This window comes from Macrotis lagotis, chromosome 1 (assembly GCF_037893015.1).
Source record: "Macrotis lagotis isolate mMagLag1 chromosome 1, bilby.v1.9.chrom.fasta, whole genome shotgun sequence".
Lineage (NCBI taxonomy): Eukaryota > Metazoa > Chordata > Mammalia > Peramelemorphia > Peramelidae > Macrotis > Macrotis lagotis.
The window spans coordinates 932,885,327-932,940,501 of record NC_133658.1 but is presented as its reverse complement, the minus strand read 5'-3'; the positions used below and the strand labels follow the sequence as shown (position 1 = coordinate 932,940,501).

General features: G+C 38.8%; 1 protein-coding gene and 1 pseudogene across 2 annotated transcripts; both read left to right on the top strand.

The window, feature by feature from the left end:
• The first annotated feature begins 7,027 nt into the window (after nt 1-7,027).
• LOC141510142 (sulfotransferase 2A1-like) lies at nt 7,028-33,232 on the top strand. Of its 2 annotated transcripts, none has more exons than XM_074220152.1 (6): nt 7,028-7,369; nt 17,044-17,252; nt 28,694-28,820; nt 29,496-29,590; nt 31,843-32,023; nt 32,739-33,232. In XM_074220152.1, exons 1-6 carry the CDS (start codon nt 7,228-7,230, stop codon nt 32,762-32,764), a joined length of 780 nt encoding a protein of 259 aa, XP_074076253.1. In that variant the 5' UTR covers nt 7,028-7,227; the 3' UTR covers nt 32,765-33,232. The 2 variants fall into 2 exon arrangements, with proteins under 2 accessions (XP_074076253.1, XP_074076252.1); XM_074220151.1 differs by having other exon boundaries at nt 7,030-7,369; nt 32,522-33,229.
• On the top strand, nt 12,783-17,037 carry LOC141510141 (ubiquilin-1 pseudogene; annotated as a pseudogene).
• Nucleotides 33,233-55,175: the final 21,943 nt, after the last annotated feature.

The window sequence follows — 55,175 nt, the reverse complement described above, 5'->3', positions numbered from 1 at the left end:
TCCAAGTGAATTCTACCAAACATTTAAGGAGCAATTAATTACAATTCTACAGGAACTATTTTTTAAAAAAAGAGGAGTTCTGCCAAATTCCTTTTATGATACCAATGTGGTGTTGATCCCTAAACCAGGAAGAACCATAACAGATAAAGAAAGTTATAGACCTATATCCCTAATGAACATTAATGCAAAAATCTTAAATAAAATTTTAGCAAAGAGATTACAGCAAGACATTTGTAGGATTATATACCATGATCAGGTAGGATTTATACCAGGTAGGCAGGGAGGGTTCAATATTAGGAAAACATCTAATATAATTGAATATATCAATAACAAAACCAACAAAAATCATGTGATGATCTCAATAGATACTGAAAAAGATCTGTGAAAAAATGCAACATCCATTCCTACTAAAAACACAGGAGAGTACAGAGATGTTTTCCTGAAAATAATAAACAACATCTATCTAAAACCGTCAACAAATATTATATGCAATGGGGATAAGCTAGGAGCATTTCCAATGAGATCAGGGTGTAACAAGGATGCCCATTATCACCATTACTATTTAACATAATACTAGAAATGCTAGCTTTAGCAATAAGAGAAGAAAAAGAAATGGAAGGAATTAGAACAGACAATGGAAGCAAAACTTTCATTCTTGGTATACTTGGAGAACCCAAGAAAATCATCTAAAAGACTACTTGAAACAATTAACAAATATAACAAGGCAGCAGGATGTAAAATAAACCCACATAAATCATCAGCATTTCTATATATGAACAACAAAGCCCAAGAACAAGAGATAGAAAGAGAAATTTCAGTTAAATTAACTGCAGACAACATGAAATACTTGGGAATCTGCCTCACAGGACACACCCAGAAACTGCACCAACACAATTACAAAGCACTTTTCTCACAAATAAAGTCATATCTAAACAATTACTCATGGTTAGGTTAAGAAATAGATTAAATGGATCATAGATTAGGATGGGTTCAATAGAAAACGCAGCAAATGACTACAGCAATCCACTGTTTGACAAACCCTAAGACATTAATTTCTGGGAGAAGAACTCAGGATTTGACAAGAATTGTTGAGAAATCTGGAAAATAGTATGGCATAAACTAGGCATAGACCCACATCTCACACCCCATTCAAAAATAAGGACAAAATAGGTACAGGATTTAGACATAAAGGGTGAGACTGTAGACTAATTAATAGAGCAAGAAAAACTCTTTCTGTCAGATCTATGTAAAGGGGAGACATTTATGATCAAATAGGAAGTAGAATATATTATAAATTGCAAAATTGATGATTTTGACTATATTAAATTTAAAAGTATTTTCATTAGTAAAACCAATGCTACCAAGATTAGAAAGAAAGCAGAAAGTTGGAAAATAATTTTGACAGTTAGGGGTTTTGAGAAAGGTCTCACTTCTATATAGAGAATTGAATCAAATTTATAAGTGAAGGGAGGGGGGAAGAAAATTGTATAACATAATTATGTGCATGCATGTGGATGAATACTGAAAAACTTTCATAACATGTAATTGGAAAAATAAAATCAAATATCAATTGTGAAAAAAATAAAAAATAAATTTGACTGTTCTCTAAAAAATTAAAAAGAAGGAAGAAAAGAAAAGAAGGAGGAGGAGCAGGAGAATGAGGAGGAGGAAGAGAAGGAGTAGGAAGAGGAGGAGAAGGGGAGGAGGAGGGGGGAGAAGAAAAAAGAGAAAGAAACAAAGAAACAAAGAAAGAAGAACAGATAGAGAAGATATGAGAGTGACAATGGAACTGTGTGGAGTATTGTTGGACTCCTCTAAATATTCACATTTAACTAAAGCATCAGCCCCAAGTCAAGATGACTACCTGAAGATTTAATTTAAAAGAGATTAGAGTGTCCTTCTGAAGGAAACAAACAGTAACTGTTTGTGCTAACTTGGAAAGTTGAACCAACACACAATTGGGAACAATGAAGTAGAAAAGGAGGGAGAAGCTTTCAGAGATATGTTGTACAGCACTGCATTTACTCATCTAGGTCAGAACGCTCACAACCCTCAAGCCTGGTTGGATGTCCATACACACACACAAACACACACACACAAACATACAGAAACACAGAGACACACACTTACATCCTAAACAATTGTTATTGTTTCATGTTTGCCCTTCATTTTTGAAGAAGACCATGATATCAGAGAGATGATACCATGACAAGCACATGAATTGGTTCTGAGAAAGGAAGATTGTGCAAACTCATATTCTCCTCCAGAATCATCTGGGTCCAGTGGCCAGAAATGAATCAGGACAACTGGAGATGGCCTTGGATGTGGGACCATTAGGATTAAGTGATTTCCCCAAAGTTACACAACTACTAAGTGGCAAGTGTCTGAGGTCAAGTTTGATCTCAGGTCCCTCTGCCTTCAAGGTCAGCGCTCTATCCACTGTGCCACCTAGTGGCCTTTATTATTATTAAGCAGAGGAAGGGATCTGCTCTTTCAATGAGAAAGATGTTATAACTTTGAGGTATTCCTTATTAGAGACTTTATTTAGATGACAGAGTGGACCTTGTTTAAAGACAAGCTTAAGAATTTTAATGGGCACATTCTGCTTTGCCCCCCAAAGAAAAGATCACTACATGATTGGGGATAAAAGAGATCCCATTGTCAAAGAAGAATGAGAACAAACATTCTGCTGGGGTAAGAGCATATAGCCTTTTCAGTTCTGCTACAGAAATAGCTGCAGGAATGTGGGCACGAATGATGAGGAGAGTCAGTTCTATGCAAGACCACACACACACACACACACACACACACACACACACACAAACAGATTGTATTCATGATTCGCATATAATAGAAAAAGCTTCATATAGTGCATTGTCTTATTACTGATTAAGGAATCTATGGAAACTAACAGGATCAATTGCTTCTCCTCTGGGATGTGTCCAAGGGACTTACTTCCCTGAATCCAGGTTGGTTGACTAGGGCCCAGGCTCCAAGATTCCCCCTTTGACCCTAGATGCTGACATTAAGCAGCATCTTGACCTCTGAGGGCTAACTGTAATCTGTTTCCTTCTAGTTGTGAATGAACGAACTGTCCTGCACTCATTCACTTTATGTGAAAGTCTCCAATGTGTGATTATTTTCTTCATGTGTAGTCATGGATTTTTACATCAGTATGAAGAATTAGGCCTGACTGTTTGGGCTCCAGGGCAGAATGGGGGTGGTTACAATGGCTGATTTGGGCTAAATGTCCAGGAACATTTCTTAATGACTAAAACCAAATTCAACTTTTTGATTGTGAACTTCTTTCTTTTGCTGTAAAGCTGAAAACCCACTGTGGCTTGCCTTGAATTGTAAACTGAGGAGTTCATTATGAGAGGCAGAAGCTATTGGGATAGTCTTTCCTTTGCTCTGATTAAGGAATTCAGACATGTCTGCTTGAATGGTTCTTGAGTCAATAATCCACTAATTCAGGACAAATGCTAAGAAGTGTACTCCAGTCTCTTGAAATAAGGTCTGAAACAGGCTGCATTCAGCCATGGAAGACCCAAAGCAGATGGTCATTCTACCACTTGCTTCCCTTGGACCTGCAAGGTCCATATGTCTGAAGATGCCTGGCCAAAGGGAGCAAGCAGCAGAGTTATAGAGCTCCCAGTTCCTTAGAGCAATCCCTCTTAAGGGTAGTGGCTTCCCTCTCATTGGGTCCTTGTTATTTACCAGAAGTCTTACAATCATTAAGTTGCCATTTGTCCAGAGTTGCCTATTATGGACTTGGTAATGCAAAATACCCAAAGTGCAAGGGCTTCTGTTTCTGAAATGCCTCACCTTTTAACTCTGCCACATTCAAAAAATGAACCTAATAGTAGGAATCATGGGTAGCAGCAAAGAAAATTGGATCCCACTATCCCTAAGGACAAATGTTAGGGGGGGCGTAGTATGATTGGAGAAAGTGAAGAATCAGTTCACAGGGATATGCTTATACATCTGCTCGTTCCATTTTCATTAGGAATAATTCAATTGCAGAACCTAATGGATGGTGATTGTCTATAATAATCAATCACCTTAGTTCTAGTCATTAAGAAATGTTCTTGGACATTTAGCCCAAATCAGCCTTTGTAACCACCACCCCTTCGGCCCTGGAGCCCAAACAACCAGGCCCAATTCTTCTCCATGACAGCTCTCCAGGAGTCTTGAAGGTCAATGTGTCCCATGGAAACTGGTCCAAGGAAAGGATCTCCTTCAGCTAATATTTGTTGTTCTTTTCCCATATGTCCTTTTCTTTGTGTTCATGTTAAGCTGTTTTTCTTGGCAAAAGAACTCAGGGACCTCAATGGACCTCAACTGTTCTTAGGTCAACGAATTCCCCTGGAAGGATAGTTCTCCCATATCACCATCTTCACCCAGTAACTCCACCAGTTTCTTAAAATCTTGTGACCTTGAAGGTCCTGTAGGTCTGGGGAGTTTCAGCCTGAATCCATTCAACTAAAGTGAATTACAAAGTCATAAGAAGCAAGAGCTCATGTCCTACTCAGAAAAAATGCTTCAGATTATGGAGAATCCTTTTGTTTAGAGTTTGTTTTCAAATCTCAACAAGATGAGACAGTCAGAGTAATGTATGCGTTGTTACAGATTCAGCAGGGTTCACAGACAACAACAAAAGAGGCACCAAACTCATCCCAGGGTTTACTGCTGGCCTGGAGGGATTGGGAAACCCTGGATGTTCTACATGAAATAAGGAGGTAGATTGGTACCTACTGAAAACCCAAGTCCTTCACCATCTGGTGGGAAATCATGCTATTACAATGCATGGTAGAATAATCCTATCTCCCGAAATGGTCCTGCAATTTTCATTTTATTTTTTTCTTTAACAAAAATTCATACACCCAAGGTAACTAAGACTGTGACTGAGGCTATTTCAATTCAGGAATCCTCTAGGCTTACATGCACACTGATTCAGGGTTATTTGTGGACTGCGGGGTTGTAGTCTTTCTTCAGTTCAGTTTCTCCTCATATTCCTCTTTCCCTTCCTCATCATCAGCCTGGTCACATATTACTCCTCTTCCTCACTTTTTCTGTTAATTATATTTTTCCATTTCTTTTACTGTTTTTCCTTCCTCATGGTTTTGTTTCCCCTTTATTCCCATTATTCTTTCATACAGGACTAATATGGAAATGTTTAACAGTTATACATGTACAACCCAACTCAGATTACTTGTTGTCAAGGGGAGAAGAGAGAGAAGCAAAGGGGGGGATGTGGAGCTCAAAACCTTACCCAAAAATGAATGTTGAATACTATTTTTGCAGGAAGTTGAAAAAATATAAATAAAATTATTTTGAAATGTTTTAATTAAAATTAGTATTTTTCAATTATATGTAAAGATACCTTTTCAACATTCATTTTTACACATTTTTAAGTTCTGAATTTTTCTTTCTCCCTCTCAGCCCACTTGGAGGTGAGTTCAACTGGAATGATGTCTTTTCATAGGCCATCACTCTCGTTCAGACGGTAAGTTTTTAGTCCATGATCTCTCTCATTCTGCATTAGTATTAAACTGTCTTGTATTATAATTTGGGGAAATCCTCTGTAGCAAAATACTGCTTGTGCACGGGACATCTCTCAGAGTGTCAGAATTTTGTGATATCAATATCTAGAGGACTGGGCTTCTAGGAAAGAAGACTGGAAGTCAATTCTTCCCTAAGATGGTCCTGAGCAGTCATGTAGCCCTGGGCCAATCATTTCATTTCTGTCTGCTTCAATTTCCATCTCTGTAAAGAGGGGGTAAGAACACCCACTCCCAGGCTATTGTGAGGATAAAATGAGAAGACAGAAAGCACTTTGAAAAGTGATTTGTGTGTAACTGTAGACACACACACACACACACACACACACACACACACACACAAACACACACATATATATACAAAAGCATAAAGGCATGCACAAAGACTTATATCTTAGTAATTATTTAAATTGTTAGGAAAAGGCAGAGGATGTAAATTGCTCTTTCAATAAGAATGCTGTGATAGTATAACCCTGAGGTATTCCTTCTTAACAACTTTGTTCAGAAGACAGAGTGACCCTTAGTTAAAGACAGTCTAAAGTATTCTAATGGATGCATTGTAATTAGCTCAAAAAGAAAAGATCATTCAGCAAATATTTTTTTTCTGGTCTTGTGTGTTCATGGTCAATGGTTTTTGCCAGAAAGTATAAGATAAAGGTAAAAGTGACCTTGGAAAGTCGCAACATCAGAGAAGAGTGAGGAAGCAAACTTCTATCTTGCTAAGATCAGAAAGCCTTCTCAGCTATAGGACAGAAGCAGAAGCAGGAATGTGTGCATGGATGATGACAAGGGATCAGTTCTTTGCAAGACTAAATACAAAACAGTCACACACATTCACAAGCGCACACATACACACAAAAAAAACTGGATTTAAGATTTTCATGTGACAGAAAAAATGATTTGTATGGTACAGTTTCTGACTTCTGAATAAGGACTCTATAGAAATGAACAGAGTCAACTGCTCCTTTTCTGAGATCTGTCCAAGGATACTGAATCCATGTTGGTTCACTGGAACCAGGCTTCCAGAATTCCCTTCAGGCCCTAGGTGCCAACATTAAGCAGCACCTTAACCTCTTCTGGCTAACTGCTATCTGGACCCTTCTGGGTTTTGGATGAACTAGCTTGCATTTATTCACTTTATGTGAAAGTCTCCAGAATGTCATTATTTCCTTATGATGAATTTTTGCAAAACAAATGTGCAAAGAAAAGAGCAAAAATTAATCAAAGGAAACTTTGTGGTGGTAATTGTTATTGATTATAAATTTACTGCTTTTTCTGTTAAGCTGAAAATAACTACGACCTGCCCTAAGCTATGGATTGAGGAAGTCATGATGAGAGGTCGAAGCCCTGAGGACAGAAATTCCTAAGCATACAGGTACCAGGGAAACTAACACAAGGAAGTGATTTCATTCAGTTAATATTTGTTGTTCAGATCTTGTGTGTTCCTGCTCAGTTTCTGTTGCCAGAAGACCTCAGGGATTCAGATTCGTTGACCTTGGACTATCTTATCCTAAAAGAACCCAGTTCCCAAAGTTATTTATTCAGCCCACACTGAACTTTGTATACTCAACAAGTTACTGAAACTTGGGCAGAGCCAAGGAAGCAGGAGCAGGAATGAGAAGGATCCAGGAGAGAGTAGTCACATAACCAGGAGAAATCTGCCTCCATGGAGAATCCTTCAAAATTTGTGTTTTTGAAGGGGATCCCTTTCATACCCAGCCTTCACAATGTGGAAATTATTGAAAAAATGCAAGATGAGCTTGTGTTTGAGGACAAAGATGTCATTTTAGTGACTTACCCCAAGTCAGGTAAGGAGCAGAATGGGGAAACAGGGCTGGGGAGGGAGGCTTGAAGAGATGAGTTTTCTTCTTTTCCTGAGAATTCCAGGGTTCAGTTCTCAGAGATGGAAGGGACTTCAGATAGCAGTTAGCCCATGCTCCTAATTAGAGAACAGAGATTACTAACCTTTGGTGGAGGAGAGGGGAAGGGGCACAGTACCTTGGACATACTTGGCTGAAGCTCATAGATTCCTTCTCAAAATAAGAATTGGAAATAATTGAAAGAAGTGTTAAATTTAAGTAAGAGGTTATTGAAAACAAAGATGACCCCCTTCAAGTTCAAGAACCCTCTGAAATCTCCCCACACATTCCTCTGGAGGTCCTTGGACCTCAGATTAAGAAATCCAAAGTGTAAACAAAATACCTTTGGGGCACCTTGGTGGTACAGTGGAGTCAGAAAAACTTGTGTTTGTGACTTCAAATCTGGCTTCAGACATTTACTAATTGTGTGATCCTTGGCAAGTCACTTCCCCCTCTTCATCACAATTTCCTCATCTGTAAAATGAGCAGAAGAAAATAGCAAACCACTCCAGTATTATTACCAAGAAAAGCCCAGAGGAAGGAGGCAGAAAATAAGGAAACAGAAGCAATAAGAGCAGGGGTAGGTAAATTAGTGAGTGTGTGAGAGGAGTCAGATCATCCAGTAGTAACAGCAGCAGCAGCAACAGCAGCCCCTCAAGGGCCAATATCACTTACCCAACCCCGACCCCTTGGTGCCTCCACAGTCTCCAGGGCTGCGATTTTCCCCAGGAGCCCCAAGATCATCCAAGTCCCTGGAAACCCTGAAAGACAAGAAGGAGTCGGCCAGCCCAAGACCAAAGCTGTCCAGCAAGGAGACAATCTCACTGAGATATAGCCAGTAGTCAGGATATCTGGGGTGCAGTCAGGTCTTTCTTCAGGGGCTTCTGTTTTCTTCAAGGGCAAAATTTAAGGGGAAAAGTCTCCAGAAGGTTCAAGTCCCATCCTCATCCACTTATTTTCTTTTTTTTTAATTTTATTTTTTAATTCTCATTTTGTACAAATGTTTTTTTTTACATTAATAAAGTATTCTTGTTTAAGAGTAAACAAAATACCCCTCCCCCTATGAATATAGACTTGCTTGGGCGATAAAGTAAAGGGGAGAGAAAAAAATTAAAATTAAAAGAATAATAGTAATAATTGTAGGTATGGCCAGGTGGCACAATGGATGAAGCACCAGCCCTGGAGCCATGAGCACCCGAGCCCACATCCAGCCCCGTAGACCCAACAATCACCCAGCCATGTGACATGCAAACTACCCGATCCCCACTGCCCTGCAAAAACCTAAAAGAAGAAGAAAAAAGACCCAAAATAAAATAAAATAGTAATAATAGTAGGGGTGGCTGGGTGGCGGACAGAGCATTGGCCCGTGAGTCAGGAACACCCAGGTCCAAATCTGGCCTCAGACACCCAAAGATCATCCTGCTATGTGGCTCCAGGCAGGGCACCCAGCCCCACTTGCCCTGCACCCTCCCCCAAATAATAATAATAAAAAATATGCTTCAGTCTTTGTTCCAACACCAACAACTCTGTCATGGGTGGATCACATTCTTTATGATAAGTCCATCACAAAAGTTACTTCCATATTTTTCCAACATTGCCATTGCTGATCGCATCTCCCTCCTTTCTTATTTCTCCACTACCATGTACTATATTTTCTCTCTCCTTTCACTCTGACTCTGCTCTAGAGTCATTGAGTGGAGCAGCAGACAGATCCCTGGTGCTGCCAACAAGAAGCCCTGAGTCCCCATACCACCCCTTAGGCCCAGAATCCACCTGGCCCTATGGTCCTGGACAGTCCTTCCAATCCCAACCCCTTGCAAGAAGTAAAAAAGAAAATGTGTAATATCTGAGAACTCTCCCCCCATGACCCATCCTCTCCTCCTTTATTCACATTCCACCCCTTCCCCCTGCTCCCCCCTCCTTCTTACTCCAGATGTCTATACCCCATTGAGTATATATTCTGTTTCCTCTCCTAGCCACCTCTGATGAGAGCAAAGGTTCCCTCATTCCCCCTTGCCTCCCCCCTTCCATATCATTGCAATAGCTCATTGTAATAATAAAAAAAATCTTATTATATGAAATATCTTGGCCTATTCCCCCTCTCCTTTTTCTTTCTCCCATTACATTTCACTTTTTTTCTATTGACTCCATTGTTACACCATATTTTATCTTCAAATTCAGCTTTCTCCTTCAACTATAAAAGCTCCCTCTACCTGCTCTATTAACTGAGGAGGTTCATATGAGTATTATCAGTGTCATTTTTCTATGCAGGAATACATGCAGTTCATCATCATTAAGTCCCTCATATTTCCCCCCTATCCTCCAATCTCCATGCTTTACCTGAGTCCTGTATCTGAAGATCAAACCTTCTGTTCAGCTCTGGCCATTCCAAAAGGAACATTTGAAATTCCCCTGGTTCATTGAAAGTCCATCTTTTTCCCTGGAAGAGGACATACAGCCTTGCTGGGTAGTTCATTCTTGGCTGCATTCTAAGCTCTTTTGCCTTCCGGTATATTATATTCCAAGCCCTACGAGCTTCCAATGTAGTTGCTGCTAAGTCCTGTGAGATCCTGACTGCAGCTCCATGATATTTGAACTGTGTCCTTCTGGCTGCTTGTAATATTTTCTCTTTGACTTGGGAGTTCTGGAACTTGGCTATAATATTCCTAGGGGTTGGTTTTTTTGGGATCTCTTTCTCTGGGGGATTGGTGGATTCTCTCCATTTCTATTTTGCCCTCTGCTTCTAGAATATCAGGGCAATTTTCCTGTAGTAATTCTTTGAAAATGATGTCAAGGCTCTTTTCCTGATCATGACTTTCAGGTATTCCAATAATTTTCAAATTATCTTTCCTAAGTCTATTTTCCATATCAGTTGTTTTTTCAATGAGATATTTCACATTTTCTTCTAATTCTTCATTTTTTTGGTTTTGAAGTATTGATTCCTGATTTCTGGTAAATTCATCAATCTCCCTGAATTCTATTCTTTGTCTGAAGGATTTGTTCTCCTCAGAGAGTTTTCTTATCTCTTTTTCCATCTGGCCAATTTTGCTTTTTAAAGCATTCTTCTCCTCAATAACTTTTTGAACTGTTTTATCCGTTTGACCTAAGCTGGTTTTTAGCATGCTGTTTTCTTCAGCATTTTTTTTGGATTTCCTTGACTAAGCTGCTGACTTCATTTTCATGTTTTTCCTGCATCTCTCTCCTTTCTTTTCCCAGTTTTTCTTCCAACTCCTTCATTTGACTTTCAAAGTCTTTTTTGAGCTCTGTCATAGCCTGCACCCAATTTCTGTTTTGCTTGTAGTCTTTAGATGCAGGAGCTGGTACCTCCTCATCTTCAGACTGAGTATTTTGATCCTTTTTGAGCTCATAAGCAAAATATTTCTCAATGGTCTTCCTCTTATTTCTCTGCTTGCTCATTTTCCCGGCCTGAGCCTGGTTTTGGGGTGCTTCCTGAGCTTTTGGGACACTCGCAGAAGGGTCTCAGTGTGTGAGGCTCTGTCCTCCCTCCTGGTCTGTGAATGACCATAAGCGCCCCCCTCTGCCACAGGGCTGAGGTGGGGGGGGGGGCTGCAGTTCTATGGGGGGCCTAGACTGCGATCAGGATCTGAATGTGGTCAGAGCCAAAGAGTCCTGTTCCAGAGGCACAGGACAGAAGAGCTCTGCAGTCTCTCTTCACTCCCCTCCCTCAGCTCAGTGGGTTTATGCCCTGGAGGCTGCTGCTTACCAGCTCAGCCTGTTTCTGTTTCCTGGATCAAGGCTGGAGAAAGACCAAGCTGCTTGCTGTGTGCCCTGAGGGCTGGGTTCCACGTGCTCCCTCTGGCAGGGGTCCCCGCTGTTCCCCCACTTTGTGCCTGGTGCTCCTGGGGTGCAGCTCAGGAGACTAAGCCGCTGCTGGGAGCCACGACTCACAGCACCCTGGGGCTCCACTTATTTTCTTATGAGCTAGAAAAACTTTAAAAGAGGAGGCACATTGAGCCCCATGGATCAATGATGGATGTCCTATTCACCTTGCCAGGAAAACTCAAAACAGACTTCAGGATCAGCCAGCTCAGCAAAATCCCCTGGAAGGATAATTCTCTCACATAAGCATCTCCCCCAATAACTTCACCTCACTTTCTCCAAATCCTGTGGTAATGGGGATCTTTGCAGGTCTGAGAGGCTTGAGCCTATTCTACTGAGAAATGATGATCCAGATTTTGGAGAATGCACTTGTTCAGAGCTTACTTTCAAATCCCAACCGAGAAGATGGTTATAAGACATCCAGTTTAACTTCCAGCCAAGATGGCGAAGAGAAGACAGGCACTGTAATAGGTGCTCTCCCTTTCCCCTCAGAAATAATATCAGAGAAACCTCTTAATAGAAATTCGATCAATAAAACCCAGAAAGAGAAACTAGGAGAAGAACACCTACCAAGAAGGATTGTCTCAGAGGACTGGGTGAACCAGGAGACAAGAGCAGAGGATCAGCTCAGGGAAGACAGCTGGGGGAAAGCAGAGGGTCAGCCTCAGCCATAGAAACTTCAGTGAGTGGAGGGTTCAAGATCCAATTTTAGCTGCAGAGTCTTTGGCCAAGGGGAGAAGAGTTACTGGAGGGTGAGTTCCAGCACAGAGTCTCAGAGCAAGCCTGGAGAACAACCAGCTGGGCCAGGGACCTGAGCTCCATACTTTCAGCAGAGCCCTTTACCCAGAAGAAACAATAAACACCCCCAGCACCACCACCCCCTCAAGCCAACATAGTTCACTCAACATAAAGAGATTAACTCCCACCCCCACACATTATGAAAAAGGGTAAAAACAACATTTGTGCAAAAATATTTTTATAGCAGCCCTATTTGTGGTGGCAAAAAAATGGAAATGAAGTAAATGTCCTTCCATTGGGGAACTGCTGAACAAACTGTGGTATATGTATGTCATGGAACACTATTGTTCTATTACAAACCTGGAAGGATAGGTATTGAGAGAAGCCCGGAAAGATTTCCATGAACTAATGGTGAGCAAGATGAGCAGAACCAGAAAAACACTGTACACCCTAAAAGCAACATGGGGGTGATGATCAAACTGAATGGACTTGCTCATCCCTTCAGTACAACAACCAGGGAAGATTTTTGGACTATCTGCAATGGAGAATACCATCAGTATCCAGAGAAGGAATTATGGACTTTGAACAAAGATCAAAGAATATTACCTTCAAATTAGAAAAAAAAAATCCTTTTTCATATTATGTAATTTTACTATCTCATACTATATTTTTCTTCCTTAAGGATATAATTTCTCTATCATCACATTCAACTGACATCAATGTATAACATGGAACCAATGTAAAGACTAACAGGATACCTTCTAAGGGGGAGGGGGAGGGAAGCAACAATGGGGGTGGGGAGAATGTAAAACTCAAAGTAAATAAAATATTTCTTAAAAAAATCCCAACCCAATGAGACAATGAATTATGGCCAGTCCTCAAGTGCAGTACTTAATAAAAAGAAATCCAAAAACTATTTCCATGATTAATCATCCAAATATAATGAGACAATGGCTAGAAATTTCAAGAAATGCAGCAAAGTTGCAGGAGATGATGAGAAATCTAAACAGAGCTTGAATAATCATTCAAGTCCACCAGATGGATACAATGCTTTGAGGCATATTTACACTAACATTTGGGAACAGTTGCGTCACTGGTGAGCAATTCACTCTCTAGGAAAGGAAGTCAGCCTTCCCATGAAGAGAAGAGAGATCTTTACCCTCACCCATGGACACCATAGCCTGGTCCCCAGAGTCCACAGAGCCACAGTATCAACAGCAGCAGTCTTGGCATCAGTGTTAGCATTAACACCCCCAATTCTACTGGACAAAGAAACACAATGGCCTATTTAGGACCTAATAGGAACACACCAGGAAGGGAGAGCTTATTGCAACAAAGACTGAAAATCCCCAGCACATGCTGAATATGTTATCTAAACCTACATTCAGAACAGGATGCAGTCACAAAGTCTGAATCCTGATCTGGCCGCTCAGATGATGCTGAATAATTCCTAATTACAAGAAATCCTCAGTTTCAAGAGCAAATAGACAACAGCTCCCAACTTTCCTCCAACAAATGCAGAATCCTCACTCACTCTCAACAATGACTGACTTGAGAGTGAAGTAGGCCTTGTTACAGATTCAGCAGGGGCTATCAACAGCAGCAACAGAGACACCAGGCTCATCCCAGGGTTTACTCCTGACCTGGAAACTCTACAGGAACTAAGGTGATTAGCTTGGCACCTACTGAAAATCCAAGGCCTTCATCAGGAACTACTAAAAGTAGACACATACTGTTTATCCCACCAATGGTGCAGGCTCTTGTTGGGGCAAACCCTCGGAACACAAAATCCAGAACACCAATTTCAGCAGCAAATGGAACAGCCCAGAGCAATGGGGTTCTGGAACTCAGAAGCAAACTCAGGCTCTAACAGCAATTGGAGAAGATTGCAATGAAGCCATCAAAAGGGTACTGGACAGAGGGGAGCTTAGCGGTACATTGCTTAGAGTCAGGAGGCCCTGGAGTCTGGAAGAGCTGAGTTCAATCAAGTCTCAGACAATAATTGCCCAGCTATGTGACCTTGGGCAAGTCATTTAATCCCATTGTCTTAAATAAAAAATTTTTTTTTAAAAAGGTCACTGGGCTCCCAGCTATCATAGCACTGTTTCTGTAACTTCCCAAAAAATGGCAGTTATTTTATATAATGCCTCTGAAATAATTTCTTTCTTTGATTTTAATTTTTTGGAACCCTATTCTGTTAAAAAGCCATCTACTGCCATATATTTCAAGTAGAGGGCAGTTGGTTAGTTTGTATGTTTTTTCCAAATGTAGGAATCAATGCTTTTTCACTCAAAGGTGATACAAACCTCAAACGCTGCTATTTCTTCTTCATTTATTGGAATTTTTTGCAAACAGATATTTGTTTTTACAATTGGATGTATTTATTTACTTTTTATTAATTTTCTTTTTTCTTTACTTATTTACTTTTTAAATGTTAGTCTAGTAATTAATGCAGAATACAAAACAATGAAAAGATGCAAATGGTGTCATATTGTAATTTGTGATGCAATATTGAGTATTGCGACATAGGCATGCATTTTTAAAAATATTTTCATTAGTTATTTTCCCAATTACAAGCAAAGATCATTTCAATGATCCTTGTAAAGTTTTGAGTTTGACATTTTCCCTCCCCTTTCATTCCATCCTCCCACCCCTTGTTGGAAGGCAATTTAATACGTTATATATATATAATGTTCTATTATATATATATATATATAAATATGTTCTATTATATATATATATATAAATATGTTATCTATAATAATCATATTGTAAAAGAAGAATCAAATCAAAAGTAGGGAAATAATGAAAGGGGAAAACACATAATACATGAAATAAATTTTTGAAATGGAAAAAAGTAAGCTTTGGTCTGAATTCAGACTCCATAGTTTCTTCTCTGGATGTAGATGGTATTTTCCATCACAGAACTGGTAGAATTGTCTGTGATTATTGTACTGCTAAGAGCAAGTCCATCTTAGTCTATCATTACATGATGTTGCTCTTAGTATGTACAATGTCCTTCTGAGTCTGTTCAAAAAAACTCAGCACTGCTTCATGCAAGCATTTCCAGGTTTTTCTGAAGTCCCATTCCTCATGATTTTTGAAATTTTATTTTATTTTTATACTTACATGTTAAAGTAGTTTTCAACATTCATGCATTTGGAAGTTTCTGAGTTCCACATTTTTCTATCTCTTGCCCTTCCATCGCCTCCTCCCCAAAACTATGAATAATCTGGTAAAAGTTCTACATGTACACTTGTGTTCCTTATTAGTCATGTTATGAAAGAAGAATTAGAACTAAGAGGGGGGGAAACCTTGAGAAAGAAAGAAAAATATCTTAGTCACATTTGTAGTTAAGATTACTATTACCCATCATGCGATCTTCCCCTTTTATGGTTTTCTCCTTCCTTTCCCTTTATTCCTCCACACCAATGTTTTGCTTCTGATTGTTGACTCTCAATCATCCATTCTCTCTATCAGTACTCCTTGTTCTTCTCCTTTATCTCCCTTTCATTTTTTTAACTTTACCTATATCTTTATTTAGAGGATAAATAACACTACAAAAAAGAGGAACAAAGACCTACTAAAGTAGAGGGAAAGAGGGGAGGGTGTGAGCACTGAATAAATCTTATTCTCAACAGATTCATCCCAAAGCGGGAATAACATACACCCCCAATTGGGTTTAAAAATTTATGTTAACTTAACAGGAAATAGAGGATGGAAGGGAAAGAAAGGGGAAGAAATGGCTGATGAAAGGGAGGGTGAAAGGAGTCATGCATTTTTGCCAACAAAGTGCTAGAAGATTTATGTATAGATTATTGAATATTTTTGCTTCGTTTCTTTAAAACATATGATGCACATCTGAAACTGTGCTTTTTTGAGAAATAGCCATTGCAATGAGTAATCGCTAGCACACACACAACCAGAATAAAAAGAGAAAACAATGAAATATGAAAGATATCCGATTGATTATTTTCCTGCAGAGTGCAGATACTTCATTAGATTGATATAATCTTGCATGGACTTTGAGAAAGCTCACAGTAACAAGAGCTCACTAATGAGTACTCAGGAAAACTTCTGTTCACGCAATTTCAAATTCAGAGAAAATGCCAATATTTACTAGACAGAAAATTACATTGTAACACAGTCCCAACATTCACAGATCAACTATAAATGAGCATTGAGTATTTGTGCTTTTGCCTCTTTTTTCATAGTGATTTTACAAGGATTATGATTGTAACTAGATATGTTACTTTCACTAGAAATTACATAATATTTCAATTACTTTTCACCACCATGAAAAAATAAAAGATGCACAGATAATAGATAAATATGAAATGAAAAAGAAAAACAATATTCCAAAACGGTTTAGAAAGAGTAGATAGAATGGAAACTACTGAACAGCAGTGTCTGAGAAGGGAAGACAGTGAGGGACAGTGAAGATGTCTAATCCAGACCCCAGAATCCTTACATTATGACCCAGTTCATAGGCCACCCAAGCCATGATTGGATACAACATGAAATCAGGGATCTGGTATGGATTTCTCCCAACTATAACCAAGTACAGCTATGGCAGCCTCACAATTTCAATGGTTGTATCCTCTATTCCTGAAAGACTCTCCTTCCTCCCCTTCTCACTTTTCCTTCCCAGACTTCCTGTGAGACTGAGCTGAAATCCTGCTTTCTACTGGAAGCCCTCCCTGCAAGAACCAACTGTCAGTGCCATCCTCTATATTATTATCTTTCCTCCATTCTGCATTCTTTATAAATAAATTGAATCATTCACAATTCCCTCTCATTGTCGATTCTGAGCTACTGGGAGGGACTATATTTTTGCTTTCTTTTGAATTACCAGCAATCAGCAACAGGGCCTGGCACTCAGTAAGTACCTAGGACATGCTTGGCGAATGACTATATGGTGTGATCAAAATTGAGCTTCATGTTGGGGAAATCTTTTTGACAAGTCTCCCTATCCTAAGCAGAGAGGGTCTGCGATTGTGTGAAAGAAATGTTCAGAAGCCCCTCCCTCTTTTTATTCCATGCAGGAACCCATTGGATGATAGATATCATCAGCCTGATCTACTCAAAAGGGGATCCCACTTGGGTCAAATCTGTTCCTTGCCAAAAACGTTTACCCTGGATAGAGATTAAAAATACCATTGAAGCCATTGAGAAGATGGCAGTCCCACGGCTCCTCACTTCTCATCTTCCAATTCATCTCTTTCCTAAGTCCTATTTCACCAGCAAGGCCAAGGTAAGCACAAGAGGCCCCTGACCAAACAAACAGGCATGTAGGAGTTGCAAAGTGTATGGGATGGAGAGAAGCCTTAAAACATAGGAAATCAGGGAACTGAGGAGGCAGGCAGAGGAATCTTCCTACTCTATCCTCCACACACTCACCTAACCATCTCACTAATGGTGTCTTCTGACCATGTTACTGCTCATTTCTACCTATGGAAATCAAGGAAAAAGGTTCTATGGAGAACAATCAGGAGAAGGGCATGAGATACAGAAAGGAAAAGAGAAGAAGATGGAAGTATGAAACTCTTTGGATAGTGTGCAGGAACTTCAGATTGGAGAAAACCAAATTTGGCATCAATTGAGGCTTAATTTGGGACCAATTGAGGTGGTAGTGTGGGATTCAGGAGAGGCAGATTAGCTCTTCTAGCACAATCTGAAGAGTCATGAAGTGGGTGAAGTTTTTAGGTGTGTTCTTTCTGACCTCAGAGGAGAAACAAGGGGTAAATTGAGGCACAATATCAGAAATTACTTCTTAACAACTGAATGGAGAAGACTTTCCTAGTTGGTGGTGAAGTTGCCCTCCCTGGAGGTCATCATGCAAAAGCTAAGAGACCATTTGTGTGGATCTAACAATGAGTATTCTTTTCTGGAAACCTTAATATTTAATCCTATCTTTAACATGATGAATATTATTTTTTAAAATAACTCTAGGTCATATTAAAATGAAAGAAGCAGGTGATTAGGCTGGACTATTAGTTATTGTCTTCCAGAGAATTCTTAACCAGATACTGGTCTCTCCTTCAATCCAGTATTTGGGGGGGGGGAGAGTAATCAGGATTAAGTGACTTCCTCAGGGTGAGAAGGTTGCTATATATTAAGTGTGTGAAACTGTATCTGACCATGATGATGAGGCAGCTAGCTAGACAGGACAGAGGATAAAGTACTGACCTTGGAGTCAGGAGAATGGGAGTTTGAATCCAGCCTCAGACTCTTGACCCTTACTAACTTTGTGAGTTTGAACAAGTCACTTCACTCTATTGCTTCACATCCAGGGCCATCTCCAGTCATCTTGATTCATATCTGGTCACTTGACCAAGCTCTGGTTGAGAAAGTGAGGGTCATTACTTAGCCCAGCACCCCTCACTCAAATCCAATCTACATGCTTGTCATGGCATCACCTCCCTATTGTCTTGGTCCTCTTCAAAAATGAAGGACAAATGTTAATATCTGAACTGGTTGTCCTGACTCTAGGAGTGCTGTTCTATCCATAGTGCTCCCTAACTCACCCTCTACAAGCAAATACAAAAATGTCTGCTGGTTAGTACAAACTACTTTGTAACTGTAACAAAGGAATAAAGATACAGATGCTGAGAGAAGACACAGTTCATTTCACCTCCTAGGCTAAAAGAATGCATTGATCAGTTCTTCAGAAGGAATTCTTTTCTCAGAATTGGGCAGAACAGTCTGGATAACTTTCAAGGTAACAGTCTAATGGTGACATGACCCAACAAGACCAAGATGATGTTAAAATATACATGATTCAGGGAATGGCCAGTACTCTACACATCTGGTGGGAAATCATACTACTAAAACATATGGTAGAATAAACCTATATTCTGAATTGATCCTTCAATTTTCATTTTTTTCTTTAACAAAAATTGTTTCCTTGATTCTACCAGTAAAATACCAAAACCTGAGTAACTAATTTTTACTGAGGCTACTTCAATGCAGGCATTCTCTAGGCTTACACCCATATTGCTTCAGTGTTTCTTACACATGGATGGATTTTAATCCTTTTTCATCTCATCTTCTGAAGCATTTTTCTCATCAGATTCCTCTTTCTCTATCTCATCATCGATCTGATCACTTAATTGTCTTTATCTTTTTTCCTATTATTTGTATTTCTTTATTTGTTTCATGCTTTCCCACCCCCATGGCTTCTTTGTCTTTTGTTCTGATTCTTCTTTCATACATGACTAAAATGGAAATATGTTTAACAGAGTTATACATACATAAACCATCTCAGATTAGTTGCTTCAAGGGAAGGAGAGAAAGTAAGACCCCTATCCACAAATGGATGTTGGAAATTATTTTGGCAGGAAGTTATGGAAATATATAAATTCATTTATTAAAAATTTTTAAATAAAATTGGTATATTCTCAATTACATATAAACATAGTTTTTTCTCCATTCATTTTTACAACATTTTGAGTTCCAAATTTTTCTTTCTCTTTCCTTCCCCCTCCTTCTTCCTCAAAAGAGCAAGTAACTGTATGGCATAGCCTGTAGTCAGACTCCATATTCTGAATAGCATTTTCAATCACAAGTCTTTTGGAATTGTCTTAGATCACTATATTGCTGAGAAGAACTAAGGCTATTGTAGTTGATCATCTCACAGTTGTACTCTGTACAATGTTGTCCTGGTTCTTCTCACATAAGGTAGCATCACTTCATTGAAGTATTTCCTGGTTTTTCTGAAAATGCTCATCAATTCTTGAAAAAAACAGTATTCCATTAAATTCATATACTACAATTATTTCAGCCATCCCCTCAATTTTCAATTATGTTCCACCAAAAAGAGAGCTCCTCTAAATCTTATTATACATGTGGGTCCTTTCCCCTTTCTTAGGATCTCTTTCTAATACAAACCTAGTTCAGGTATTGCTGAATCAAATAGTATGGACAGAATTATACCCCTTTCAGCATCATTCCAAATTGTTCTTCAGATTGCTTAGACCAGTTCAGAACATCAACAGTAAATCATTATCCCAGTTTGGTTGCATTTCCTCCTCCTCCTCCTCATCATCATCATCTTCCTTCTTCTTCTTCTTCTTCTTCTTTTTCTTTCTTTCTTTCTTTATTCTGTTCTTCTTCCTTCTTTCCTCTTTCCTCTTTCCTTTTACTTCTTTCTTCTTCCTTCTTCTGTTATTCTACTTCTTTCTCTTCTTCATCATCATATTCTTCATCTTTCTCTATTCCCTTCTAGCATAAAATAATGATATTCATACTTCACTTTTGTTGTTGGTCAGTTAATCACCGATCTTGGCTTCTTAAGAACACCCTGGACCATAATATACCAGATCCTTCTATCTTCCACTGTCTCTTGAAGTCTGTCCAAGCTAATGCTTATTATTTCCAAGATAGTATCTATCTATCTCAACTCTGCTATCCCTTTTTCTTGAGTGATCTTCAGTCATTCCCAAAATTGGATTCTTTTGCAGTAAGCCCCATCTTCTCATTACATGGTCAAAGTATTTAAGTTTTAGGTTAAGTATTTTACAGTCCAGTTAAGAGCCTGAATTATTTTCTTTAAGTGTTGACTGATTGGAACTACTTGCATGCTAAATAACCCTCAAAAGACTTCTTCAGCACTGCAGTTTAAAAGCTTCAATCCTATAGCACTCTATTGGAAAACCCATAGTTTGACTATGCGTGCCTTTGTTGTCATGGAGATGCCTGTTCATTTTAGTAAGCTATTCTGATTTGCTCTAGCTTTTCTTCCAAGAACAGGTATCTTTTTCTTGCGAGTCTACAATGATCTTTAGCATCAAGAATATAAAATCTGACTCAGCTTCCATTTCTCTCTCTAATTTCCAGAAAGTGATGAGACAAGATCTTAATTTATTTTACATTAATCTTCAAGTCATATTTTATAATTCTCTTGTATTCTTATCAAGAAGCTTCTCAATTTCTCTTTCTGCTTTCTGCTACCAGACACATATTATCTGCATATCTCAGACAGAATATCTTTCTCAGTCATTTCAATTTCAGGTTCTGATTCATCTAGTTTGGTATTTCAAATGATGTCCTCTGGATATGAGTTAATGAACTAAGGTGCTATTATACAGGTTTGTAGCACCCCGTTTCCAATTGTTAATCAATCAGTTGCTCAGTGCTCACTTCTAACTGTTGCACCTCCTTGATACATACAGGTTCATGAAGAGATAAGTAAGATAATCTGATATTCTCATCTCTGAGAACTTGCCACATTTTATTATGATTCAGATAGATGTTTTAGTAGTCAATGAACTAGAAGTAGAAGTTTTTCATGAACTCCCTTTCTTTTTGCAAAATCCAATGAATGTTGGCAATTTGGCCTCTAATTCCTCTCCTTCATTGCAAATCAGGCTGCATTTCAGTTAATTCTCAGTTCACATATTGCTGATGCCTACCTTGTGACATCTTAAGGATAACTTTTTTGATGTATGAAATGAGTGCAATTGTTTGGTAATTAGACCTTCTTTAGAGTTGGGATATAAATTCATCTTTTCCAATCCAGTGGCCACTGTTGTTTTTTCCAAATTTGCTGGCATGTTGAATGCAACATTTTAACAGCATCAACTTTGAGGATTTTAATAACTCAGCTAACATTCATCACTTCCGTGAATTTAACTTTTATTGAGGCTTCTTAAGAGCCATTTGACTTTATCTTCCAAATGACTATCTCTGAATCAGTAATCATTTTGAAATCATGGTGGTCAGTGATGTTAAGGTCTCTCTTTTCTAATGCCTTTGTGTATTTTTGTGTCCTCTTCTTTATCTCTTCTGCTTCTGGCAAATCCGTACCATTTATCATGCCCAATTTTACATAAAAATTTGCTTGGATATTTTTAATTTTCTTAAAGAGATCTCTTTTCTTTCCCTTTTCAGTCTTTCCTTCTTTTTCTTTGCATTGATGATTTATGAATCTCTTCTTATCTCTCTTGGCTGTGAAAGAGAAATACAAAAATTTCCACAAAAAAGAATGAGCAGGATCCAAGGAAGGAACACAGGAGAGCATCAGGTTCACCCAGAAAAGAAGAGACAAGGGTAATAGTTAAAAGATAATGTCTATAAGTCTTCTAGTCAGTTTATAAGATCTGATGAAGATTAGGTCTCAGGTTAAACAAAGACTGGAACAGCTGCATCAATGACTACACATGTTTAATAGGCTTATTCACATACCCTGAGGATAGAAACTAGTTCATGTAAATGCACATGCAATATATATAATCAGAAAGAGGAAACATGTAAGAAGCATGTAGGGAAGTTCTGCCTTTCTTCAGACTCATTCAATAAGGAAGAGAGGAGGCACTCTCTACTCTGGGCTAGGGATAAAAGGTTTGTTACTCAGAGCTAGGGCTGTGCCTATTTTTGGACACCCATTCCTTCAGGATCATAAATAAAAACTTCTCTTGGCTAAACAGTGTTCTGAGTCTGTGGGGGTTTTGGTTAGACACTTGTTTCTTACAATTTTGATTCATACTTTTCTGGAATTCTTTATTCAGTTTAGACTCTTTCCCTCTTTCTTTTACCCAATACTTTCCCTCTTTCCTCAGTTACTTGTGAAGCCTCATCTTTTTCTGTGGAGTGTTTTTTGTTGTTGTCTCCTATACGTTATTGCAAACTTTTGTCCATAGGTCTTCAGGCACTCTATCTAAAAGATATAATCAATAAAATCTATTCATTATCTCCACTTCATATTAGAAAATGATTATATTTAAATGATTTTAATATGGTGGATGACTTCCCCCACTTTCTTCAATTTAAGTCTCAAATTTCCTACAAGAATCTCATGATCTGAAACATGATCAAGATTTGTTCATTTAAATTATATTATACTAATTATATTATATTACATTAAATTACAATTCATTACATTATAATATATCATATCATATCACATTGTATTATTATATTGAATTATATTATATTTATTGTATTATATTATATTTATTTTATTTATTATATTTATTATATTTCATATTATAGTATATTGTGTTATGTTATATTATGTTATATTGTGCTATGTTTATTATATTATATTTATTGTATTTATTATATTTAATATTATATTTTATTTCATTACATTATGTTATATTACATTACATTACATTACATTACATTATATTATATTGTATTATATTGTATTATATTATATTATATTATATTACATTATATCACATTATATTATATTATATTGTGTCATGTTATGCTATCATGTCATGTTGTACTATATCATATCATATCATATTGATTATAAACTTTGAAAGTAAAGTATCTAATCAATCTGATTTCTATATTGACTACCTGGTGATGTCCATGTGTAAAATTCCCTTTTAGGCTGTTGAAAAAGAGAACTTGTATAACTAGTAAGTTCTCTTAACAAAACTCTCCCAGTTCGTTTTGTTTACCAAGACTAATCTTGTCTATTATTCCAAGTATCTTTGGATTTCCTGCTTTAGCATTCAAATTCCTATGGGGAATGTGACATGTTTTCTTTGGTATTATTTCTAGAAGATGTCGATTTTCCCAAAATCATTCACTTTGGCATCTTTCGCATCCATGGTTAGAGAATAGACATTGATTACTATGGTGACCAGTTTAAACTACATTTGAACAGATGTCATTTGATCATTTTTGAGATTATGACCTAGCACTACTTTTCTCATCCTTTTTTGACTATGAGAAGGACTCCATTTTTCTAAGGGGTTCTTATCCACAGAAGTATATGCAGTGATCATGTGAGCAAATTCAACCATGCCCTTCCATTTAAGGTCATTTAAAAGACTCAAGGTGCTCATGTTTGATCTTTCCACTTCCTGTTTAACCATAGGTGCATAGGTCTTACATTCTAGGTTCCTGTGCACTATTCGTCAGAAGCAACAGTCTTTCTTTTTATCATCAAATGCATCTACAGTTGAGCTGAGCTTCAGGTATATCCCAGTAACTCCATTAGTACTGGTGCTACTTGTAGTTGGCCTCTGTTCTTTCCCAGTACAATATTGGACACCTTCAAACCTGAAGGGCTTTCCTTCTTATATCATCTCTTTTATCACTGCCTTATCATATAGTTCAATGAAACTATAGCCTATGCTGTGAAGAATTAGTCAAAATGGACAGATTATATTGGAGAGCTCTGACAACAGATGAGCCACTAGAGAAAGAAATGACAAACCACTCCACAATCTTTGCTAAGAAAACATCATGAAAAGTATGAAATTGTTCAAAGATTTTAAATGGGCTTATATAAAATTGACAAGTTTTGAAGTTTGTAGCATTCAATTCAGTCACTTCAGAAGAAAAAATTGGAAAACTTTTCTTCCTAGTTCAAGCTGTTCTGTCTTTCTGTTCCTATTTTTTCTTTTCTTAAAAATAACTTAGTTTTTCCCAAATAAAAGTAGATTTAATTTTTAACATCCATTGATTTTATGTGAGTTTTGACTTCCAAATTCTATCCCATCCCTCCCTCTCCTCTCCCCTCCATGAGATGGTAAGCAATCTGATACAGGTCAAACATGTACTATCATGTGAAACTTTCCCACACAGAAAAGAAAACAACCTTTTTGAGTCTGATGATCACTTTATAAAACTTCTCTTTTATGTATCTCTTTCCCTTAATCCTAATTCCTCATGCCAAAAATTACTAATTTGTAAACATATTCATCAAAGTATGCATGTAAAATGCTAACCTGACTGTTCCCTGCTGAGGGGAAGGAGGTGGGAAGGGAGGGTGGAGGGAAATTTTATAACCTGGAAATATGCATGTGCATATGATTGAAAATAAAAAAAATAAATTTTAGAAAAAAAATAACTTTTCCTATTAGGTATTTTCTGCAAGAACATAAAAGAAAGGGGGAGAAGAAGGGAAGAAGGAAAGAAAGGAGAGGAAAGATATTCAAACTATGAGTTTTTTCTCTAGAATTGGATAGCATTTCAGAATTGTCTTAGATCATTATACTGTTGAGAAGAGCTAACTCATTCACGGATCTTTCTCATATAAAATTGCTGTTACTGTTTATGATGTCCTCCTGGTTCTACTAACTTCAGGTTGTATCATGTAAACCTACCCTGATTTTTCTGAAATTATCCTCCTTGGCATTTCTCATATGATTCTATTAAAATCGCATCATAGCTTTTTCAGTCATTCTTCAGCTTATTGGCATCTCCATAATTTCAAACTCTTGGGACCACATAAAGAGTTGTTAGAAATAATTTTGTACAAATAGATTTTCTTTCCTCATTTTAATACTATTTATGATGATTTCTTAGTAAAAGTTGTGGAGTGGTTTGTCATTTCTTTCTCTAGTGGATCACCATTGTCAGAATTTTCCATTATAATCTGTCCATTTTGACTAATTCTTCACAGCATAGGTTATAGGCTTATATAAAATTGATCAGTTTTGAAGTTTGTAGCCTTGTTGGATGTTTTCAAATTGGAAATTTCTACTGTTTTCTTCAATGTTATTTTATTTTGGGTTTTCAATTACATGCAAAGACACTTTTCAATATTCATTTTTGTAACCTATTGAGATATACATTTTTCTACCTCATTCCCTTCCCTCCCCAGACATTAACTAATCTGAAATAGATTATAGTTGTACAATCATGTTTAACATATATCCATATTAGTAATGATGTGAAAAAAGAATTAGAATTATAGTGGGGAAACCATGAGAGAAAGGAAAAAAAACATGAAACAAGTTTCAAAAAAGTGAAAATAGCATGTTTTGGTCCACAAAACAGATGCTATACTTTTTACTTTGGATGGGGATGTCATTTTCCATTGCAAGTCTTTTAGAATTGTTGTTGCTCAAAAAAAAATTGTCTTTAATCACTGACTAACTGAGAGGAGATATGGCCACCATAGTTGATCATCACACAATAACACTTAGTTGCTGTTACATTGTACAATGTTCTCCTAGTTCCACTCACTTCACTCAGCATGCAATTCTTTTCCACTTTTTCTGTCTTCCTTTTTTATCTCTTTTGGCTACAGATCTGATAGGAACAGTTCAGGATAAAAAGTTGGAGACAATTTTATATTATTTTATATTCCTTTTTGAACAGTTCCAAATTGTTCATGAGAATAGTTGGATCAAGTCATAACTCTACCAAAGGTGCATCATGCCCCAATTTCCCACATTCCTCTGACATTAATTATTTTCCTGTTTTTGGTCATAACAGACAATCTGAAAAGTGTCAGGTGGTGCCTCAGACTTGTTTTTAATTTGAATTTCTCAAATCAGTACTGATTCAGAGCATTTGTTCATATGACTATAGATAACTTTGATTTCTCTGTCTGAAAACTGACCATATTCACTGACATCAATTAGAGAATGACATTCTTATAAATTTGACTCAGTTCTCTAAATAGTTGACAAAAAGGACTTTATCACAAATACTTGTTACAGAATTCTTTTCCTAATTTTCTACTTTCCTTCTAACTTTAGTTGCATTAGTTTTGTTTATACAAAAGATTTTCAATTTCATAATATTAAAATTATCCATTTTATGTTTTAATGCTCTCTGTCTTGTTTCATCTTTACTTCTTCCCTTTGGTAAGGATCTCACAGGTAAACTATTCCATAATCTCCTAATTTGCTCATGGTATCACCCATTCTGTCTAAGCCCAGGACGCATACCTTGGTATACAGTGTGTTATATATTGATCAATACCTAGTTTCTGTCATACTTCTTCCAGCTTTCCTGGCAACTTTTATCAAATAATAAATGCAATTTGGATCTTTGGGTTTATCAAACATTATATTGCTATAGTAATTTGCTATAATGTATTGCATATCTAATCTATTTCATTAAATTCACCAGTCTATTTCATAGCCTGGACCAAATCATTTTGATAATTACCACTATAAAATACAGCTTGACATCTTGAATAGTTAAGGCACCTTCATTCACATTTCTTTTATTGATTCCTTTTTATTCTTGACATTCTTCCAGATGAATTTTGTTAGTTTTTCCAGTTCAATAAAAACAATTTTGTATTATGGAACTAAATAGAATTGTCAGTTTTATTATATTGCTTCAGCCTACACATCTGTTTTTTTCTTAATAGTCATCAAAATGATCTCTGTTTCCCAGACTACCCAACTCTCTAAAGGACTCCTAATTTCTTGTTCATCAGATCTGAATCATTTTACTCTGACCACTAACAAAGTGTCTTCATCAGAAACTCTATTGAGATTTAGTGGGCTCAAAGTGAAATTGCAACATTAGACTCATAGTTCAGCCAGTAACTGAAAACTTAAGAGGTTTACCATGATTTTCCTATCCAGTCTGTATCAGAGAACTGGAATCCTGAGAAGAAGAGAGAAGAGTAGGGCCCGGAGGCAGACAAGGAGACAGCACCCTGAGCAGATGGCACTAAAATAATTCATTAATTCAGGGCTTTGACTGAATGGTTGCTGTCCTGATTTCTGGCTCTCATTCTGAATTGTTATAATTCCCTGATGAAGGACTTGAGTTAAAGGAAGAAGAGATGCTATCAAAAAGGTATGAGGAAGAGAAGGTGGTGAAAAAAACAAAGGAAACTTAGAAATCAGGAGGGATGGGAATTCAGAGAAGCTTAGAAGGATTTGCATGAACTGATGATGAGCAAGATAAGCAGTACCCTCCCAGCCCAACAATTTCCATATTTCTTGACCATATTATCCATGCTCATTTTGAGTTTTAAATTACATTCTCTCTGAACTATCCTTCCCTCTTACTTGCAGTTACAAAAGGGATAGTGTCCCCAAAGCATCCTCATATGCTTATTCTGATAAATGTCTCCTTTCCTTCTCACAAGTCAATCAAAAAAATTGTTAGCCACTCAATCTGTCCCTAGAATTGTTTCCATTTGTGTCTTCAGGATTTCTTTACTGTTTTCCTTCTTTGCAGAAGACACATCACTTCTATTGTTTCCTAGCTCTCTTTCTACATATATTTCAGGTGAAAGCTCATTGAAATTGAGAAACAATACCCCTTCCATTCACATTCCTTTCTGGTCTTTCAGTGAATGCCATCCTCAGCTAGGATCCTGTAATTCCTTTATTTTATGCAGCTATTTAATAACTGCTTATTCCCTTCCTTTGTCCTTTTTCCTTATTGCAAGGAAATGACTAGATTTAATAACTAATGGCATCATTATTGTGAATAGATGCTTGGTATTAATGGAAAAACATGTGTAGGGACTCAAGAACTAAAGTGGTGAGTGAAGGAAGTGTTTTCCCCACAAAAGGATCACCCCCTAGGATTTTGACTGATTATGAGTATAACTCTAATTCTGAGGTGTTTTTTCATTGGGGACTGAAACCTGCCATTGCCAGAGCAGTTGAAGATAGAAGAGACAACCCAGAGAGGGAGTAGAAGCTCCCATGCCCATAGGAAAAGTATTAAATCCTATGATGCTGGAAGGTAGGCTCCATTCTGCTAATGCATTACATACACATGGGGATAAAATAAGTACACATAGTCTATGCAGTAGCAGCAACTGTCAGAGATCATTTAGGTCACCCAGTCAATAAATATTTATTAAGCCTGTGTTGCATCCCATGTACTGTGCTAATCACTTGGGATATTTTGAGTAGGAGTTTGCAGCTCCAAGGAGTCAGTCCAATGTCCTCCCCAAGAGAGATATTTCATGAGGAAGGAAAATGGATCTGCATTAAAAAAAAATTCTAATTTCTCTTTCAGATTATTTATGTTGCCAGAAATCCAAGGGATGTCCTTGTATCTTTATACCATTTTCTAGATGAGTTGCCATCATACCAGTCCTGTTCAAATTTTGAGGATTTTTTTGAGGAATTTGTGGAGGGAAATGGTGAGTAGAGAAGTAATAGTGGAACCACATCCTGCTTCCCTTCCTTATCCCTTTTCTCTTCTTTCTCCCCATTCTTTTGGCATTGTAATATAATCCCATTTTATTGTCACCCTTCTCTTGACTAGGAAGCATATTCCTCCCAACAGCCCTGGGATAGAAGTGGACAAGGACTAACTCTTCTATTTAAGGGAAGAGAGAGTGCAGACTGGGAAAGGGATTTTCCTGTATGACCAAGAGATTTGCAGAGGTGATAGACATTGGAGCTTAGACCTTCTGACTCTAAAACCAGTGTTCTCTGTGAAAAGCAGTCTCAAAAATCTATCTCAGGTCTGAATTGTAATGTAAATCATTCAAGTTTCACTACTTCTTACATGATAAAGTTTAAATGCCACCTCCTCAAGGGAACACAAGCTAATATCACCATTAATGTCCACCATCTTTGTAGGGATCTCCCAAGCTGAGGCCAAATACTGGCCCAAGCTCATCCTGTGATTTCCTCATGGCCTTTTTCCCAAATAACCTTCTCTTAGGTGACATGACTCTGCCTGGGAATCAACTCACTATCCAGCAATATACCTTCCGCAGACTGCTTGTCATGTGAAGAGTATGCATTTTTTAAATCTGGGAAACAAAAATGACCTGATCTCCCTTCTCTTCTTCCCAATTCCCTTCTAGTTGTATATGGGTCTTGGTTTGACCACATCAAAGGATGGCTTCCCTTGAGAGGTTCAGAGAAATTCTTGTTCCTAACCTATGAGGAACTTCATGAGGTAGGGTCACTGTCTGTTTTCTTTTTCGTTGTTCCAAGGTATCCCTGGGTATGGAGTACCTTCCCTCTCTTTCCCTTTCCAATTTGTCTTCTCTTTATCTCTTTTATACACAGTTGTTTGCATGTTTTCTCAGTAAATCAACATTTGTTAAGCAATGATTATGTGATAAGTACTGAGGTAAGTGCTAGGGAGACAAGGAGAGGCAAAGACAGTCCATACACTCAGTCTAGTGGGTAAGACAGCATACAAACATCTTTGTGCAACAAAAATGTTTGTGCCTGTGTGCATTCTTATGTGTGCGTGCATGTGGGTCTATGTGCCTGTCCATGTGTGTATTTGTGTTTGTGTGTCATAAATTGCAGACATTTGACAGCAATGGGCATTAGAATTGAGAGGTTTGGAAAGATTTCCTGTAGACGGGGATTCCAGTTAGACTTGGAAGGAAACAAGGGATTTCAGGAGTCAGAGCAGGGGATGGAGAACATTCCAACCATGGGGAAAAGTCAGAACAAATGTCCAAAGCCAAGAAACAGTGGGTCTGTTCAGCATACAGTCAGAAGAATAACACTGGGTCAAGGAGGAGTGGGGAAAACAGATACAAACAGCAGGGAACAGCACAGGCCCCATATCTTCTTCCTTTCCTGTCTTTCTGGTTTTCTTCTTCCCTTTTCTCTTTTTTCTTTCCTCCTTTGCATCTCCTAATTCTTTTCTTCCTCCTCATTTGTTAGTTCTTTTACTTCCTCAGATTCCTCTTGCCTTTCTCCCCACATTCCTCTTCCTATTCCTATCTTCTCTAAGTCCTCTTCCCTATCTCTTTCCTCTCCTCAAACACTCCCACTCCTCCTACTACCCTTCTTCTCCTCCATACACTCATCCTCCCTAACCTCCACATTCCAAATGTTTCCTTCTTCCATCCACTTTTTCTTCCATTTTTTTCTTCCTTTGTCATTCCTGCAAATTCTTCTTCCTCTTTTTCCTTCTTGCCATCTCTTCATTTTAATTTCTCTTCCTGTATCTCTCTCAATCTCATATTCCCATTTTTCTCTTCCATCCTCTTTCCCTCCATCTCTTATTATTTTCTATTTCTTCTTCCTCTTTTATCTCCTTTTCCTCTTCCTTTCTTTATTTCACTCCATTTGTTCTTTTTTCTTTTCTCTCCTCATTTATTCTTCCTGTTTTGTCTTCTTTTTTATTTCCCTTCAGCTCTTATTTTTTATTTTATTCTTTCTCTTCATCTCTTCCTGTTTTCTCTTCCTTTCTCTTTCCCTCCATTTCTTCTTCTTTTCCCCTTCCTTTGTTTACTTCATTCATCTATTTTGTCTCCATTCCTTTCTTTCCCTCCAACTCTTCTTCATGGTTTATCTTTCTTTTTCTCTTCCTTTAGTTTTTATTTGTTTTTGCTTCTTTTCCCCTCATCTCTCCTTCTTGTTTTCTTTTTTGCTTTCTTTCTCTATATCTCTTCTTTCTATTTTTTTCCTTTATTTCTTTCCAACTTCTCTTCTGCTTTTTTACCTCCCTTCTCTTTCCCTCCATCTTTCCTTCCTATTTATTTTTTCTTTTCTCAAACTCTTTTTCTTCTTTCCCTCCATCTCTTCTTCCAATTTTCTCTTACATTCTTTCTTCTGCTCCAATCCTTCCAATTTTATTTTCCCTTCTCTTTTCTCCATCTCATCTTTTTGTTTTCTCTTCATTCATATCTTTTCCCCTCCATATCACCTATCTCTTATCTCTTATTTTTTCTCCATTTCTTTTTATTTTTTCTTTTCCTCCACCTCTTTCACTTTCTTTTCCTTTTTTTCTCCATCCTTTCTTCCTGCTTTCTCCTTCTTTTGCACATTTCCTTCAGTTAATTTTTCTTCCTTTATCTCTTTTCCTCTACCTTCCATAATAGCTCTTAATCCATTTTCCATAGTCTTTTATTTTACCTACTCTCCTTTCTTGCCTGATTTCCTTCCTATTCCCACTTCACATATGGTCCTCCCTCCCTCCCACCCCACCACCACTATCCCCTGCTTCCATTCCAATGGCTCTTCCCCTGCAATCTATTCTTCGTTTCTTTCCTTCAGATCTTTCCTTTCAGGTCTGTCTAACATCCCCTTCTTCTCCTTTTCTTCAAATTCATTCTCTTACCCTCATTCACTTCTTTCCTGTCCTTTCCCACTTCTGCCTTCTTACTTTTTGCCTCTCCCTTTCCTTTCTTTTTTTCTTTGCTTGCTAAATTCAGAATTATAAGGTATGATATTTTTTTCTAGGAATTTAAGGTCAGTTTGGAGAAGATTTGCCAATTTCTGGACAAGGACCTGAGTGAGGAAGAAATCAGCGCAGTCCTAGAGAATGCCTCTTTCCAAGTTATGAAGGATCACAGGCTGGAAAGCAATGAAGTTTTAATAAGAGACAATGAGGAACCCATAAAAATGATGGTGTTGAGAAAAGGTGAGGATTAATGATCACACACCACAAGGGAGTTAAACAGTTAGTTTGGTCCAATCCATCTGACTTCCAGACACCTAAAAATAGAATGAAAAAAGGTGTAAATCACAAAATTAACATAGAGGACATAAAATTGCCAAAGAATTTGCTCCTTGAAATAGACAGTAATAGATATCTACACAATCACACTCACAGCAATAGGATGCTTGAGCATCTAAGAAAAACTCCCTAAACTTTTCCTTCATCACAGAAAAAAAAGGAATAGTAGGAGTAAGAGGTGAGCTTAGGCAGACTCATTGTCCATATTCCCTTCATGATGAATCATGAAGGGAAGAGTCTACTGATTGCAAGGGAAGGTGCTATCCCATAAATCCCATAAATCTCACTAAAGATCTACCTAGGATCTACTTCCTGGATAAAGGTGAGAGGAAGAATGAGATGGAAAAAAATGATCATTAAGGATTTATCACAGGAATTGTTACTTTATTCCGCATGTCACAGGAATCTGTGGAGACTGGAAAAATTACTTCACGGTGACCCAGATGGAAACATTCAACAAGATGTATCAAGAAAAAATGAAGGGGCTGGGCCAGAACCTGTTCCCATGGGATCAATACTGAGATGGGTGGTGGGAGATCTGGTGTTCTCTACACCTATATGATCTGCAGAAAGATACGATTATGTCTCTTCCTCTAATTCTCTCCCACTTTACTTTCAGTTTTCCTCCTTTATTGCTACGACTAGAACAAGAAAAGCAGCATCAGAGACTCAGGGCTTGCTTGTTTTTTCCCACATGAACATTTTGAGTTTGAATCCATTATGCAGTGTGCTAGCTTTACCTTTGAAGGCTTGGTGTGGGATTGTCCTTCAAATGCTATGATTTGGAGAATTTTAAACATCAATGAACACTGAATATTGTGGCCATTTTCCACCTGTAATTATAAAGGTGATTGCAGTCATTTCTCAATAAATTAATAATTCTCCCAGATGACATAATGTGAAACAATGCTTGTCTCTCTGAAGCAAATACAATGACTCCCACCTGGTTTTCAGGATTAGTTTTCAGAATGATCTCCTTTGGCTTCCCTATTGATTCTTTGGTTTCTGAACCAAGTCTGGTTTAAAATAGATTACCCAAAACTTCCAACAAGGAATGAATTGCACACAAAGAACACTGGTGACAATACATTTTATGGAGCACTGCAAAGATAATCTGAAGAGGTTTAAATTGTAAAGGAAGGGCAAAAGAAAAAAGTGTTCACTTAAATTAGTCAAAGCTGAGACTATTATGGTCAGGTTCCTGGTTCTGGTAAATAACAAATCTCATATAGAGAACACATGAATCAGATTCACATTGCAAGTTTCCATTGGACTGTAACCATTACAAATATAAAAATCAAGAAACTCCTTGTTCTGAAAGCATTTGCCTTTTAATAGGGGACACGGAATCATAAGGGAATGATGGACAGGAAAGTCACAGAGTTAGAGAGTGGAGACAAGAAACATTTCCTAAGGACTAGAACCATGCTGATTAATTATTACTGATAAGTAATCACCATAAATAAGCTTCTATAACAGAATGGTACTTAAAAATATTTAGCCATGAATGCCTAGGTGGCACAATGGATAGAGCACTGGTCCTGGAGCCAGTAGTAGCTGAGTTCAAATCCAGACTCAGACACTTAATAATTACCTAGCTGTGTGGCCTAGGGCAAGCTACTTAACAGTACTACCTTGCAAAAAAAAAAAAGATATAGCCAGACAAGAAATATAACCATATTCCCCTGAACTGGGGCACACTCTCCCCTCTGGAGTGGGGGAATGGCTGCCTTCCTCATGTCTCTCCCTTCAGTTCATACTTCATTTAACTATCTCACTTTGTTCTCTTTCCCTCCAAGAGTGATTATTATCCTATTTTCTTCCACATTAACCAATCTAATGGGCATGACAGGGTGCCTCAGAGTTCTTTTAATTTGCCTTTCTCCAATCACTATTGATTTAGACCAATTTTTCATATGCCCAGAGGGAACTTGGATTTCCAAGTATGAAAACTGTCTGTTCCCAGCCTTTGACCATTTATCAACTGGAGAATTCTCTTATAAATTTAACTCACTTCTCTATAGCAAAGACACTTAAGAAATACCTTTTCTTAGTTTTCTATTTTCCATCTAATTTTGGTAACCCAATGTCTACTGACTGGAAGGGCCTAATCATCTGGTCAGAGAAGGATCCCAGGGGACTGTCACCTATTCTTTGGGCACAGGTCCAGATGTAACCTGCTGGAATTCTCCTTTGTCCTGGACCTAGCTCTGGGCACAGCTTCAGAGATGGGAGGAGATGGAGCAGGGGCAATAATCAGGGGGTCCATGAGGGAGGAACAGTGACTGGAAGGGCAGTGACCTGTCCTCTTTACCACACCTTAGATTCCCTAAAACCCTATGCCCAGAATCAAAGAAGAAAGCATCGGTAGGACTCAAAAACCTAAAGCTTGAGACAGTGACCCTCTGACAGTAGAATACTGAATAGGTATGCAAAGAGAAGGCCAATTAAGGGCTTTGTAAGGCTTTTTGTGTGTTTGTGTGTGTGTGTGTGTGTGTGTGTGTGTGTGTGTGTAGCAGGGATAAACAGAATCAGGAGAGAGACATAATCAGGCAGAAATAGAAACAAAGAGAATACAGAGGTAGAGATGAAGGAAAGACAGAGAGAGAACGAAACACACACACACAGAGAAAGATTCAGAGAAACATAGAAAGACAGAGAGAAACAGAGAGATGTAGAAAGAAAATGATTGAGATAGAACTAGAGAGAGAGAGCAAGAGGAAAGGAGAGAGAGGGACAAAGGAGAGGAACAATTCAATAACATTAGAAATAATTTATGCTAATCCAGAATACACTTGAAACCCAAATCAAAAATTCTCCCATAAGAGCAAACTGGAACTGAGAATTTCCCACTCCAACTGGCAGTACCCAATCCTCACCAGTGCCAGCCATCACAGACCAGAGAAGGGGCCAGAAGATAAGCTACAAGTTAGGGAAGTATTTCAGAAAGGTGAAAGGAGTTTCTCGATGTCATTGAAGGAAGGGGAGATCAGGGGCATGGGCAGGCCTCCCAAGCTGAGGATGCCAATGGAAGAAAAGCTTGCTTCTCCATCACAAAACCAGAGTTAGTTTGGCAGATTCTCTCATGTCCAAATCGATTTCACAGATTAATAATAATAAGGACTGGGATTTATCTAGCAACTATGTTTCAGGAACTTTACAAATGCTATCTGATTAGATCTTCACAACAATTCTATGAAGTAGGTACATTAAAGGTAATTTATAATTAGGGAAATTGAGGCAGAAAAGTAGTGAAGTGGCTTGCCCAGGGTCACTCAGTTAGTAAGTCTCTGAGGTAAGATTTGCATTCAGATCCTCCTGGCTTCTGTGGTATACACTGCATCACCTGGCTGCCTTCCTTGGAGTGAGAAAGTTTCTTACCACAAAACTACTGTACTGACAGACCAGTGAGAGACAGGTTAGCTTTACCTTACTGTGAAAATTTTTTCCCCATAAAATTTACAGTCCTGATGATTAAATCTTTAACAATTTCCTTTACCCCAACTGTCTAAACTTTGTAGCCTAGAGATATTGTCAAAGACTCAGTGATCTGGGAAAGACCTGATTCTAAAGAAGGCAAGGTCTCTCCTTGATCACCGAGCATCCTTATCTTGCTATGTCAGACCAAAGGGCTAGTGAGAAGGGCATCTGTGGATAAGACACTCTCACTTTAATCAATCTTATATGCAAGTCATGACTTCACTTTCCTTATGTTGTGGTTTCCGTCATTATCAGAGGACAGCTACTGCTATCTGTATACTGGGATTCTGATATGGGATCGGGGAAGCAGAAGGGGTGGAGGGCTGGTAATGTTGGAAACTTACTCTCATCTGGGTTGGAGAGAAAGTTACTATACACATGTCTGATTTAGAAGTCTGAACTTCTAGAGAGGTGAGAAAACCCAGGGATGTTATTGGGGAGTGATAAGAGGAGGACTTTTAGAGGAGTGAATAAAATAAGGAATAGGAGAGTAAAGAAAGAGGAAAAGGGAACAGGAATATAGTGAAAAAAGAGGCAGAGAAGAACAGTAGTGAGTAAAAATAAATGGGTATCAACCAATTTATTACCCCAATTACCAAGATGTTTTTCTTTCACTTTCAAAGAATACCATGACTCCAAGGAGCTGAATCTATGACAATCCCATGAATTTGAGGGGGGAGGGGCTGTGCTAAGTCATCAATCTCACTTTCTCCTGGAGAGCCATCTGAGCCCAGTGACCCGATATGAATCAGGAAGACAGGAGATGGCCCTGAATGGGAGGCAGTCTGGGTGAAATGACTTGTCAAAGGTTACAGAACTAGTAAGAGAGTCTGAGGTCAGATTGGAACTCTAGTCCTCCTGACTGCAAGAACAGTGCTCTATCCACTGCATCACCAAGTCAAAATGTATACCTGACCTAGAGAGAGAGAGAGAGAGAGAGAGAGAGAGAGAATACAGTTAGAAGAACATGAATCATATTTCTTTTCAGGCTTATGGATAAGTGAATGTTATGATTAATGAACAGAGAGTAAAATGAGGTATAAAATGGATCATTTCAACTTACATTAAAATAAAAAATTGTACAATTTAAACAAATGTAGCTAAAATCAGAAGGAAAGCAAAAATTGAGGAGGAGGGAGAATTTTATAGATAGTTGATCAAATAAAGGTCCTATCTAAATGGAAAATTTAGAATGAAAGATTCTCTAAAACTCAAATTGGTAACAGTTTGATGATCTGCATGTGCAGTTGGTGACTAAATCAGTGTATCCAGCACATATCTTGTGGCAATTCTTTAATCAAGATAGCATTTGTGTTTTCTATTTTTTTTTGAAAATAAAAAACATGTATTTAAAAGGTTACAAGACATAGGAAGAGCTAGAGAGAGAAAGAGAGAGATAAAACAACAGCTAAGCAGCCTTGGCTGGGCCATGGTCAGAGAAGACTGAGCCAGTCCTGAACTGGAGTCCAGCTCAGGTTTTTCTGTCTTGCTGATCACCAGAGGGCCAAAGGTGAACTCCCTTCCCCTGTACTCAACCCAGAATTAGGTAGAGGGTAAAGCCCAAGGAGATCTGGATACAAATTTTACATTAAACAATGGTATTTTAAGAATGGGGAGGGTCCCCACCCAAGATTACAGTAGTTTCTCTTACAATTATATTTCTCTACTTCCAAGTCAATTTACATCTCAAGAGTCAATTTACATCTCCACCCAAATTCTTTGTTACATTCAAATTCTCTTCATCTTTCCCTGCATCATTACCCCTCAATCATTTTGGGACCATAATCTTCTGTGCTTTTCAGAGTCTATTTGAAAATGTGAGGGTTTCCTTGAGGCAGGGTCCAGGGCATGATTGGCTGGCATATCTGGTTGTCATCCTACAGAGACTGGTCTTGGAGCTATACAGATAAGAGAAACAAAACTCACGGGGAAAAAATTGAGCAAGCAAAAACCAGAGATAATGTAACAGAAAAGGCTATTTAACAGAGGTCTAATAATACATTTGCCTGGAGGCCCCTCTCTGTGATCCCATTGGATTCTAGGAACTCATGAATGACCCTCCAAGAGAAAGGGAGAGGGGAGAGACGAGCAGACCCCATGGTGGGTCTGATGTACCCGACTATCCCAGGGCCTCCTGCCTGGTAGAAGACAGAACACCCTGGGCAGAGTGCCTTCCCTGGGAATACCAGGCCAGATGAAGGAGGAGACCCTGGTGAGGCTTGAGGGGCAGTCCCTTGGGCCAGGACCCAGGTCAGGGGGCAGGTGCCATTGGGACAGTGACATGGCTGGGAGGTGGGGCAGGGACAAGACCTCTACCTTAAGCCACTTGGAAGCATCTAAAATCTCAGGGTACCTAGGCTCAGCCCAGGAGGTAGTCGCTGGACTCCAAGGACTGCAGTGCCAGCAAGCCTCCCTGCCTCCTTTGTGCTGCCACTCCAAGTGGGCAGAGACCCCTCTGGCTTCAACAAAGACAAAGGAATAGCAAATAGGTAAGTAAAGGGATGGCCAGTTCTGGGCTCTACAAGATTATCTGGGGAAACTGGATTCAGGGGAGAGAAAGAGAGACAGTGAGAAAAACAGAGGGAGAGATAAGCAGAGACAGAGCCTGATATAGAGGCACACAAGAGATATAGAAAATGAGAGGACAGGAGGAAGGGGGGAGAGAGAGAGAGAGAGAGAGAGAGAGAGAGAGAGAGAGAGAGAGAGAGAGAGAGAAAGGGTAGGGAGAGAGGAAACCCAATATAAAGTATACAAATTTCCTCCCCAAAGTAGGGAAGATGTGAACATGAAATTCCATGTGTCAGCCCAGGTGGGAAGTGCCCAGGTCTCAACTCTGCCAGCCAACACAGTCCCCAGCAGGGGACAAAAGCCAAATCAGAAGTTAGGAATGCACTGCAGAATGTTGAAGACAGTGTGGATGCCACTGAGAGAAGAAGAAACCAGGGGCATGGCCAGATCTGGCAAACTGAGGACACCACTGGGTAAAATTCTTATTTGTCCTATGGAAAGGCAGAGTCAGTATGGGGAATTCTCATGGTTTCCAAAGCTATTTTCAAAGATTAATCCTGATAGCTAGCATTTATACAGAATTAATATGTTCCAGACTCTTTGTAAATCTTTTCATATTTCTCCCTCACAACAACCCCAAGAAGTAGTAGGTCCTTTTGTTCCCATTTTACAGTTGAGGAATTACTACCAATCAAGAGAAAATTAAAAAGGCAATTCAGAGCTATTTTGTCCAACTATATGCCAATAAATCTGATAACCTCACTGAAATGGATGAATATTTACAGAAAAAAAGACTGCCCAGATTAAAAGAAGAGAAAATAAAATACTTAAATAACCCATTTCAGAAAAAGAAATTGAAAAAAGCATCAATAAACTCCCTAAGGAAAAAGTCTCCAGGTCCAGATGGATTTCCAAGTGAATTCTACCAAACATTTAAGGAGCAATTAATTACAATTCTACAGGAACTATTTTTTTTAAAAAAAAAGAGGAGTTCTGCCAAATTCCTTTTATGATACCAATGTGGTGTTGATCCCTAAACCAGGAAGAACCATAACAGATAAAGAAAGTTATAGACCTATATCCCTAATGAACATTGTTGCAAAAGACTTAAATAAAATTTTAACAAAGAGATTACAACAAGACATTTGTAGGATAATATACCATGATCAGGTAGGATTTATACCAGGTAGGCAGAGAGGGTTCAATATTAGGAAAACACCCAGCATAATTAAATATATCAATAACAAAACCAACAAAAATCATGTGATGATCTCAATAGATGCTGAAAAAAGTCTGTGAAAAAATGCAACATCCATTCCTACTGAAAAAACAGGAGAGTACAGGAATGTTTTCCTCAAAATAATAAGTAACATCTATCTAAAACCGTCAACAAATATTATATGCAATGGGGATAAGCTAGGAGCATTTCCAATGAGATCAGGGTGTAACAAGGATGCCCATTATCACCATTACTATTTAATATAATACTAGAAATGCTAGCTTTAGCAATAAGAGAAGAAAAAGAAATTGAAGGAATTAGAATTGCCAATGGAAGCGAAACTTTCATTCTTGGTGTACTTGGAGAACCCAAGAAAATCATCTAAAAGACTACTTGAAACAATTAACAAATATAACAAGGCAGCAGGATGTAAAATAAACCCACATAAATCATCAGCATTTCTATATATGAACAACAAAGCCCAAGAACAAGAGATAGAAAAAGAAATTTCAGTTAAAGAAACTGCAAACAACATGAAATACTTGGGAATCTACCTCCAAAGACACACCCAGAAGCTGTGCAAACACAATCACAAAGCACTTTTCTCACAAATAAAGTCAGATCTAAACAATTACTCATGGTTAGGTTAAGAAATAGACTAAATGGATCTTGGATTAGGATGGGTTCAATAGAAAATGCAGCAAATGACTACAGCAATCTACTGTTTGACAAACCCTAAGACATTAATTTCTGGGAGAAGAACTCAGGATTTGACAAAAATTGTTGAGAAATCTGGAAAATAGTATGGCATAAACTAGGCATAGACCCACATCTCACACCCCATTCAGAAATAAGGTCAAAATGGGTACAGGTTTTAGACATAAAGGGTGAGACTGTAGACTAATTAATAGAGCAAGAAAAACTCTTTCTGTCAGATCTATGTAAAGGGGAGACATTTATATTATAAATTGCAAAATTGATGATTTTGACTATAATAAATTTAAAAGTTTTTTCACTAGTAAAACCAATGCTACCAAGATTAGAAAGAAAACAGAAAGTTGGAAAATAATTTTGACAGTTAGGAGTTTTGAGAAAGGTCTCACTTCTATAAAGAGAATTGAATCAAATTTATAAGTGAAGGGAGGGGGGAAGAAAATTATATAACATAATTATGTGCATGCATGTGGATGAATACTGAAAAACTTTCATAACATGTAATTGGAAAAATAAAATAAAATCTCAACTGTGAAAAAAAATAAAAAATAAATTTGACTGTGCTCTCTAAAAAGAAGGAAGAAGAAGAAGGAAGAAGAAAAGGAGGAGGAGGAGGAGCAGGAGAATGAGGAAGAGGAGGAGGAGGAAGAGGAGGAGGAGAAAAGAGAGAAAGAAAAAGAAAGAAAGAAAGAAGAACAGATACAGAAGATGTGAGGGTGACAAAGGAACTGTCTGGAGCAGTGTTGAACTCTAAATATTCACATTTAACCAAAGCAGCAGCCCCAAGGCAAGATGACTACCTGAAGATTTAATTTAAAAGAGATTAGAGTGTCCTTCTGAAGGAAACAAACAGGAACTCTTTCTGCTAACTTGGAAGGTTGAACCAACACACAATTGGGAACAATGGAGTAGAAAAGGAGGGGGAAGCTTTCAGAGATATGTTGTACAGCACTGCATTTGCTCATCTGGGTCAGAACACTCACAAACCTCAAGGCTGGTTGGATGTACACACACACACACACACACACACACACACACACACACACACACACACACAAAGACAAATAAAGACACAGAGAGACAAACACTTATATCCTAAACAATTGTTATTGTTTCATGTTTGCCCTTCATTTTTGAAGAAGACCGTGATATCAGGGAAATGATACCATGACAAGCACATGGATTGGTTCTGAGAAAGGGAGATTGTGCAAACTCATATTCTCCTCCAGAATCATCTGGGTCCAGTGGCCAGAAATGAATCAGGACAACTGGAGATGGCCTTGGATGTGAGACCATCAGGATTACGTGATTTCCCCAAAGTCACACAACTACTAAGTGGCAAGTGTCTCAGGTCAAGTTTGATCTCAGGTCCTTCTGTCTTCAGGGCCAGTGCTCTATCCACTATGTCACCTAGTGGCCTTTATTATTATTAAGCAAAGGAAGGGATCTGCTCTTTTGATCAGAAAGTTGTGATATTATAACTTTAAGGTATTCCTTATTAGAGACTTTATTTGGAAGACAGAGTGGACCTCGTTTAAAGACAGTCTTCCCTTGGACCTGTAAGGTCCATATGTCTGAAGATGCCTGGCCAAAGGAAGGAAGCAGCAGAGTTATAGAGCTCCCAGTTTCTTAGAGCAATCCTTCTCAAGGGTAGTGGCTTCCCTCTCATTGGGTCCTTGTTATTTAACAGAGGACATACGATCATAAAGTTGCCATTTGTCCAAAGTTGCCTGTTATGGACTTGGTAATGCAAGATACCCAAAGTGCAAGGGCTTCTGTTTCTGAAATGCCTCACCTTTTAACTCTGCCACATTCAAAAATGAACCTAATAAGAGGAATCATGGGTAGCAAGACAATGAAATGGTACTGCTCTCATAGAAAAGATGAAATAATAACAATAAAGTTGGTTTGAGCTTGAAAGTGTAGATGCTGAAGGTGTTCTATTAGTTAGAAATTTTTAAAATTTTTAAAAAATCTTCTTAAGCTTTTACAAACCTAATTGAGAGTAGAAAGACTGGTAAAAATCTGTGTTCCTATAGATAACCTCATTTTTAGTGCATTCTGGTTTCAGATCGTTTCACTCTTTGGAGAATCCAGTGGAAAATGAAAATATTAGGGATAGCTAGGTGGCGTAGTAGATAAAGCACCAGCCCTGGAGTCAGGAGTACCTGGGTTCAAATCCAGTCTCAGACACTTAATAATTACCTAGCTGTGTGGCCTTGGGCAAGCCACTTAACCTCGTTTGCCTTGCAAAAAACTAAAAAAAAATGAAAATGAAAATATTATTGATGGGAAGAGATTGGTTTCCTTTTCAGCTTTCTTCCCATTCCTTTGTGCCACATTGCCAGAAAGAGTGTGAGGAACCAGACATGTCTGTAAAGTTCACATTGTTCAAAATTTACAAAATTACACAACTTAAGACATCTACTCAACTTTGAACCTTCTTAGATGGTGAGGAAAATTACAGAGCAGGTTACGTTTAAGGAAGCCTTAAGGATATTATTGGGGGTGGGGTTGTTTTGGAGAGGGGTATTGTGTGTGTTTGTGTGTGTGTGTGTGTTGTGTGTGTGCACGTGCACATGTGTGCATGTACTTTGGCCTTATTGAAACACATTACTATTATGGGATTTGTTTCTTTGCTTCTGAGAAGATGCTTTCTCAATGTGCTAAAAGCATTCATTTGCTTCATATTAGCTCTTTCAACTTTTACCTTCAAAAATAAAAATCAGAATTTTTGGAGGACATATTTGTCTTCAATGTTTGAACCCAATCTTATTTTTAAACTTTTTGTTGTTAATTGAACATGGGAAAAATCACCCTTAAAATGCATTCAGTAAAAATGACAATCTCCTGTTTTCAAATTGCATGAATGTATTTGGTAGACTACCTCAGGTCACTTCATTTGGTGTAGGCCATCTTTGTCCCTTATCATTTTATCCTTAGGTTAGGCAGTTGAAACCAACCTGTCCTTTCATATGTTCTCCGTCTTCTACTTCTGCAAAAAAGTATACATTTTAAAATGTGAAAATTAATTACTCAAGCCTCAACTCTAGAAAATGTTCTTTTTTTGTCTTCAACTTCCAATTTGATAGTTACATGATTTTTACATAGGGTAGCATATTTAATCTATGTCTGTGCTACCTGTTCCCTTTAGACAGTGGAAGTAACTTGGTAAATTGTTAAAATTAAAAAAAAATTTATTTTCTTTTACACTTAGGAATACAGTATGCAATATGATATTCCAAAGAATTTCATATATGTCTGTCACATTTGATTATATACTTGTGCTCATTTGCTATTATTTTTTTACTTGCTCTCTTGGTCAAAAAAAATCTTCAGAACTCTAAAAATAGACCTTTAGTGCACAAAATTCAGGGAGAAAAATCATCCAAGATTTGGCAATTAGGGCTGATGACATTTATGTCCTGTAAAAGCTCATTTCAAAAGAGATTTGTTTTAGTGAATAGTCTAATATGAATAAACCTACATCATTGATTCTCTGGATGAAATTATTAACCCTTCTTATACTTTGAAATGTGGCATTGTCAATTTAACCCAGTTTTACAATTTGAATAGCTTGTCCTCTTAAGCTTAAGTAGTGGAGGTATAGAGAAAGATGATCAGAACTTTAGTTACTATTATTATGGTAGTGTCAATAACCACTAGTGTGACTGAACAAAAATGCAACTCTTAAAAGACTTGGCACTAGATAGTGATAGGATGGATAGTAATGGGAATCCAGAGGAGCCCTACTAGCTACTGGCAATTCACAAACCAAAATGTATCACTAAGAGAGTAAAATAAAGGTAGAAAGCAGCATTGATGATATTGTATGAATTTGTTTCAAAGTGATTTTTTTCGTTTAAATGATTTTTACTACTTAGCTGTCCTTAGCAGTGTAGAATGTTACTTTACTAGAAAAGGGATTGGACTTTGTTCATTATATTGAAGTGGCTTGAAGTGACCATACTGTTCATATTTTAGATAAGGATGGTGATGCTGAAATTTTAACACTTATGGGTCTGTTGAAACCGACTCTCAAACTACAGGAGATGATGCAGTATTGAATTTTGTTAATGATTAAATTCTGTTAATGATCATTTATTCAGTTGCCTTAATGAATCACCTTCAAGGTAGGGACAGGAGAGGTTTCTTCTGACTTCATCTCCCTTCAGGAGGAAACCTTCTTAGGAGCGATGCAAATTAGGGTATTTGCCTGAGAAATTGAGGGCCATTTGATAATGAATAATTTTAGTAATGTGCATTTAATGTTGTCATCCCTTATGGATAATAAAATTTGCTTTAGATATTTGTCTTGAACCATTTTAGGATGTGAAATTCATGTTAATTTTTCTTCCCATTTTACTGTAAGAGGAAGTGTTAAATCTTTCTTCCAATAAAAAAGAAAAACCCTGAAAAAAAAAAAGAATTTTAAGGGACACATTCTGCTTCCCCCACAAAGGAAAGATCACTATGTGATTGGGGATAAAAGAGACATCATTGTCAAAGAAGAGTGAGCATAAATATTCTGCCTGGGTAAGAGCATAATAGCCTTCTCAGTTCTGGGACAGAAACAGCTGCAGGAATATGGGCATGAATGATGAGAAGGGTCAGTTCTATGCAAGACCACACACACACACACACACACACACACACACACACACACACACACAAAGACATTTATATGCAAGATTTGCATATAATAGAAAAAGCTTCCTATGGTGCATTGTCTTATTACTGATTAAGGAATCTGTGGAAACTAACAGGATCAATTGCTTCTCCTCTGGGATGTGTCCAAGGGACTTACTTCCCTGAATCCAGGTTGGTTGACTAGGGCCCAGGCTCCAAGATTCCCCCTTTGACCCTAGATGCTGACATTAAGCAGCATCTTAACCTCTGAGGGCTAACTGTAATCTTCTTCCTTGTAGTTGTGAATGAACGAACTGTCCTGCACTCATTCACTTTATGTGAAAGTTTCCAATGTGTGATTATTTTCTTCATGTCTAGTCATGGATTTTTACATCAGTATGAAAAATTAAGCCTGATTGTTTGGGCTCCAGGGCAGAATGGGGGTGGTTACAATGGCTGATTTGGGCTAAATGTCCAGGAACATTTCTTAATGACTAAAACCAAATTCAGCTTCTTGATTGTGAACTTATTGCTTTTGCTGTAAAGCTGAAAACCCACTGTGGTTTGCCTTGAATTGTAAACTGAGGTGTTCATTATGAGAGGCAGAAGCCATTGGGATAGTCTTTGCTTTGCTCTGATCAAGGAATCCAGACATATCTGTTTGAATGGTCCTTGAGTCAATAATCCACTAATTCAGGACAAATGCTAAGAAGTGTACTCCAGTCTTTAGAAATGAGACCTGGAACAGGCTGCATTCAGTCATGGGAGACCCAAAGCAGAGGGTCATTCCACAACACTTCCCTTGGACCTGTAAGGTCCATATGTCTGAAGATGCCTGGCCAAAGGGAGGAAGCAGCAGAGTTATGGAGCTCCCAGTTCCTTAGAGCAATCCTTCTCAAGGGTAGTGGCTTCCCTCTCATTGGGTCCTTGTTATTTAACAGAGGACATACGATCACAAAGTTGCCATTTGTCCAGAGTTGCCTATTATGGATCTGGTAATGCAAGATACCCAAAGTGCAGGGGCTTCTGTTTCTGAAATGCTTCACCTTTTAACTCTGCCACATTCAAAAGTGAGCCTAATAGGAGGAACCATGGGAGCCCATTATCCCTAAGGACAAATGGGAGGGAGGGAATAGTGTGATTGGAGAAAGTGCAGAATTAATTCACAGGGATATGCTCATACATCTGCTCTTTCCATTCTCATCAGGAATAATTCCATTGCAGAATCTAATGGATGGTGATTGGTTATCTATAATAATCAATCACCTTAGTTCTAGTCATTAAGAAATGTTCCTGGACATTTAGCCCAAATCAGCCTTTGTAACCACCACCCCTTCTGCCCTGGAGCCCAAACAACCAGGCCCAATTCTTCTTCTCCATGACAGCTCTCCAGGAGTCTTGAAGGTCAATGTGTCCCATGGAAACTGGTCCAAGGAAAGGATCTCCTTCAGCTAATATTTGTTGTTCTTTTCCTATGTGTCCTTTTCTTTGTGTTCATGTTAAGCTGTTTTTCTTGGCAAAAGAACTCAGGGGCCTCAATGGACCTCAGCTGTTCTTAGACAGGTCAGCAAATTCCCCTGGACAGATAGGTCTCCCACATCACCATCTTCACCCAGTAACTCCACACCAGTTTCTTAAAATCTTGTGACCTTGAAGGTCCTGTAGGTCTGGGGAGTTTGGGCCTGAATCCATCCAACTAAACTGAATTACAAAGTCAAAAGAAGCTCTAACATCTCATGTCCTACTCAGAAAAGATGGTTCAGATTATGGAGAATTCAGGGGAGTAGCAGGTTTCTCCTGGCCTAGCTCTGGGGAGCCCTCACCCAGCCCCAACCCATGATTACCTGCTTCTGTGGACCCCTAGCAAGTCTAAAATGACTCCTTGGCCCCTAACTATAGTTTGCTTTCTCTTCATACTGTCTCTTTCACTTGTCTTTCTGATTCTGTCACTATCTGTCTCTTTCTCTGTCTCTGTCCCTGTCTTTCTGGCTTGGCCATTGTCTTTGCCACTGTCTTTCTGGTTCTGTTATTGTCTCTGACCCGCTCTGTCTCTGTATCTCTCCCCATCCCTTCTTCTGTGACTAAGGTCTCCAACCCCTTCTCCCACATCAGCACCTCCACGCCTCTTTAAGTCTGCCAGGAACACTTATTAGCTTCCTCTCAAACCAATTAGTCATTTTGGTAATTTTCTCCTTCTGAGAATGAGGGAAGTGGGGAAGGGGAGGGGGAAGAAGGGAGCTTGTATGACAACATCACTGATGAGGAGGGGGGAGTGAAGTAGGCAGGAAGTGAGGATAAAGGGAACATAGGGTGCCAAGATGCTCCCAAACTGCAGATCAGCCCTAAGCTTCCCACTGCTAGGCTTCAGGACCTTGGATAGCAGGTAGCTCCCTAACATTAAATGGTTTACAATGGAGACTTAGGGATCACGTGTAGGACCTGTAGGAGAGAAAATTTGCAGTCATGTATTGACTGGTTCAGGTGATCCCCAGGGGGCCCCTTCCTGTTCTGGACTCCAGAGATTTCAGGAAATGTTTTCTAACTCCCGTAGTTCTCAAAAACATCTCTCTGAGCACTTCCCTCCAGTTTGCCCTCAGGACTTTCCCTACTGGGTCAGAGAAACCTCTTAAATCTGGAAGTTCCCTCAATCCACGGAGCATTCTCACACTACAGGAGCCCATAACCCCTGAGGCCTCTAATTGCCTACTATTGCCCAGAGCTGCCAATTTATTGAAGAGACCCAGGCCAGCTATGTCTTCTTACCCCCCTCTTCATGTTTCTTCCAAAGCACCCTTCCCTTCCCTTCCTTCCCTTAACTTCCCCTTTTTCAACTTCATTTAATGTGGTGGCTTTTGTCAGAATGCAGCCTCTAGGAGGACAGGTACTGTTTTTCTGCTTCTGTTTGTCATCTCAACCACTTCCATAATCCCTGGCACATATGGTTTTTATTGATTTAAATTCTTAATAACTGCTTGATGACTTGAGTGGATGCACTGGCAAAGGAATCATGTGTTAACCATCATTTTCTTAAGTAAAAAAATGAAATAACAAAAGTTAGTTTTATACATTAAATTTAATTCTCCAGATCTGACTGAAATGCATGGGTAAATGATATCAACTCAGACACCAACCAAGAGCTTAATGAATAAATGATATTTATAGAAATTTATCAAAGGATCACAAAATGTGGGGGGGCAACTAATCAGGTTACACATCTGTGCATAAAGGTATCATTGATTACTTTTTGATCTTCTAACCCAGCCTTAACATCTGTTCTATGTCAGAACTGACAAAGATTCAATAGGACTATTGTCTCCTGACAATATTTTATGTTGTTATTAGATAAAATTGGAATTTCTTCCTTTCCAAAATTTCATAAGAATTTATTCAGTCTCTTAGAGAGATAACCAGACCAATTTCCTGCCTTCTCAGGATTGTTTACGCAACTATGAAAGTCAGCCTTATAGATGCACTTAGAAGAGAAACAGGTATTTCACATAGAAAGAACTAGAAGTGGAGAGACACAGACTTGGAGGAGGGCAGAGACTAACATGCAGATTTACAAACCTCAATTAGAGCTGATGAACCAATTTTTATCAGAAATATAGAATTAAAGAATATCAAGCTTAGACACGCTTATCCTGCTTGTCCTGGGCAGCATTAGAAGAAATGGGCAGATGCTCCAGAGAGACAAATTTGTGTTGACAGAGAGAATTTGTCCTATACAAAGATGAAGTGGGCCATACTAGCGGGGGAATGGGTGCCCTTTCCCTAGAGGCCATCAACCTTCTTCATTGCATGACCACATGCTGTGAACCAAAGACTACCTGAATTCTGGATGTTCTGCCACTCTGAGATAGAGGGCATCTGGGATGTTTAAGGGTTCCCCCACCCCAGCTTTCATGGCCATAACTGTTTGAGAGGGATATTCTTGAAACTGGTCAGGCTGAAAGAGTCCCTGGTTGTCATGTGGCACTCATATGCATGTCCTTACTTCCTCCATCCTCACCTCTGCCTCTCATAATTATTAGCTTCAAGAGTTTGCTCATACTCTCCTCCCCCTGGGGTTTAGGATTCTCTTCCCCCTCAAATGGCCCTGAATATCCCCAGTGGTAGAGTATGACCAGGACCTGCTCTCTTGGTTGACCTGAGTTTTCTTGTCAGTGGGAAATCACCTTCACTATGTATTGTGTTATATGGATCCTCCAATGTAGATTTTCTCTCATTTTTGTTTTGCTCTCATTTGGATAAATAGATTTGTTTGCCATTCTATATTCATTATAAAACTGATATTAGGTGAAGGCCTAGCCTCAAAAGTAAAGTCTGGATCCTGTCAGGGAGAGCAATCAGAAGTTAGCCAGAACCTGAAAACTATATTCCCTGGATGAGCAGAATTGAAGGGAGCAGAGAGATATCACTCTAGTCTGGTATCCCCTCTCTCTGAAGAGAACAGAATGATCACACTTCTGTGTTAAGCTCCTGCCTTCCCCCTGACTAGAAGCAAAGTCTTCCACCTTCACCTTCCTTGGTGAAGGGTGAGGGAGAAGATGCTGGAGATGTCTTTTCTACTTCCTTTTAAGCTATACAAGTAAAACTCCATTGTACGTGGGCAGGTAGACAGAGAGAGAGAGAAACAAGAGTGTTCTGATATAAATATGTAAATATGTAGGGGTATAGGCTGTGTTCAAGGAAGACTAGTGCCTTGGTGTGAGGGCTGCTTTCTACCTCTGATGTCCACCTGAGCCACCTACCTCTCACCTGTAGTTCCAAGAAGCTGGAGGATGCACAGTGGCTATACTCCAGTCAACCTTTCAGCAGGGTTGAGGACAACCAAGGGAGTCTCAGTCTCATTGGTGAGTTGTGAGGGGGGTCTACCCCAAGCTTGTGAAGTCCTTCCACTGGTGGAATGGGAAGATAAGAACACTTCATTCCAACATCCACGAAGGCAGCTGAAGCAGGTGCTATGGACTGCTTTGGGCTTGGTGTCTGCTCTAATTTCCTTCTTACACTAAGCCTCTTTTTTTTCCTTTCTTTTTTTTCTAAAAGTCCTTTCAAAAGGCTTCATCCATTCAATTGAGATCAATATAGAGTCTTCAACCTTGGACACAGTACAAGATGAGAGAGCTTGCTTTGTGAGCTGATGTTCTGAAAGGGTTCTGAGGATCCAGTGGACCACCAGTTTGGTACGATTCAGTCAGGTGATACAGCAGGAAAAAGTGGTTTGGGGATTTTAGGCTGCACTAATAGGAACATTATTTCTGGGAAGAAGGAGGGCAGAGTATAAGTGAATTCTGCCCTGGACAGGCCTCTTCTGAAGGACTGTGAGTTCTGAGTACCATTGTATGATGAAGACTATTCCCAGAGAAGGGTCACCAAGATCCTCACCACTTGTGATGATCATGGAAAGACCACAAAGACTTAAAGGTTCAGCAATATGACACCTATCTTCCTAAACTACAGGTTCTCCCTGTGGAGGGGAGATGAAGCTGTTTTTGTCAAGTCCATTCCCCACGTCTGAATAAGGAGCAATGAACAAAAGTGGGAAAGAGGACATTGTAGGTTGGACATGAGGACTCCTGTTGCCCCTGAGTGGAATGGGCTGTCAGGGAGGTAGCAGCTTTCCCCTCCTGGAGGGTCTTCAGGTAGAGGCCAGACAAGCCCTTGCTGAGCTGGAGGGAGGCTTAATGTGATAGTCTGGACTCAGTGGTCACTGAGGTCCCTCCCAATTCTCAATTCTGCAGATCTGGGATAAAGGACAAACTGGCCATCAGTTGTCTCTTTCAATTTTAAGGGTGAAGAGCTGCCATGTAGGTACCTAGGAGGTGCCAGGTCCAGGAGATGATAAGCTTAAGAGGTGCCAGACCCAGTGCTAAGTACTTTACAAATATTAACTCACTGAACCCTCATTACAACAATGGCAGGTAAGTATGCGGATTCTACAGTGAAGGAAGCTGATGTAACAGAAAGATGTGACTTGTCCAGGGCCACACAGTTATAGGTGTCCTCATTTTGCTGACTCCAGTCCCAGTTGGTTCTCTATGAACAGAGACTCCTGGTGGCTCTCTTTTGTTGCATTGTTGCCTTAGAAAGAATTTCCAGGCTCCAGATGGCAAATAACTTCACCCCCAACACCAAAATTTAACAGAGAGGAACAAGTTCAAGATTGATGTGAAGTCTCTCACTTCTCTGTGGACAATTAGACCATCAGTTGGATAGAACAAGGATTACAAAGAACACAAAAGTTGCAAAAAAGAAAAATGAGTATGAAATGGGGACCAGGGATCTTGAGCTACCTCCTTCCCTACCCTGGGATTGCCACCAGAGGATGCCCACCCACCTCCTCATGCAGACTCCTTGGACCTTCAAGCAGATCTAGAAAAGTGGTCTGCAGGACTTCCTTAGGAAGCCCAGGAGGAGACCCCAGAGACCTTCTTTGACTCCAACTTTCAAGCTCCTGGACCAATTTTACTTGTTTTTGCCTTTGAGATTGTTTTTCCCTGTGAATATTTGAAAATATTTTAACTAGGGGTGGCTAGGTGGTGCAGTGGATAAAGCACTGGCCCTGGAGTCAGGAGTACCTGGGTTCAAATCCAGTCTCAGACACTTAATAATGACCTAGCTGTGTGGCCTTGGGCAAGCCACTTAACCCCGTTTGCCTTGAAAAAACCTAAAAAAAAAAATATTTTAACTAAAGGGATTGTTTCAAGCCTTAGGTTCTGAGTAGACCAACAGGCAACTGAAAGAACTAAACCTTGAACAATTTAATCAAGAGAGAGATCATGGCGATCAAAGTCAGGGACAATAGAGATGACCTTGGTGTCAAATGCACTAAACAGAATGCAGAGTATAAACACTAGAAGTGAGATATCACAACCAGAGGAGGAAAAGAGCCAAGCCAGGTCCTTAGTCGAAAGAGGCTTGACGTCCTTTCCAAGAGATGATCACTGAAAACAGAATACATTTAGAAGAAAAAAGAAAAAAGAAAAACTCAGTGAAACTATAGAAAGGAGGCATCTCATCAAGTACTGGCAGGAAAAGCTGTTGAGAGGATCTTGGCAAGATGCCCAAGGAAGTAAAATCATTCCAAAATACATTTGAGGAAGAAAACAGAAAGACAAAAAAGAAGAGAAATGTAAACAGAAAGCTTCTCATGATAAACAAAATGCTATCCAGAACACTGGAGCCATTTTACGTAGATGCTCACTTCGTGGTCCCTGGTGACTGGAAATGGCAGGGAAGAAGGAAAAAGCAACCATGGGTGTGGTAAAAAGCAAGAAGTAGCCACAATTATAATTTAATTTAGGTTCAGATCAGACAAGAAATGACCATGAGTCTCAGATTAAGAAAGTTATTAACTTTAATAAGATAAAATTAGATTCAGTTTAAAAAAGTCTCTATGAATTTATGTCTCAATAAGATTATTACTAAATTACTATTATTATATCTTGGGCAGCTAGGTGGTTCTGTGGATAGAGCACTAGTCCTGAGCTCAAATCTGGCCTCAGGCACTTAATAATTACCTAGCTATGTGACCTTGGACTAGTCACTTAACCCCATTGCCTTGCAAAAACCAAAAAAAATAAAAAAAAGATTATCACAAATCTCTATAAGACTATAAGTTTCTGAAAAATCACAAGTTACAGTAAAATTCACAAGTCACAAAAAAGATCATTATTCACAACAAAGATCATCTTATGACCATCAGTCCTTACATGTCACAAGAGGGTAATCTTGCCACAGTCAGTCATTGCTTGCAAGGGATCAGCAATATCTGGATCCATGAGACTTGGGAGTCCCAGGAGCAGCCTTCCTGAGTCTTGCAGGGAAAATTCCGCAGTTATTTGTCCACACTAGGGGAAGACTCCAAAGAGCAGCCCCTGATCTCCCAGCTTCAATCAGCCTCCAAGCAAAGAAGGCTCTGGGACAAGACATGTGATCTGCTTCTAAGGGAATTTTCAGGATCCCAGGAACTGGCATTTGAAAAATACCTCAAGGGAATATTTATGCTTATGGAGAATGGCTAGTTCTGCTGGAGCCAAGCTATTTCCCACCCCACTTATGTCCTTGGGCTCAGGTTTATCTTGTCAGTATGAGGTCAGACAATGGACAACTTTTAGTGAGGACAGTATGACTTTTTATATTTGTTGCTACAAATATATGTGGAAGAGATTTAGGTGTGGATGACCTCTGGAGTTTGGTCTCATTAAAGAATTAAGAAAAAATGGTATCAACCTCCAGATTTTGTCCTAATAGGGACAAATGTTAGCCTAAAGAGTTTGGTCTCAAGAAAGAAGAACAGGGGTGGCTAGGTGGCCCAGTGGATAGAGCAGCGGCCCTGAAGTCAGGAGTACCTGAGTTCAAATCTGGCCTCAGACACTTCATAATTACCAAACTGTGTGGCCTTGGACAAGCCACTTAACCCCATTGCCTTGCAAAAAACCTAAAAAAAAAAAAAAAACAGAATTGGGTAAACTTAGGTATTTATGTATTTATTAAATTTCTGTAAGCTTGCACTTTAAGCATGTAATGGGATTCCAGCTAGAAAATGACCCAAGTGCAATTCTGGAGGGGGATTAGTTATACAATTGCATTATCAGAAGACAGGATCTGACAAAACTGTTTCAGTTGTCCATCAAAGGAGTCCTCAACTCAGGACTGTTTTTTGTGACCAGGAGAGGAAGTGGGGGTAGGTGACTTGCAAGAGGTGGGGAGGAGAGCTGGATAATCAGATATTCCATTATTTTAGAAGGGTCTGTTAGGAGTGCCTTTACAAAGCATAGTGATCTCCCTTCTGCAGGACGCTGTCGCCATCCAGTGGCCATTGATAGAATGGGGAGATTCTTGTTAGGCAAAGGGAGAAAAGCAGATTAACAGGGTCAAATATAAGTTTGACAGTGGCAAGAAGTCCATTCATCAAGTCTCTGAAGGTGGAAAAAACAGCAAAGGTTTTGAAGAAGAAAAGTTCAAACAGTAAAACAAAACAAACATGATAATATTTGTCCTTTATTCTCGAAGAAGACCATGACTTTAGGGAGGTGATACCATGATAAGCACATGAATTGGATGGGGGGGGGGGGGGGGGGGGGGAGGCTTGTGCTAAGTCTCCAGCCTCACTTTCTCCTCCAGAATCATCTGGGTCAGTGACCAACTAGAAATCAGGATGACGGGAAATGGTCCAGCATGTGAAGCAATCGGGGTAAATGACTTACCCAAGATAATAAGTATCAAGTGTCTGAGGCTGTGTTTGAACTCCTGCCTTCCCGACTCCAAGGCCACTCCTCCCAGCAGATTACAGCAATAGTCCAGGTGTGAAGATCTGCACCAGGATAGTGGAAATGTCCAAGGACATGTTGCAAAGGTAATGGATATGCAAAGGGATATGGGGACGGATGGAAGTTGTAAGAGACAGCAAGCCCAGATAACTTCTGGATTGGGGGTCTGAAGCCTGGTCCCATCTGCAAACCTAAACTCAGCTTCCAAGATCTTCTGTTTTGACTGCAGAGAACTGATCCTCCCCTGATTCTTGGTCCAAATCTGAAGGAAATTCAATTATCCTTTGCAATGTTGACCCTCATCTCATTTGTCCTTTAGGTCAGCTCTCACTCTCACCATGCACCCCTTCTCTGATGTTCTCTCACCTCACCTTTCCAATTTTCTCCCACCTTCCTACCCTACAATGATTCAATGACCTAGTGACACTGGGCTTGGGGGCTATTCCTGGAGCAGACCACTCATCTCATGGCTTCTGACATTGTCCCTGGACTCCAGGGCTTCCCCCCACCCTTTATTTTCTGACTTGCTTCAAATTCCAGCTAAAATCCCCACTGCTTGGAATAGACTAGGTACAATAGCAGGAAATGATTACAGTAATCTGCTATTTGATAAACCCTAAGAGTCCAACTATTGAGATAAAAACTCTCTCTTTAATAAAAACTTTTGGGAAAATTGGAAGTTATTATGATTAGACCAACACCTCACACCCTATACCAAGATAAGATCAAAATGGTTACAGGATTTATATATAAAAAACAATATTATGAGCAAACTAGGAGATTAAGGAATAGTTTACCTGTCAGATCTATGGAAAGGGAAGCAGTTTATGACCAAGAAAGAGATGGAGAAGATCATTAAAAACAAACTAGACAATTTTGATTACATTAAATTAAAAAGCTTTTGCACAGACAAAACCACTATAACCAAAATCAAAAGAAATATAGTAAATTGGGAAACAATTTTTACAACTAGTATTTCTGTCAAAGGACTCATTTCTAAAATATACAGAGAATTGAGTCAAATTTTTTAAAAGATAAGCCATTCCCCAATTGACAAATGATCAAAGGATATGCAAAGGCAATTTACAGATGAGGAAATCAAAGCAATCCAAAGTCATATGAAAATTGCCATAAATCATTACTTATTAGAGAAATGCAAATTAAAGCATCTCTGAGGTACCACCTCACACCTCTCAGACTGGCCAATATGATCAGAAAGAAAAATGATCAATGT

Bases quoted from the DNA above. Each gene is read 5' to 3' on its own strand.
- LOC141510142 (XM_074220151.1), top strand. From the start codon at position 7,228: ATGGAGAATCCTTCAAAATTTGTGTTTTTGAAGGGGATCCCTTTCATA. The intron at 7,370-17,043 runs GTAAGGAGCAGA...TATTCCATGCAG, and splicing joins AGTGACTTACCCCAAGTCAG to GAACCCATTGGATGATAGAT. The intron at 29,591-31,842 runs GTAGGGTCACTG...ATTTTTTTCTAG, and splicing joins CCTATGAGGAACTTCATGAG to GAATTTAAGGTCAGTTTGGA.